Consider the following 56,945-nt stretch of genomic DNA (forward strand, 5'->3'; position numbering starts at 1 on the left):
AGGTCAACACACAAAAATCAATAGATTTCCTCTACACAGACAACAGACTCACTGAGAGAGAAATAGGGCATACAATTACTTTCACAATAGCAACCAAAAAACTGAAATACCTAGGAATCAACCTAACAAAAGAAATCAAAGATCTCTTCTCAGAAAATGATAGCACTCTGAAAAGAGAGATTGAAGATGATACCAGAAAATGGAAAGACATCCCTTGCTCCTGTGTAGGAAGAATCAACATAGTGAAAATGGCCATACTTCCAAAACTGCTATATAGATTCAATGCAATCCCAATTAAAATCCCAGCAGCATACTTCATGGACCTTGAGAAAACAATCCAAAAATTCATTTGGAACAAGAAGAGACCTAGAATAGCAAAAGCAATTCTAGGTAACAGAGACATGGCAGGGGGTATTACAACCTCCAGCTTGAAACTATATTACAAAGCTACTGTTATAAAAACAGCATGGTACTGTCAAAGAAACAGACCTGAGGAGCAGTGGAACAGATTAGAAGGTGCAGAAACAACTCCAGACACACTGAAGCCACCTCATCTTTGACAAAGGAGCCAAACACCCTCACTGGAGGAAAGATAGCCTCTTTAATAAATGGCACTGGAGAAATTGGGTTTCAACTTGCCAAAGACTAAAACTAGACCTCTATCTCTCACCATGCACTAAACTAAAATTGAAATGGATTAAAGATCTAAATATTAAAACAGAAACGCTGAACTGGCTGGAGCAAAAGTTAGGTAGAACTCTTGAAGACATTAGTGTAGGAAAAGATTTTATGAACAAAACCTCAGTTGCCTGTGAACTAGCACAAACAATCAACAAGTGGTATCTCTTCTTACTAAAAAGCTTCTGCACAGCAAGAGAAACAACCAGCAGTGTGAAGAGACAACTGACAATGTGGGAAAAATTTTTCACCAGTGGTCCCTCAGACAAAGGTCTACTATCTTGAATCTATAAAGAACTTAAAAAAATCAGACCGCCCCAAATTTAAAGACCCAATCCAAAAATGGGCATCCGAAATGAACAGACATTTCTCACACAAAGAAGTAGAAATGGCAAATAAACATGAAAAAATGTTCAACATCACTGGTCATTTGAGAGATGCAAATGAAAACAACACTGAGATTCCACCTCACCCCAGAAAGAATGGCTGTTATCAAGAAATCAACCAATAACAAATGCTGGCAGGGCTGTGGGGAAAGAGGAACCCTGCTCCACTGCTGGTGGGAGTGTAGATTGGTGCAATCACTGTGGAAATCTGTATGGAGATACCTCAAAGAACTAGGACTGGAAATCCCATTTGACCTAGCTATTCCCCTGCTGGGTATCTTCCCAAAGTATTAAAAGAATCATACCACAGTGATATATGTGCACCCATGTTCATAGCGGCACAGTTTGTAACAGCTAAAACTTGGAAACAGCCCAAATGCCCATCAACTGGAGACTGGATAAAGAAAATGTGTTTTTTAAAATAAAGTGGAGTACTACTCAGCCATAAAAAATGAGTAATTAGAGACATTTATAGCTAAATGGATGTACATTGAGGTGATACTCTTATGTGAAATAAATAGGACACACATGTGTAAATACTGAATAGTTTCTCTAGTGTGAGAAACTGAAGGTGTAAATAAGGACTAAAAGGTATTATAGACAATGTGAAATAGGAAGAAAAGGGGCACAGGGGAAGGGGAAGTGGGAGGGGTAGGGGAAAGGAAAGAAGGGAATGGAATTACTATGAGAAAATGAAAAAATGGAAACAAAGTCTCTGTAAATAGGGAGGGATGGAGGGCTTGAAGGGAGGGCAGGGGATGGGGGAAAAATAAGAACCAAGAGAGATTATGTAAAGGAGCAAATTTCCATGATGAATGTCATTATATTGTATACCTAAAATGTACCAATAAAATAATATTTTAAAAAAACATTCAGTCTCAGTCAAATTTCTGCAATTATTTCAAAATGTCTTGGTGGTTGGGTTATTTGAATAGGGATCAGTCGGTACCCACTGCTTTGGACAGTACAACTCTGAAGTTTCTTTTAATCTACAGGAGAGTAAATAAACCATGCCCTTTTTCATATAAAGTGTGCTGATTGCATTTTCATGGTTTCATTGAATATGTTCCTCTGTCTTCTCAGAAACTGGCAATTATATCTAGAGACTTCATTAGATTACATCTCCATTTTTTGGCAAGAGTGACTCATAGTTGTCTGCTTCCTCTAGCCAGCACATAATGTCTGATTGCTTCTCTTTCTGTGATGCTCAAGTTGATTGCTGGGTCAGATCTTGTCAGAATTTCTATCATTTAAAGTTCCTATGGGTTTTCTTCTCTAATGGTTTTCCTGATCACTGATGATCATTGCCTATATCCACTATGTTTCTAGGACTCCTGAAATGATGTCATTATACTAACCCACCTCCATTTATTAGCTAGAGTACCAATATGAGAAGTGTTTTCTTTGTGAGCTATTCAACTACCCTTAAGCACAATTTATTTCAGGGAAGCAGGATAAATGCTTGACTCCTTTCCAGCATTTAGAGTGAGTAGTAAGTTGTTTCACTAACCTCTTCCAGCAAGGCCCAATGGCCAATGATGGGACTTTTTCAATATCATTTTGAATTCATAAATAATAAGATGTTTGATGCATGAAAATGCTTTGTAGTTATTATCCTGTTGGAGAATCAAACTGTTCCCCCTGTGTAAGTGGGAATTTCTTCAAGTTGGCTCCCCTAGCCTTTCGACTCACCTTAGTGGACATTAATATATTTCTGTTATCTTAGGGATAAAATGTTCTGGCTCATCTTGTCTGTTTCCAGAGCCAGATCTGGAGCAGATGATATTATAGATCACAATCTGAGCACCAGCCTTTTAGTAGACAAGGCTATAAAATGTACATTTTTAAAAAGAACCAAACACCTCATAAACATCAGATATGGCCAATTGAAATAGAAGTTAAAGTTTTTACTTCTTGCTTTTATATTTGTAACCCAATCCCTTATGTTAGAAATGTTGGTGGTAGTGAGAAATTAACATAATTACTTATAGTTTTATCTTATATATCTTAGTTTTATAATGCCAATATCATTAGTAACAATACAAGCACTGAATATAGCTTGAGATTTCTTTGGAGTTTCTTTTTGCTATTAGGATATGTATCAGTCAGTGCTTACTATAGAAACAGATTTAATGCAAAATATATATATATGAATTTACAAGTTTAGCTTACCATGGCCACTTGCAGAGTCAGGTGTGGAAAAGTACAAAAAAGCTATTTGTGCACTGCAGGTGCAAAGGATCTAGCCAAAGATCTGGAGCTCACTATACGTCCCCTGCTTGTCTGTAACAGGAGGCTGAGGGGTCTAGGATGCAAGGCTTAAGGGTCTGCACCAGAAGGCTGAAAGATCTGAAGTGGAAGCTGAAGAGTCTGTGCTGGAAGCCAGGAGATGACATCCAAGGTGACGTGAAGACTGGAGCTCTTACAAAGAAACAGAAATGAGCCTTCCTTTCTCATTTCCCTTCTGTTTCATTCAGGCCGCAAGCCTATTAGTTGCTGTCACTCACACTCCAGGTGGGTCTTCTGTCGTCAACAAACCCCTTCAGCTACCTCTAGAACTATGTGATCCAATTTAGTTGGGCATTTCTTGCTTAAATTGACACAATCAGTTGACACATACATACACTACAGTAGAAAGAATCAATCATGTTACTATATTTTAAAATAATTTGAAATAACTTACCTTTACACAGTTCAATAGCTATTTATTTTTAACACTGCAAAAAGAATTTCTTTGATTATTCTGATTATTATTATTCTATGATTTCAAATACCCACAAATATTTTCTGAACATTATGATAAGAACATTCCCAGAATGTAAAGATGAAAAAAGTATTGCCCTTTTGTGTTTATAATAGGGAAACTCCACTGATGTGGCCAGTGGGCTGAGCTCCTCAGTGGGAATGATGGGGCCTTAATATGAGGTACAGCACCCACCCTTGGGTTCAGGCTAGCAACAATCACCAGAGTTCACCTCATGCCCAAAGCTGTGGGAGGACATTAATGCACTATAGGCAATTTCTTCAATGAAGCTTTCCAGTGTACTGAGAAGTGAGTGGTCATCATCCATTCGGCTCCCTTCTAAATGTGCAGTAAGCATTCTTGTCTTCTCCTAACCCACAAAAAGAAGTCAGCCCCTTGCTCAAACTGTATTCCACCTATAACCCAAGGGATGGTTAACATGACTTCCATTTCATGACAGTGTTTTGTCCTCAGATCCTTTTAGTCTGCCTTCAGAATGCATTTGGTCTGTCTTTTGGGGAATCATAAACAAAGCAAAGCAGCCTTCTAATTAAATGGGGGTGCATCCACCCAAGACTCTGCATCCATATTCTTTAAGAGATGGCAGCTGAGACTCATGGTTTTATATAAGAAAAGAATAACCTTTATGTAGCTTTCACACAAAAAAGTTTTTTCAGGAGACAAGCACATAGTAAGGCATTTGGATATTAAACATTAGTAATTAAAAAGAGGAAGAAAAAGAAAAGAAAGGACACAGGTGGCATCCTATCCAACCTGGTTTTTGTGTCAAATTTCCCCTTTCTGTTTCTCAGCAGTAAAACTTACCATGATCACAAAGGAATCTTAGGGTGGGCACTGCACACAGACTGTCTTCTAGCAGCATTGCTTGTTGATGTGGGGAGGAACGCAGGTCACCTGGGACCCTTCCAGCACTGTAGCATGGTTTAGCCAAGTGATTAACATCCTTGAAACTGAGGGGCTTCAAAGGTTAGTCTTACTCCTACCCTGCTCTCTGGTGGCTTTGGGCAAGGTAATCAGCCTTTCTGTGCCCCCTGGACATAAAAACATATGGCTAGGGTATGGCCTTCTGGGGTACAGTAAGAAAGCATCCATGGTACCCCCTCCCTGCCCCAGGAGAAACTATTATGGGCATTCAAGGAGAGATGCACTTCTTCCTCATAGCACAGCAGTCTGTTCTCTTGGTCTGTAATAGTTTCAAATTTACAACTTATTTGAAAGGTCTTCTCGGGAATCTATTTTTGGCACTCCATTCCTGAGTTACCACCACCTGTCTACGTTACCTTTTTCTCCCTTCCCTTCCCTTACAACTAAGCAGTGTAGATGGGGAGGGATTCATCCCACTCTACAGATGGTTGATGGGGCCTTGCTTTGCCCCGTGCCACACTAGGCTGTGTTGTGCTGTCATGTGTGGTGCTTCTGTGTGAGCATGTGGTGCATTGGAAGCTTTGCCCTGTGTTTCTGTTTTGTTTATTATTTCATATTTGTTGCTGTTTGTACACAGCTCTGACAGATTTGTTTGACAATCTCAACCTTTCACACCAGAGGGTCATGTGTGCTAACTATGGCCAATGTTTCCGTTAACAAAGCCAAATCTGGTGAGGTGTGATGACCGTGAGCTTCCCAAGACTCCACGGTCTCAAAGGCTTCCCTCCAAGTGCCTTTGTTTGCTGAGGCCATGTTAACTAGTTATGTGATTTCTTACATTCCACTTCTGTGCCAATGTAAAGCATTGGAAAGCTAAGACCATGTTACCTCACTCTTTAGCAGAATGTTATTTTTGACAAATTATTTAGAATGTTCTTCCTTTTAAAGTTGGCAGCCAAACCACCCTCATTGGAGGAAAGATAGCCTATTTAATAAATGGTGTTGGAAAAAATGGACTTCAACCTGCCAAAGATTAAAACTAGACTCATATCTATCACCAGGCACTAAACTAAAATCAAAGTGAATTAAAGATCTAAATATTAAAATGGAAACCCTAAACTTGCTGAAAGACAAGTTAGGTAGAACTCTTGAAGACACTGGCATAGGAAAAGATTTTTATGCACAATGCCTCAGTAGCACGGGAACTAGCACAAAGAATCAACAACTGGGATCTCATCTTATTAAAAAGCTTTTGCACTGCTAGAGAAACCAGCAACAGGGCTAAGAGACAACCTATAATGTGGGAAAAAAATTTTAGCAGCTGTACTTTAGACAAATGACTACTATCTAGCATATATAAAGAACTGAAAAAAATCAGACCCCCCAAATTCAAAGACTCAATTCAAATATGGGCATCTGATATGAACAGACATTTCTCAAAGAAGTAAAAGCAGCAAATAAACATATGAAAAAATATTCAACATCACTGGTCATTTAAGAGATGCAGATGAAAACAAGACTGAGATTCCACCTCACCCCAGAAAAAGTGGCTGCTATTAAGAAATCAACCAATAACAAATGCTGGCAGGGGTGTGCGGAGAAAGGATCCCTTCTCCATTGTCGGTGGGAGTGCAGACTGGTGCAACCACTGTGGAAATCAGTATGGAGATACCTCAAAGAACTAGGGCTTGAGGTCCCATTTGACCCAGCCATTCCCCTGCTGGGGATCTTCCCCAAAGAATTAAAAGAATCATACCATAGTGATATATGTGCACACATGTTTATAGCAGCACAGTTTGTAATAGCTAAAACTTGGAAACAGCCCAAGTGCCCATCAACTGGAAAATGGATAAAGAAGAAGTGTTTTTTTTTATAAAGTGGAGTACTACTCAGCCATAAAGAATGAGAAATTAGAGACATTTATAGCCAAATGGATGCATACTGAGGCGATACTCTTAAGTGAAATAAATAGGACACACATGTGTAAATACCAAATAGTTTCTCTAGTGTGAGAAACTGAAAGTGTAAATAAGGATTAAAATGATTAAAACAAATAATTGATAATTTGAAATATGAAGAAAAGGTCCAAAGGGATAGGGGTGATAGGAGGGGAAGGGGAAACTAAAGAAGGGAAAGGAAAATTTATGAGAAAAGAAAAAAAATGGAAACAAAGTCTATGTAAATAGGGAAGGGTGGAGGGAGTGAAGGGAGAACAGGGAATGTGGAAAAAATAAGAACCAAGATACATCATGTACAGGTACAAGCACCCAGTGATAAATGTAAACATATTGTATACCTAAAATGTACCAATAAAAGAATTTAAGAAAAAAATAAATAAAGTTGGCAACCAGAACAAGATACTGGTTAAACATTTGCCCACCATCCTCTACGCAAGTACTAATTTGGTATATCGGTATGTTCCAAGAAGCGATCTTCCCCTCAAAATAGATTTGTGTTCCTTTTTAAAAGTCATAAATGAAAAGCTATTATATGCAAGTATAAAAATGTATTATATATAAATCTACACCTATATGTTATTTTCTGTTTTGTATGAAAGTAAACTTTGTCTCAGATTCATTACAAAACACTTGTACTTTTAAAGAATGACAAAAGTTTGTATGCTAAATATTTTAATTTGTTTTAATCCACAAGTATTTCAAATCCTTTGGGAAATGATCATGTGAAAATTTTTGCGTTGGGCATTAGATGCAGGAGGGCCACACAGGTATAAGGGCCCTTCTAGCACCCCATTCGTTTTCTTCCTTGTTTGGGTTGGAGATTTTCACCGAGTGCCTCTCCCCACCCCTCTTTCTTGATTGTTGTTCAGTCCTAAATTTCCCAGTCTCCGGGAGTTTTTTTTCTGGCTTTGGGTTATTTGATAAATAAACAATGGGTTTGCATATTTTGCTCTTGCATTAGGACCCTTTTCACTCTAAGTACCCTTCCTGCTTCTAGCTTTAGGGGTGGTGGTGCAGACTTTGTATCCAGTATTTGTAACCTGAGTAAAGTGAATACTTCCGCACAGTCCAGCCTGATGAGACAGCCACTCAGAGCACCAGTGTGCCTTTCTGAGCTCAGATCTAATCCCCTGCCTCTGAGAGCTACTTTTTGCAATGCTTATGGCAACTGGCTTGTGATAGGTCCAGAGAGAGACACTGGCAGGAGGCAGGAGGATGGAGGAACGGAGAAGCCAGCATGACCCACCCTCCCTTCCCTGGCACTCACCTCCTCTGGTGGCTTCTCCACAACGGCTGCATCTCCTTTGTGTGACCAGATGCTAGCAAATGCCCACACTCTGAGGTCCAGCCTCTGCCTGGGCTACCTAACGAATCCACATCCTCTGTGTGGGTTCCAAGTACAACTTTTATTAGTTTCCTATGCTGCTCTAACAAAGTATCACAAATCAGGTAACGTAAAATAATAAAAATTTATTGGGCCACAGTTGGAGGCAAGAATTCCAAAATCAAGGTGTCAGTAGAGCATAGTCCTCTGAGACTCTGGGTAGAATCCTTTCTTGCCTTTTCCTAGCCTGATGGTGGCCATCTGATAACATTCTTCACGTTCCTTGGTTTGCAGCTGAGTCCCAGTCTCTGCCTCTGCCACACATGGTCATCTTCCTGGTGATTGCTATGAGTTTTCTCTTTTTATAAAGACAGTAGTTAGATTAAGGCCCACTACTCCAGCATGAGCTTTTTTTTTTTTTTAGCTTAATTAACATTTACAATGGCTCTATCTCTAAATAAGGTCCCATTCTGCAGTACTAGGAGTTAATAGTTCTGCCAAGCAAATGGTGTATGGAAGGCAGGTGACCTGGATGGTAAGGGAATTTACCAAGAGTCAAGGAGTATGAAAAGACAAGAGTTTATTTAGACCAGAGTACACTATCAAGAGGCACCATGGGCCAGTTTCCAAGAGTGGAACTATGCCATCAGGGTAAGAGATTAGGGTTTGTTTTTTTTTTTAATAAGAGATTTAAGATGTGGGAAAATGTATGAGTTAGCAAATATAGGTATCTCAGAAATGCATTTTCCGGATCATCCTGTTCCTTGTTAATTTCCCAGGAACACCTGCATTAAACTAAAGCTGTACATCAAAGTTGTAAATTGGCAAGGTCATTTACTTCGGCCTCATGGAAGTCCCCTTCTCACTGGGAGAAAGATTAATTTTATCTCACGCTGTTTTGGTCATTTAGGTGCTGGGCAGGATTGCTTTAATGGGAGATTTTTGTTGCTCAGGGTTTTAACCCTTTTGTTGCCATTGGATAATCACTACATTGGATATATCCTTTTTGAGGGATTCAATTCCACCCATAATGTCCTCCACTTTTGGTGATGGCTCACTGCAATTGCTAATCCTTACATCCTTTCATTGCACCCTGTGGATCTTCCAGCCCCTCTAGGACCTTCCTATGAGTTCTCTGAATTAAATTTCCCCTACTGAATGTCTTACCCTGGGCTCTATTTCCTAACCAGACCTCTATGGACACCCTGATGAAGAGGTGTGTCCCTTGATCTTGTTTCTTCGTATTCCTCTTCTTTCCCTATAGGTGCGATCTAAGGAACAATAGAAGAAATGCCAAGACTGAAGAATTGGAGCAGGTGGCTCTTCCTTAAGCAAGAGCTACCAGAGGATATGCATCCCCCCAAACCCCTACATGGTCTGATGAACACGAAGGCAACAGTCATTATTAAATTTTCTTTTAAAACTGCAAATGAATAAGGCATAGAGCCCCAAACACAAAGGATTGTTTAACGACTGATGATATTTTGGTCCCATCAGAATGAGAAATATAACCAACCAAAAGAACATCTTGAGAGGGGCAGTTTTCCTGGCCCCGTTAGGTCTCTTGCATACCATTATTTCTCAGTGAATTTCCTCTATTTGCATTTAGTGCAAGCCTTTATTTTCTTATGATAACATTCATGCCTGTGAAAGACAAAGCCATAAAGTGGAAAACCCTCTGCTTCCACAGAACTGCTGGGGCACAAGCTAATGTCCTCTCTGTTCAGTTCTGCAGGCAGAGGAGATTATACTCTTTCTCAGCTCTGATCAGAGGTTTCAGCTCACTGAAGACCTTGACCAAGTGCCATTTGTAGAGACATTTTTCTTCCAGCGATAACATCTACTAACAAATGAATCTGGGGGGCATGGGAGTGAATGACTGTCAATCAATGGGCTATCAAAACTATCCTAAAATAATCGAGGTGGAAACTTCCTCTGGCCAGATTTACATAGCATCAGAGTCAGGGCCTAAACAAAGATTTAGTTTTCTAATGAACAATGCCATGCAGATATCCAAAGCCAGGACAAGTGTGTAATTTGATTTGTGGAGTTGGCTCTGTGTTTATTAATTAATTTTTCATTCAGTGATAGTTATCCAGGACCTGTTGCATGTCAGGCTAGCTTCAGGATATGGGGAATACAGAGAGGAACACAGTAAAGCCAGGGTTTGTCTTCTCATAGAGCCTGAACTATAGCAAAAGATAGTTAATAAGCCAGGGAGCTGGGCCTGCGGGGTGCTCAGGACACCAGCCGGCACTTCAGCCCAAAGTCCTGGGTTTCCTGCAGCCCCTGCTGCCACTGGCCCAGCCAAGGACTGCCTCGACCAGGAGCAAGGTCCGGGCCCGCTCCCAGGTGCCTCCCCTGCCCGGGGCACCCCCAGAACAAAAGAGGCCCCTGAGAGCTCCACCTAGCTCACAGGATGAAATCCCCCAGCAGAACTCAGTCAGCAATGCCTAAGCCCCAAGTGGTTGTGGCTCCTGTGTTAATAATGTCTAAGCTGTCTGCCAATGCCCCCTAATTTACCCATCAGGTTATTCTGCTTATACAGAATCCTATGAGGATGGTTGTGAAGATTATCCTACTCTATCAGACTATGTATAGGAGTTTTTGAATCATCTTACAGAGCAAACTGGCAGTTTTGAAACTGAAATTAAACAGTTTGCAGAGACCCTGAATGGCTGGGTTACAACAGATGATGCTTTGCAAGAATTTGTGGAACTCATCTACCAGCAGTTGTCTGACTGGATATGAAGTTAAAAATCAAGCTGCAAAAGGGGATGAAGTGACTCGAAAATGACTTTATGCATTTGTCCTTTTTCTGGGAGAACTTTATCTTAGCCTGGAGATCAAGGGAACAAATGGACAGGTTACAAGAGCAGGTATTTTTCAAGTTGGTCTGCATGAATTACTGAACGCTCTCTTCTCTAATCCAGTGGATGACAACTTAATTTGTGCAGTAAAATTACTGAAGTTGACAGGGTTAGTTCTGGAAGATGCTTGGAAAGAAAAATTAAAGACGGATATGGAAGGAGTTATTCAGAGAATTGAAAATGTCATCCTAGGAGCAAACCGCAGCAGAGATGTAAAACAGATGCTCTTGAAGCTTGTAGAACTCCAGTTGAGTAACTGGTGTAGAGGCCATGCATCTTCAACATACAGAGAAGCAACACCTGAAAATGATCTGAACTACTTTATGAATGAACCAACATTTTATACATCTGATGGTGTTCCTTTCACTGCAGCTGATCCAGATTACCAAGAGAAACATCAAGAGTTACTTGAAAGAGGGGAGTTTTTTTCCAGATTATGAAGAAAATGGAACAGATTTATCAGGGCTGGTGAAACATACTTGGATGATATTGATAATGAGATGGACCCAGAGATTGAAGAAGCTTGTGAAAAATTTTGTTTGGAATCAGAGCATAAGTGAAAACAGTAAAGTTAAATTTTACTTTTACATTTTATAAAACATTTTAGGTATGATGATTTAGCAGAACACAGGAAAGCAAGAACATGTGTCATACCAAATTAATGATGTTGAGTTATGTTACTAATGTATGCAAGTTTAATTTTGTTTAACACTATTTGCCAAAATAAATTTCATTCCCTACAACTTAAAATGTGTATATATTAAAAATAGCTTATTATGTACAGTTAATTCCACTGTTTTGGCTGCAATATAATCAATTTTGAAATAAATGAAATGTTGAAAGTAAATTTTGCTAGCTGGTTAGATGCTTATTCATTAAGTTTTCTTTCTTGAGGGAAAAAAATGTCAGCCTAGAAATATGTATTACTGCAAAAATGTAGCATTCTTTTTTAGATAGAAATATCACAGCTTTTATTTTAGTTTGACACTTATATCTCAATTAATTGAGTTTCAAATATTGCTGGTTGTGGTGGCACACACTTGAGAGACTGAGACAGGAGGATCACTGTGAGTTCGAGGCCAGCCTGAGTTACATAGTGAATTCAAGGCCAGCCTGAACTATATAGTGAGGCCCTGTCTCAAAAAACAAAACAAAAAAAATCAAATATTAATCATAGTCATGAACATCATCAGCACTAGTCTTGGAATATATCTACAACTGATTAACATATGTAGATGCTATTTGATCCAAAGGACTTGTAAAATATCATTAGTAGGGGGAAGAAACAGAACTCTCAGCTAAACAACCAAGACTCTTCAATGAGGATTTATTTCAATTCAAGCTTTCTTTTTTCTTTTACTTGACTAACTTCATTACCCTAAGGCCTAGACATTATTCTGCTTTATTTATATGGCTTTCTCACTTTTGTAGCATGGGTTATATTGACTTTTTTACTGGGAAATTTTACTAGATATTTATCATTCAAGTTTTCATCTGCTTTATAATTGATACACCTTGAGGATTACTTTTCTAATACTTTTACTATAATGTGGTACCACCTCAGCCAAATCTAAGTAATATTTTTACCTAATGTCAAATGTTTTTACAACTAACTAAAAGTAAAACTTATATATAAAAGGGTTGCCTGTAAATACACATGTAAATAGTTGTGTTAATAATCCAGTGTTTAACATTTCGTACATCTGTGTCTGCTAATACAGTTAGCTTTCTCACTTTTCTGCTTGTTTGTTCTGCCTGAATTAAAATTAGACTTTGAAAATAAAATTTAAATAGTTTTGTTTCTTCTAAAAAAAATAAGCCAGGCAGTGAGTGATAGAGGCCTTAATAAGATTAAGATGGCCAATGTGACAGAAATAGCCTGGTGTTTGATTGGGGTCATGCCAAGTGCCTTTCCTCTTGGGCAGGGTGAACCTCTCCAGGGATCTGCAGGGATCTTCAGGGCAGGGAGATCCAGCCATGCAGACACCTGAGAGGAGAACATTTCAGGCAGAGACAACACTAAGTGAAAAATCCAGACCATGGGGATAAACTCAAGGAGTCTGAGGAATACAAGCAGCTTGGACATCAGAGTATGTTGAGGAGTGGACCAGGCACGAGATGAGGTCATTTTATTTGGCCAGCAGTGGAAACTTTCTGGAAGGCTTTTAAGGCATGGAAGAGAAACTGCATGATCTTCTCTGGGGGTGGACACTGGGGAGAAAGAATGAAACCAAAGGACCAAGAACAGCCCAATGAGAGGGGGTGCCTGGATCTGGAGTGTGGCTCATGGTTGTGGGGAGATGTGGATTGATCCAGGGCATTTTGGAGGCAGGGTTCATGAGACTTAGCCATGAACTGGGTGATAGGGTGTAGTAGGCAGACAAAGGTGACTCTTCCTACCTACCTGCTAAAACCCCTCTCTTTGAATGTGGCAGGCTTATGACTTGCTTCTCATTGAATATGTAGCCTGTGATGAAGCAGCACTTCTAGGCTTACATTACATAAGATCCTGATTTCCACCTTGCTGGTGGACTCTCCTGGTCCTCACCTTGCTGGTTTTGAGGAAGGCAGCCATCACATGGAGAGGCTCTTGTGATAAGAAACAGGGTCTGATCAGTAGCCGGCAAGGCATATTGCCTGCAAGCCAATACCCCTAGGGGCTGAATCCTGGCAGTAATCCAGGGACCCTCCCCTGTAGAGTCACTATAGCCCAGCAGCACCTTTTGTCCTTGCTGGAGACCCCGAGAGAGGGAAGCTGTGTATCACTGACTCTAGTATCGCTGAGTCAAGAGTCTCTCAGCCCACTAAGGTTTGAGCGATGCTAATCTGCAGGAGCAGCCAACTAATCTGGCATGAGCAGAATGAGGATCAGGTATGACATCTGGGCTGGAGCAACAGGAACAAAGATGCAATTGTTCCCTGAGACAGGGACTCCTGTGGGAGAGCAGGTCAGGTAGAAAGAAGGAGCAGAGACTTCAAACGTGTGGTGGACAGGTGAGTATGACATAGGGGAATGTCTATGGTCATCATCCAGTCTTTTCAGGTGGGGAGTTAGAGAAGAATCTCCAGGTTCCCTTTTGATGGTGCCATAGAGGAGCCTGGGGCTAGTCCTACTTTCTGCCCCTCACCTCTTTTCTGGGATCTACTCCTTCACACAATCTGGGGCCTTGCCTGTCATCATATTGTCACTCCACCTGTCTTCCTTTGTGTCCCCTGTGGCTGGGTCCTCCTTACCCAGAGTGCCTCCCTAGATTTATCCCTGATGGGCACATGTATTGGAGCTTCCCATCCTTTCCTCATCTTCTGCCCAGTTGGAACTGACATTCTAAGCCCATTCTCCTGGGAACCCTGCCTCATGGCAAATGCAGCCTGAGGGTCGATGTGGGGAGAAAATATGGACACAGACACAGACTGGAATAGGAACTGAGAGGCTGCTATTCGTTGGCTATGTTTGAGACACAAAGTCTTCACTTTTTATTTTTTGGTACCAGGGATAGAACTCAGGACCTTGCACTTTTGAGGCAGGCGTCGTGCCACTGAGCTAAATCCCCAGCCCATCACTTTTGCATCAGTAAATGATGACATTAGTGCCACCTCTTAGCATTGCGGAATGGAGTAACAGCAACACAGATACAAGATGCCTCGCACAGAGCTTGGCAGGTAATAGGCACCAGGAATACTACCTATTATTATAATCAATGGACTTTTATTAAAGTGAAAAAGTCCAGAAGGCTGACATGTCACCTCAGAGCTATTGAATTCATAAATTTAAAACAACCATTTTCAGTTTTTCTCAATGTGCCAGTCTGCTTTTATCAATATTTAAATGTGTTTCAGGTACATTTGTCTTTCAAAACAAAATGTTTTTCCGTCATGTTACCTTTCTCATTAGATAGCCTTGTCTGCTCTCTGTCTCCATAGCCTCACCCCAGGGCTGCTCTTGGTCCTCTTCACCCTGGCTTCTCCACCCACTGCGCCACTTTTAAGGCTACAGTTCTAATGTCACCAAGATCTTGCAGTTACTAAAGGCAGAGGTTATTTTTCAGTCCTTTTCTTCCTTGAGGCCTCTGTAGCAGTTAACTGTGTGGACCATGATGTACTTTTGCTACGGTCTCTCCCAGCTGTTTCCTCCAAGGACATTTCCTCTATTTCCAAGGCTCAGAGGACCAACCCTGTGCTGTGTCTTCAGCCCAGCTTTTCCTGAGGCTCCTGGGCTGCATAACTAGCTTTATTTCCATATCTCACAGGCTCTCAATACTAAACCTCACTGCTTTCCTAGGGAGCTGCATCTTCTCACACTGTAATCCCATGACTCAGTTTCTAAGCCTAATTCCTGAGCCATACATGTCCCCTTCTGCTCCTTTTCTACCTCAATCCTAATGGTCACTGAGCTGTGTTCTGTAGATTCTGCTTCCACAGAGTATCTGGAATCTGACTGCGGTCCTCATCCCCTTGGGAGCATTGAATGTCCAAAACTAAAAACAAAGCCTATGACAGCTTTCAGAGCAATCGTCTAACCATTTAACCATACTGCCTTCCTTTGCAGATTGCAGGACATAAGCACTAAGATGTGATTATATTACTGAAGAACAAGAAGGATTAGAAGAGAGAGATCATGGAAGTAAGAAACATATTTTTTTCTTTCTTTCTCTCTTTCTCTCCTTATTTCCTTCCTTTTCAGTGCTGGATGGAGGAAGGAAAGAAAGAAGGAAGAAAGGAAGGAAGGAGAAAGAGAATCACCCTTAGGTGCTGTCTTAGTTACTTTTCTGTTGTTGCTGAGACAAAATATTCAACACCCAAAATTAAAGGGGAAAGGGTTTATTTAGCTCAGAGTTTGTAGAGGTTTCAGTCCATAATTGGCTGGCTCCAAGGCAGAGGGGTACACGGCAGAGGGGCACTGCAGAGGAAACACAGTTCATGGTCCCCACACTGTAGCAAAAGCAACAAGGAAACCTCAACAGCATCTTTCTGCCCCTTTTATCTTATCCAGACAACCAGGATTAGGGAATTTATAGCTTTACATTATATATCTTGGTTCTTATTTTTTCCCCATTCCCCTTCAACCCCTCCACCACTCCCTATTTACAAAGACAGTTTCCATTTTTCCTTTTCTCATATTTATTCCTTTCCCTTCTTTGTCACCCCGCTTTCCTCATGATTGTATGAGTTTAATCTTTAGAAGATGTCATTTTCTTGTCACTTATGAGGATTTGGGGCACCTGGGGAGCTGGGGAGGCACTGTCCTTACTCAGCCTGCCACCCTGGCCCACCCCACTTGCCATTTCCAATGGAACCCTCAGTCATAGTCATCTCTGGGTTTCAGTTTTAGGAAGTAAGTTATTTCCTACCAACAACTTTCATAACTGTCTATTCAAAAATATAAGCTTTAAGAATTTAACTATTTGATGTAAACATTATTTAAAAATATATTCTTTATTCTCTGGTTTCTTAAGTAGAGGATCCTCAGCGTGACTCACCAGGTATCTATACCCAATCACCCCCTCCCAACCATGTCCCCCGTTCTGAGTGGCAACGTAGTCAGCTTGCCCCTTGGTGCCTTTGACCACATCAAGCAGCTTTCCTGCTCTGAGTTTAATGACTTCTGATGCCACCCTTTGTTCTTTTGAAAGTTTCCATTTCTAATTTTTTTATGGAATGGGAAACCACATGGCTAAGCATGTTACAAAAGCACATGCTTCATAATTGCCACAAATAACAAGGTCTAAGGGAGAGAAAACTGCCTGGTGAAGTGGCTTTTTAAAGCATTTCATGCATGCAGAAGCTTTTGCTGACGTCGAGACACCGGGGTTTCTCCAAAGATGAGGGTTCACCAGAGGGCTGACCCTGACTAATAGAGGTGTTTCATATTGCATACCTAAAATGTACCAATAAGCTTAATAAAGAAAGAAAGTGGGGTGACATTGAGAAGCCCTGAAATTATGAGGAATTCTTGGAAGACAGAAAGCAGATGGAGTGGTATTGGAAAGAACCAAGGAAACCATAGCCGAACATGCACACAGAAAACGTCTAGCAGGATGATAAGAGATGCAGGAAACCTGAACCCAGTGCCAGTGATGACAGACATCAGAAGGGCCTTTGGTGGCCACACAGGTAATTAAGGGACCAGGTGCAGAGTATTGACCCAGTGGCAACCAGACCGTACGCACCTAGTTCTAGATCATTAGGGATAAGAGAATGTGCAAAAAAATCAGACTTGGGGGAGGGGTTAAAAAAAAAAAAGGAAGAGACAGAACACTGACCCTAGAGCGGATAGAAAGTTCATGATGAACTTCTAAGCTTTCTAGCTCCTATAGTCTTCAGAGGAGCTTCAGATAATGTTAGACCTCCATGCAAGAGTATGTTGCTGTGAGCGAGAAATGAAGGAAAGGACAAGCCTTCTGATTATTAGATTATAAAATAAATCTCTTTGTAGATGGAAGGAACAGAATGGGCACACTAATGGACAAGTGGGGATCTAAAAGGAAGCCAGCAAATTTTTTCTGCAAAAGGTCAGATTTTATATTATTTTAGCTTTCCAGGCTGTATTGTCTTAGTCATACTCTTCTTCCATTCTGCCACAGTGAAAAGGCAGATATTGACAATGCGTAAACAAGCAGAATAATTTTTCTTTACAAAATGATGATCTAGAAGATAAAATCAGGAAATATCATAAAACAGAGAACAAAAAGACAAAAGTAGAAAAATGTGAGAAAAGAGTCAGAAGACACAAAAGTTTAGTTCCCAAATAACTAATAAAATTGCCAGAAACAGAAAAAATGGAATGGAGGACAAGAGAAAAATAAATGGAAATTTATCACAGTTGAAGAATACAGATTTTTTACATATAAAGAGCCACCCTAGAACTTTGTAGGGAAATATACATCGACATGATGACTGTTTATGAAGTCTCCAGATTATTACTCAACAGCGATTTCTAAAAGCTCCCAAGGGAAAAATAATTATCTATACAGGAATTAAAACCATACTTTCATTGAATGTTAAAAAAATTCTGAGATGTTCTTAGCAAAAATTATTTACGCCAGGAATTCTATACCTAGCTAAAAATTCTATACCAGCAGGAGGGAAAAGATACGAATATTTTTGTAGACATGAAAGGAGTTATAGACCGATTTTTGTTAGAGTTAAGATTTGATCAAGGTGCAAAAATCCTCAACAAGATATTAGCAAATAGAATCATCAAAAATATCATACATGATAGTTAAGTAGGTTTCATCCCAGAGACTAGAGGATGGTTCAACATATGCAAATAAATAAATGTAATACACCACATAAATCGAAGTAAGGCCAAAAACCACATGAAAATATCAATAGATGCAGTAAAGGCTTTTGACAAAATCCAACATCCCTTCATGATAAGAACCCTGAAGAAAATAGCTATAGAAGGACTATACCTGAATTTAATAAAAGCTATATATGACAAACCAATGGCTAATAATATATTAAATTGTAGGGAACAGGGAAAAGGGATGTTACTAGAACCTCTGCAGTGAGTCCTAGTCTCCTGCAAACCACGGCAGGACAAGGTGAATTAATTTATTATACAGGAAAGGTAGAAAAATCAGACCTTGAGAAGAAGCTGAGCTTTGGGTCTGATCAGTGCTGCTCTGGGTGGCAAAGAGGAAAGCCCTGAGTTTGCTGCACCTTTTATTCAGTACATAGGAAGAAACAAATGTAACAAATGATTTTCAGAGAGTTTAGTACATCTGGGGGTAAACAAAGTGTAACAAATGACTGGGGTGGCGGAAATCCAAGAACAAGGAGGAACTGAGTAGAAGAAGATTTTGTTCCTCCCAGGATGTCTTCAGCTGGTGTAATCTTGTCCTGGAGAATCACAGCATCACCGCATCACCGGATCATTGAGGTCTCAGTTGTGACCCGAGGCCAAAATGGAATTATGTCTCCAAATGCCATAGCTGGCCTATAGGCAGGAGAATGAGGATTTTCCCCTAAAATTATGTAGCATCGCTCCCAACATTAAATGGGGAAAAAACTGAAAGCATTCCTGCTAAAATCAGGAACAAGACAAGGATGTCCACTATCACACTTCTATTCAAAATAGGACTTGAAATATTAGCCAGGGCAATCAAGCAAAAGAAAGAAATGAAAGAGATACATATAGGAAAGGAAGAACTCAAATTACCATTATTTGTAGATGAGATGATACTCTACATAGAGGACCCAAAAGGCTTCACAAAAAACTCTTAGAAATGATTATTAACTTCAGCAACATAGCAGGATACAAAATCAACTCATAGAAATCAATAGTATTTGTGTACACCGCTGATGAACTCAATGAGAAAGAAATTATGAAACAATACCATTTATAGTAGCATCAAGAAAAATTAAATACCTAGGAATTAACCTAACCAAGGAAATGAAAAATCTCTACAAAGAAAACTACAGTACTCTGAAAAAGGAGATTGAGAAGGACATCAGAAAATGGAAAGATGTCTCCTGCTTCAGGATAGATAGAATCAATATAGTGAGAATGGCCATACTCCCCAAATTGTCATACAGATTGAATGCAATCCCAATCAAAATACCAATAGCATACATCACAGACCGAGAGAAAACAATCTTAGGAAAATTCATATGGAACACAGAGACATCCAGAATAACAAAAGCAATCTTGGAAAACAAGAGCAAAGCAGGAGGCATCACAACACCTGACTTCAAGCTATACTACAAAGCAACAGTAATTTTTAAAAAGAGAGAGAGAGAGAAAGGGATGGTACTGGCACAAAACAGACTTTTGGATCAATGGGACAGAATAGAGGATACAGAACCATCCCCAAGCACATACGGCTAGATCTTTGACAAAGGGGCCAAAAGTATACCATGGAGGAGAGATAGCTGGTTATGGTTTCAGTTTAGATGTCCCCCCAAAGCCTCATAAGGTCATAAGTGAAGCTTTTTCAAAGGTGGCTGGATCTGGAGTGTGTGATGCTGGAATTAATTCATGGTGCAACGCAGGCTCAAGGGCACTAAGATTAAGAGTGTGAGTGCTACCCGTCCTAAGTAGTCTGGATAAGATAAAAGGGGCAGAAAGACATTGGTAAATTCCCTTATTGCATTTGCTACCTTATGTGTGCCATGAACTGTTTCTCCTCTGCGAAGCGTGTCTGCCACCAGCCTGCCTTGCAGCCAGCCAATTATGGACTAAAATCTCTACAAACTGTGAGCTAAATAAACCTTTCTTCCTTTAACTTTGGGTATCAGGTATTTTGTCTCAGCAATGAGAGAAAAGTAACTAAGACAACAGCCTATTCAATAAATGGTGCTGGGAAAACAGGGTATCTTTTTGTAGAAGACTGAGGCAGGACTCATGTATCTTACCATGAGGTAAACTAAAACCAAAATGGATTAAAGATTTAAACATTAAAACAGAACAGATATTTGGAGAGTTACTTGAACTTCTCCCTACTTCCTAATTTATCTATCTTCTCTTTCTCTCCATATATATATATATATATATATATATATAACAGAAATGTGATATTATAATGTGTGTATATATATTTATAAAAATATATATTACAGATATGTGATATTTAAGCTTGTGTGTCTAATTTATTTCACTTAACACAATGTTCTCGGGTTGCATCCATTTGCCTATGAATAGATAAATAGGAAGTAGCAAGAAAAAAAATAGCTCCCTAAATTATCTATTCTGTTGTTTGAAAAATATTTCAAGATAAATGCTAATTGTTTCATTTATATTACTAGTTTCTTTTGTTCATTGAAAAGAAAATTGTGTCCTTTGTTTCTTCTTCATAAGAGAGAATTTTGTTGTTGCTGTTTGTGACTTGTACTCTGAATAACATTTTGGCTGTTCTTCTAAGATCATGACATACAATATATTAAACATTGTTATTCTCTAATTATTTTGTTATGAAATTTTATTTTATTCTTCATAGAAGTAAGAAGTGTTTTTATATTTTCTTTGTTAGTATTTATTTGTATTATATTAAAACAAAACAGAAACATTGAACCTAAAAATACTTGAAGTCATAGCTATAAGAAAGGATTTTTTAAAAAACAGAACCCCAATTGCACAAGAAATAATAACAAGAATCAACAAATGAGATTTGATATATCAAATTAAAAAGCTTCTGCACAGCAAAAGAATCAATTAGTAGAGTGAAGAAACAACCTAAAGAATGGGGGAAAAGGACTTCCAGGAAAATGGCAGAATAGTGAGCAGCAGAGAAGCAGCCACTCCAATATTTGGAATCCAGACACTGAAATGTAGCAATATGAGGAAGAGAAGGAGGAGGGAAGTGGGCCCCTGGGACTCAGCTAAGATTTGAAGCAAAACTTAGAGCCCATAGGGAGAGTGAAGAGAGGGACCACAATGCAGAGAAAGGTATGGCAAGTAGCACTTTCTCCCTGATTCCTGGCTCAGTGTGTGGGAGGGGTGGCTTGATCCTGCAGAGGCACAGTGGCTACTGGTGACCCCAGAGGCCTCCAAAGAGAAATGCACCACTGGAACAGAGCAGTAGACACTGTGGACTGCAGTGGCTAGTTGAGTTATTCCAGTTTAGACTCCCCTAGGACAGGGAGATTGGCCGGTAGCCATTTTGAAAGGGGCCAGCAGAAGTCAGAACTAGCAGCTCCAAGGGTCAAATAACAGAGTTAAACCCAGCAGGAGTCACTCAGAGTGTTGCAGGCTGAAAAACTCAGCTCCCAGCCTCACAGCCAGAAACCAGAAGCAACTTAAACTTCAGTGGGACTAAAGGCCCAGATTGGATGGACATTGCTAGGATCAGTCACCACCATAATTCTACTGCTGGCTTGCTAGGATTAATCGACACATATCTAGGCTTTGTCTGCTTTCTTTGTCGAAGAGTGACAGCACAGACACTCACTGAAGTGGACTTTATTTTTTCAGCTTTTCTTCCTCTCTTTGCTTCTTTATTTTTTCTCTTTTTCTTCATTGTTCCTATTTTTATATGAGAACATTGTTTCTAGGATTTTTGTTTGTTTCTTTGTTTTGTTCTGTTCTTGTTTCTGTTTCTTTCTTCTTTCTTTCCCTCCTGCCTTCTTCACCAGTTCCCAACGCTTGTGTAATCTTCCTTTGTCCTCCAGTCTTGCTTCTAATCCTTTTCTCTTCTTCTATTTCTCTACTTTTCCCTAATTGCTTTGGAATTTTCTCCCCTGAGGGTAAAATTGTCATATTGAAGGAATATTTACTGTACACAATTTTCTGGTTTGTTTTAGATTTAGTTATATAATTATAAAACCTGTTCATATGTTTAATGGTAGCAAATTGAGAGCTACAACAGTTTGTCATTTTCTACAGTGTGTGGTCTGTGTGATGTTATTGTTATTACTGATTGTACTACTTTAGCCAAGGTGACATCATTGTTCTCATCAATTGTTCTTCCTTTTCTGCCAAGGCTGAGATTGCCCAATGGTCATAAACAATAGGCCAGTGCCAAAGAACCAGTGGTTAGGTCACATAGGCAGCAACTTCTCATCTCCAATAAATTGAAAAGGTAGGATCTTGCAACAGGCTCAAAACCCAAAAACTAGCTACATCTGGAAGACATCTCTGAGAAGTAATCATTTCCTAAGGGTTCTTGATATTAACAATAAAGACATCTACCATAAATGCTTTATAAGTATAAATGCAAGAATTAAACTTTAAAAAATAGAAAATGAAAAGTAAGATGGAACTCCAAACTTCCAGCTTGCCAAAGGCAAACCTAGGAGACAATGAGATGAGACAATTCAAAAGCCACCCGATAGACTCTCTGAAGTGATAACAGTGGCAGTAACAAAGCAAATGAATGAGGTTCTAGAGAAAATGAAATCAGAAATAATTTCTCAGATAATTTCAGAGATGATGAACATAATTAAATGCATGACTAGTGAATCTAGAGCAGATACAGATTTTTTAAAATAGATGAGCTTAAGAAAATGATGAGAACCATGAATGCCCAACATAGGAAAGAAATGGAACCCATGAAACAGATTCAATCAGATTTCCAGGAGATTAAAAATTCAATTGAAAGTACATACATCAAAATGAACCAATGTAAGAACCAAATATCAGATCTAGGAGACAGGATTGCAATTAGTGAGCATGAAAAGAAAGATATCTTAAAAATAGCAAAGTGGGGCTGGGATTTAGCTCAGTGGCACCATGCCTGCCTCACAAGCACAAGGTCCTGAGTTTGATACCTGGTACAAAAAAAAAAAGCACCAGCAAGGGAACACACAAAAAAATCAATCCAACAGCTGCTAGATGATGCAAAAAAGAATAGCATAAGATTGATCAGAGTCAATGAAAAAGCAGGAGATACCACAAACAACATAAAAAACCTACTCACAGAAATAATGGCAGAAAATTTCCCAAGCATAGTAAAAGAATTTGACATACAGTGAGGCATATAGAACTCCAATTAGCCATAATAAAAAAAAAATCTCCCCCAAGGCATATAATAGGTAAGATTCCAGAAACTCAACACAAAAATAGACTTTTTGTTTTTATTAGAGAAAAGAAAAAATCACTTATAAAGAAAAGCCCACCAGAATTACAGTAGACTTCTTAACACAAACCCATAAGCCAAGCAGAGCTTGGAGTGAAGTGTTTCAAGCCCTAAAAGAAAACAACCTCCAGCCCAGATTGATGTACCCCATGAAACTATCTTTCAAAACTGATGGACAAATAAGATACTTCCAAGACAAAGAACACCTGAAGAAATTCATGACCACCAAACCAGCACTCCACAATATTCTAAGGACATTCTAGAAAGAGATAATGAAGAATACAATTCTATGAATCTCAACAGAATTAGTCTACCAGGCAAAGCAAGTAATTTTACAGGGGGGAAAGACAGGAAAATAACAAGAATAAATCAAAATGTATCAGTTATAACCATGCATGTAAATGGTTTCAATTCACCAATCAAAAGAAAGAGACTGGTATAATGGATCAAGAAACAAGATCCAAGAATATGCTGCATACAAGAAACACATTTATCTCAAAAAGAAATTCATAGGGTGAAAGTCAAAGGATAGAAAACAATACTCCATGGGACAGGAACCCAGAATAAAGCAGGAGTGGCTATTCTATTTACAGACAGAGTGGATTTCAAGCCAATACTGATCTAGAGAGACAAAGAAGATCACTACATCCTTCTTAAGGGAAGAATCCAAGAGGAACAGATAACAATTAAAAATATATACACACAAAGTACCAGTGCACCCAACTATATAAAACAATTTTTTTTCCAGAACCAGGGATCAAACTCAGGACCTTGGGTTTGCCAGGCAGGTGTGGTGCCACCAAGCTAAATCCCTAGCTCTAAAACAAATATTAATGGACATGAAAAATGAAATAAGCTCTAATACAATTGTGATGGGGACCTCAATACCCCACTATCACAAATAAACAAATCAACTAGAGAAAAAAAATCAACAATGAAATATCAAGATTGAACCAAATTTTTGAACAAATGGACTCAATAGATGTCTACAGAGTGTTCCATCCCACAACATCAGAATACACATTCTTCTCAGGTGCACACAGGATGTTCTCCAAAATAGACCACATACTAGCTCATAGAATATGCTTAAGTAAATGCAAAGGAATTGAAATTATCCCATGCATATTATCAAACTATAGTGTAATGAAATTGGAAATCAATGGCAAAAGAAACTACAGAAACTTCATAAACACATGTAAATTAAGTAACACCCAGCAACCAATGAGTCACAGATAAAATTAAAGAAGAAATCATACAGTTTCTATAATTAAATGGTAATGCCAATACAACATACCAGAATTTATGGGACCCAATGAAAGCAGTCCTATAAGGGAAATTCATAGTCATAAATTCCTACATCAGAAAAATAAAACGAGTTCAAATAAATTATCTAATGTTGAACCTCAAGCTTCTAGAAAAAGAAGAGCAAGCCAAGCCCAAAGCTCATATAAGGAAGGACATTACAAAAATTAGAGCAGAAATCAATGCAATTGAGACTAAGAAAACAACACAAAGAATCAATGAATTGAGGAGTTGGTTCTTTGAAAGATCAAATAAAATTGACAAACCTTCAGCCAATCTTACCAAAAAAAGGAAAGAAAAGACTCAAATCCATGCAATTAGGAATGAAAAGGGCAAAGTTACAATGAATCCTGCAGAAATCCAGCAGATCATTAATATCTACTTTGAGAACCTGTATTCTAGTAAGATGGAAAATACAGAAGAAATGAACAGATTCCTATATACATATGAAGTACCAAAGCTAAATCAAGAAGATATGAAAATGGTAAATAAACTAATATTAGTCAATGAAATTGAAGATGTAATTAAAAACCTACCAACAAAGAAAAGCCCAGGTCCTGATGGATTCACTGCTGAATTCTATAAGAAATTTAGAGACGATCTAATGCCACTACTCCTCAAACTCTTTAATGAAATTGAAAAGGAAGCAATACCCCCAAACTTATTCCTGAAAGCAAGCATTACCCTCATATTAAAACCAGAGAAGGATCCAATCAAAAAAAGAGGGGTACAAGCCAACCTCCCTAATGAGCATAGTTGCAAAAATCCTCAGTAAGATACTGGCAAACAGAATACAGTAAATTATCGAGAAGATTATACACCATGACCAAGTAGAATTCATCCCAAGGATGCTGGGATGTTTCAACATACTAAAATCAATAAATGTAATACAACATATTAACAGAGACAAAAACCACATGATCATCTCAATAGATGCAGAAAAAGCATTTAACAAAGTCCAACACCCATTTGTGATTTTAAAAAAACCTACAGAAAATTGAAATAGATGGTCTTTATCTCAATCTAATAAAAGCCATCTATGACAAACCAACAGCCAATATCATAGTAAATTGTCAAAAACTGAAACCTTTCACTCTAAAATCAGGAACAAGACCAAGATGCCTATTATCACCACTCTTATTCAATATAGTTTTGTAAACATTAGTCAGAACAATTAGACAAGAGAAAGAAATAAAAGGAATAAGTATAGGAAAGGAAGAAGTTAAATTATCTTTATTTGAGGAAGACATGATACTCTACATAGAAGACCCCAAAAATTCTACCAAAAGACTTCTAGATTTGATGAGCAAATTCAGTAGCATAGCTGGATACAAAGTCAACACTCAAAAATTAATAGCATTCGTGTACACAAATAACAAATTCACTGAGAGAGAAATTAGGGAAACCACACCTTTCATATTAGCCTCTAAAAAAAATGAAATACTTAGGAATCAACCTAATGAAGGAAGTAAAATACCTTTACTTTGAAAACTACAGTACTCTGAAAAAAGGCATTGAAGAGAATATCAGAAAATGGAAAGATATCCCTTGTTCTTGGATAGGAAGAACCAATAGAGTGAAAATGGCCATACTCCCAAAATTGTTGTACAGATTTAACGAAATCCTAATCAAAATACCAAAGGCATACCTTACAGAATTAGAAAACAATAGTAAAATTCATTTGAAACCAGAAGAGACCTGGAATAGCAAAGGCAATTCTGGGCAACAGAGGAAAGGTTAGGGCCAACACAATCCTTGACTTGAAATTATACTACAAAGCTACAGTGATAAAAACAGCATAGGACTTAGCAAAAAAGACAGACCCATGGATCAATGGAAAAGAATAGAAGATGCAGAAACAACTCCAAACACACTCAGCCACTTTATCTTTAACAAAGGGGCCAAACATCTTCACTGGAAGAAAGGTAGCCTCTTTAATAAATGGTTCTGGAAAAACTGACTTTCCACATGCCAAAGACTAAAACTAGACCCATATCTTTCAATATGCACTAGACTAAAATAGAAATGGACCAAAGATTTAAATATTAAAACAGAACATTAAATCTGCTGGAAGATAGAATAGGTACAAGTCTTGGATACATAGGTATAGGCAAAGACTTTATAAACAAACCCCAATCACAGAAGAAATATCACAAAGAACCTCTTGTCTTATTATAAAGCTTTTGCACAGCAAAAGAAAGAGACAACCTACAGAGGGGGAAATTTTTTTTTGCTAGCTGTTCCTTAGACAAAGCACAAACATGTAGAATATGTAAAAAAAAAAAAAGAAATCAGACCCCCCAAATTTAAAGACTCAGTCCAAAAATGGGCATCTGAAATGAATAGACACTTTTCAGATGAAGAAATAGAAATGGCAAATAAATACATGAAAAATATTGAACATTATTGGTCATTCAAGAGATGCAAATTAAAACCATGCTGAGAGTCTATCTCACTCCAGAAAGAATGGCTGCTATCAAGAAATCAACCAATAACAAATGCAGGTGGGGTCGTGGGGAAAAAGAAACTTTTCTCCACTGTTGGTGGGAGTGTAGACCGGTGAAACCACACTGGAAACCAGTGTGGAGATTCCTCAAAAAAGTAAAGCTAGAGATTCCATCTGCCCCCACTATTCTCCTTCTTGATATCTTTCCAAAAGAATTAAAAGCATCATACCACAGCAATAAATACACACCCATGTTTATAACAGCACAGTTTGTAATAGGTAAATCTTGGAAACAGCTCAAATGCCCACCAACCATTGAATGGATACAGAAGATGTGTTTTTTTTTATGCAATGAAGTAATACTGTGCCATAAAAAAGGGTGAACTTGAGACATTTCTAGGTAAATGGATGCACCTTGAGACTATACTCTTAAGTTAAATAAACTGGACATGCATGTTCAAATATCACATAGTTTCTCTGGTGTGAGAAACCAAAAGTATAAATAAGGACTAAAATATGTAATAGATATTGTGAAATAGGGAAAAAATGTTTCTCTGGTAAGGGGAACTAGTGAGGGGAAGGAGGGAAAGGAAGGAATGAAAAAGGAAAGAAAGAGAATAGAATTAAAAATGGAAACAAAGCTTTTGAAAATAAGGAAGTGAAGTGAGGTTGAAGGGAGGGGAGGGAAAAGGGAGAAAAAGACTCAAGATATATCATGTACAGGTATAAATTCCATATGATGACTATTATCACTATGTATATCTAAAATGGACCTACCAATAGAATTAAGTTTTTAAACCTGTAAAATAAAATAAAAATTATTGAAAATGAACACACACACCCAAAAAAAGAATGGAGAAAAATTTGCCAGCTATTCTTCAGACAGAGGACTAATATCTAGAATATATAAAGAACTCAAAAAAGTTAGGCCACCTAAAATAAAAGACCCAATCAAGAAATGGGCAAATGAAATGAATAGACACTTTTCAGGAAAAGATATACAAATGGCTAACAAATACATGAAAAAATGTTCAACATGTCTTGCCATTAGAAAAATGCAAATTAAAACAACACTAAGATTTCATCTTGTACAAGAATGAGTGGTATTTATCAAGAAGTCAAAGAATAATGAATGCTGGCGTGCAGTGAAAAAGGGACTCTCCTCACACTGTTGGTGGAAATGCAAATCAGTACAACCAGTATGAAAACCAGTAGGGAGATTTCTCAAAGAGCTAAAATTAGAAATTCTATATAATACAGCTATTTCCTTTCTAGATATATTCCCCAAAGAGGTAAAGACATCATACTAAAGCAATACATACATACCAATGTTTATAGCAGCAGAATTTATAATAGCTAAATGCTTGAAGCAGTCAGTGTACCCATCAACAGACAATGGATACAGAAAATGTGGTAGCTATGCATAATGGAATATTACTCAGCTATAAAGATGGAAAAATTTGAGACTTTTTAGGAAAATGGATGCATATGGAAAAGAAATGAGTGAAATAAATCAGTTACACAAGCGTAAATACTGAATGGTATCTCTCATTTGAGTAAGTCAAAGTACAAACGAAGAGAATAATAAAGGATGGATACAAGGGAACAAGGGGATAGACTTGCAAGTGGGAAGGAATGTAGGAGTTTGAGGGTATGAGGGGAGAACGGGTTGAGAAGGGGAAGTAAGTAGAATTACAATATATCATATACAAGAGCCCAGTAATTTCAATGAATGTAAGCAGTATATGTCAAAAACAGGAGCTAAGAATTGTAATTACAACAAGAATGAAAATGAGGAAAGGGGATTTAGAGGTAGACCGAGGGAGGTGGGTGGGAGGGGGAAGAAGAAAAACAAAAACAAAAACAAAAAAGAAACAAGCTGTATTATGTACACATACTCACTCCCCAAGATGAATGTAAACATCACGTACTTCAAACATGTACTAATAAAAGGAAAGAAAAATAAGTAAATAATACAAAATACAAAAAAGATATTTAATCAGGGGTGGTTTACAGTAAAATGACAATTCAATCTAAGAAAGAACCTATATAAATACAGATTAAGTAGTGGTATGCAAAGTATTCTGTACAATGTATAGATACATTAAAATATGTAGTGATTAATAAAACAAAAAACTTTAAAGTGATTATAGTATAGAAAGTAAAGAGAGAGAAGGTGGCATGGTAGAGTGCTAAGATTTTGTCATTTTGCTAAAGAAGGATGTAGAAAATAATTTTAAAAGTTCACAGATTAATAATGCATGTTGAAGTGGGCATATCAAAAATGTAAGAACATAAAAATAATGTAAGAATACCCACTTGAACACATAGGTGAAGTAACTTCTAAACTTACAAGAGAGAAAAATGGGGGAAATAACATTGATCCATGTAACAAAAGGAGGAAAAGGGAAATAAATAAGAAATTATTTACATACATAGACTGATGTAAAATAACAGTGCAGTAATGTAGATGGATTAAAGTCACTGAGTGAATGTCAGACACTTCCAAATTTTATGAGTTTGTAAAGGCACTGATAACACCTGAAAACACAACATGCCACTTCACCATCATCATCTGTGAACGGGGAGTGGCACAGGAATGAGATGCAGGGGTTAGAAGTTGACCCGGGCTTTTGTGTTGTTTAACCTTTACACACGGAGAATAGATAAAATTTTTTTTTTTTCATGTGAGGTTAAAAAAATCACATTTGACCAAGTCAAATATGGAGGAATGTTAGCAAACAGCCTGAAGAGCTTGTATCCCTCATCCTCTCTGTGGGCAAGGGATCCCCTGAGTGTAGATGAAGGTAGAGTTCATTGTGCCTCCTCTCTGGTTAATTGCCATTTTGATTCCTAACTTAAAGTTAGCATGGTACCTGGTTGAAATTCTTCTAAAATTACTGATCTTTTTCTTATTTCAAAAATACCTATGTAAATTGCAAAGATATTTTATTAATTTTTATCTATTTCCTTATTTTTGTGGTGCTGGAGATTGAACCCAGGGCCTTTCCAATGAGCTCTACCAACAGCCTTTAAATTTTTATTTTATTTTGAGACAGGGTTTCACTAAATTGCTAAATTGCCAAGGCTGGGCTCAAACTTGCAATCCTCCAGCCTCAGCCTTCCAGAGTGCTTTTGCTACTATGCCATTTAAAATATACTTTTAGAAAGGAAACACTACAATTTCTTTTTCCAGAAATAATGAAAAATAGAAAAGTCTTAGATTGCCACTTAAAAATCCAGTTAGAGCACTGCCAGAAGAAATTTCCATACCAGCAGCACTTATGCCAGACCACACTCAGATGACCCTGGAGTGACTGCGCCAAAAGAAGCCTTGCAGCCCCCACCCCACCCCGCCGTGGGCTGGTACTGGCTCAGCACCTGGGGCCTGCAAATGGACTGGGGTCTGTGCAGATGTGATTAAGGATCTTGAGGGAAGGAGATCTACAATTATAAGAGAAACGTTGATTAGGCACAAAGAGATTGTCCTTGTAAGGGGGACAATTAGACACAGAGAAGCACAGAAGAGGAGAGAGGTGAAGATGCAGGCCGAGTGGGGTGGCAAGGAACTTGGGGGAAGCCAAGGGATGCTGGCCACCCTCGGAAGCCGGAAGAGACCGGAAGCATTTCTCCTAGAGCCTCCAGAGAGAGCACAGCCCTGCAGGTCTCCATAGATCCTGATAATGCATTTCTGTCACTTTCAGTCACCAGGTTTGTGGACTTGGTCACAGAACTCACAGGAAACTACCTGGACACCCCTTTCTCCACACCCCACATAAATGACACACCATATAATCGCTGTCACTCTTGTCTGTGTGCCATGGCAGTGCTTCCCAGGGTCTGGATTACGGGTGAGTGAAATTTAAACCATAATTTTGGCAACTAACATTGGATTGTCTATAGTTTTTATTTCCCAAGCTACATGGGAGAATAGGTATTACTCATCTGCTTTTACAGCGCCCCAGCCAACTACCGCAGCCCTCTTGCACATGTTCTAGAACTCTTACTTTCCTTGCCCCCTGTGCACCAGATTTAGTAGTTGTGGAGCCTGCAGTGGTGCTGTGCCTCCACGTGTGTTGGTCAGCAAGAAAATCAATGATGATTCAAAAGAACTTTGTAGTGTCAGTAGGAAAAAGATTCTCTTTCTATTAGTATGTTTGAAGTATAACAGTCATGTTTCAAATAATTGTTAATAGAAGGAGAAAAAACAAATATATAACATCTGCACTCCTGGATGGGGACAAGGCACAGCCTCTCCCTGAACTATCCTGACTTAGGTGAATTAAACCCCTGGTGGGTGGTGAAAAAAAAAAGATCTAAAAATGGGATAAAGAGAAGTTTAGGAAGGAATAAGCAAACATACAGAGATGAGGATCAGAGGTGGAACCTGTGGCATAGTGATTTCCATCTCAGATTCAAATGGCTGTATTGTGTCCACACTCCAGGACTTTGGCTGAGCATCTCATCTTACTGGGAGAGATGCGATTCAAAGTCTGAATTACCAACTCCCTACACAGGCCAGAGTTATGGGTGGATTTGAATTATTCTCCACCCTAAAGCTGTGTTCTGTGATGGCTGTACCCTCCCTTCCCTTGTCTACAAGCTTTAGGACTTCTTGTGGCATTGCCATAAAACTGACAAGACATTTATAAGGAAAAATATTAAAACATTTGCAGAACTACTCAAGTGCCTGGTACCTTGCATTAGGCCACTGTCTCCTTAGGAGGTCATGCTGCTCGGTGCTCTTCTTGCATCTTCCTACCTTCATGCACCTTCAGACATTCTTGGCCCACTCTGAAAGTATACATGAGAATTTCTGTTATGCAGTGAAATATGAAAGCAGAGGTGTAAATCATTATATGAGAAAGGAAAATTTGGGATGAGGAATTGGTTTTTGTCTTTGAGAACTTGCCTTTTTGCTTCTCTACTATGGTCTTTAAAGAAAATCCTTTCAACTTTAAAAATAAAAAGACTAGAAAGGATTTGGGATTATCCCATGAATTATTTAGTTAGTTGAGAGAACGGAAGTCCAGAGAGGTCATGTGATCTATTGTCTCAGAAGGTGGAGATAGCACCCAGGGCAAGGACAGCAAAAGAACCACTAGCTCCAAAAGGCTTCATATTGTTGCAGAATTTGAGAAAAAAATCATAAAATTTTATTGTCTTTTAATTTGTCCACCTCCTCCTAGGCTGAAAATGTCCAGTTTCCTCATCTGCATAGACAAAGGCACCATTACAATCCCATCCGCTCCGTCTCATTTTAGGTAATGAAGTATGGGAGCTTTACCAGACCCCACCTTGATAAATCGAGTATTAAACCAATTTGCCAAGGACCTTCTTGTACACTTTTGCAGAAATGTCAACCCAAACCAGGCAAAAGCACCTTTGTTAAATGCCTGATTACAGTTGCCAATCTTGGTTACAGTTATTAAAAAAAAAATCTGGGGATAATTGCCAATTTGAGATTGGAAGAGAGCCAGACTGACTGTGTTAAAGGCCCTTCTTTGGCAGTTTCATCTGTTTTTCTTTGACGTTTAATTTTGCTTTTTAATTCTTCAAACAAAGGCAATGGGACTTTGGTTTGGGGGCTTACTCTGGCAAGATTGGGGTGCATAGTTGCTGGTTTAATTTTTTTCATTTACTGTGGGTTTTGCCACCTTCTTTCCATCCTTTCTCACAGCATCATCTGTAGTTCTAGGTTATCAGGATGGGAGCATTTTTCAGGAACCCCAAGCCATGATCAGAGTAATTTCTTCCATCGAGATGGTTGTCACTCCTGCTGGTGCAGCTGCCTGACTGGGAACTGTCAGTGTGGTTAGATTTGGCCATCTGACAACCCCAGATGCTTTACTGACAAGCAGGCACTGACTGTAATTGTCACAGCCACACAATTGGTGTTTGTCCAGCCTTAGTGCCACCCAATGCAGCATCATGCCATGTGTCCCCTTGGAGAGGCATTGCTTGCTGACAACTAGCTTGAGCAACATCACAATGACTGCCGAGTATAGGAACACCTGTGGAAAGCCTGTTGCAGTAGGACACAGCCCTCAGCATCTCCAGCTTCTCTAGCACTGGGACAGATGGGCCCAGATCCAATCCTAGTGCATTTCCATCCTGGAGTTAAGTTGACCTTTTCAGAAACAACATCTATTTCCACATCACCAAGTGAGCACCCATTAACTATTGGGTTCACTATGAACCTCAAGTGAGTTAACTAATGGAAACAGCACATTATGACCTCATCTATTGTGTGTCATTTGTTACCCAACCGGCACATTAACTAACTACATGTCGCTATGAATAACTAGTGATCTTTGGCCACATACAAGCCCTTCTCTGAATGTCATGCTGACATTGAACTTTCTGTAGAATTTTTCCAGTCAACTAAACTGAAAGAGAAGGATTTTCTCTGGAGTACATTTCCTAGTTTGGAAACTCTCAGGTTGTCAGGATACCAGTAAGGGCTCTAAGTAGCTTCCTCCTCAGTACCCAGAGGCCTGGAGCAAGGGTCACTTCTCTACCTCTGTGATGCTGCTATATGGCCAATCCGACCACCTACTTCCCAAATGGAGAAACCACCCTGTGGATGTGGGAAGTGGCTGGGTCTGCATCATGAAGCCCATGGTATGGTGGAAAGAAATTTGTCTTTATGTAGCATGACTTCCAGAAATGAAAAGAAGTGGCAGGACAGGACCAGAGGAGAGTCTAAGGTAGAATTAGGGGCTGGACTCCAGCCACCTGCTCAAAACTTCTTTTATTTTATCTTTCCCATCTCTTCTTTTCCTTTCTGTAAGGATCTATTCTGTTTTTCACCTGTGCCACTTTTTTCATTTTTGCTGTCTTCCAAATGTCAAGTGATCTTAGTGTAATGGGTCTGCATTGGAGTAAAAGATGAGAAAGATGCTTAGCGCTCTTACCAGGTGTGGCATGGATAATGTAAAGCATTGTGCTGCTCTGGTCAGTGTTTCCATTCTGGGTCCTGCAATATTTTTGACTCTCCTCAGTGCAGCTGGACTGGAAATCTGTGGTACCACATGTAGGATAAGGAAAATAGCTTCTCTCTGCACCTCTACATCCCTTCCTGTTCTCTGCCACTTCCACCAAGATCCCACATCCAGCTATGTGGCTGCAGCAAGAGTGCACAGACCTTGCCCAGGAAAGAGAAAATGCTTTTACTTTTAGCCTAAGATAAATTTTTCTGAGTGAAAAAACAACCCATCCTTTTGGCAAGTGGCGATCCTGTTTGCATGAGATAATTCCTTTTCTCCTTTTTTTGTATCTCCAACAGTGTACTTAAAGGACAACCCAAAATAGGATGTCACTGTTGTATGAAATTGTTTCATCTGTATTTCACTGATTAGTTGGGAGCTGAGACTCTACAATAGGCATCAAAAGTAGCACATATCACATCTGAGAGGCAAATCTGAGGGGTTACAGATCCTAACTCTGCAGATGGAGAGAAGAGACTGAGCTCCTGGAACTCAGCAGAAGGAGGGCACCTCACTGGGCCAGTCCAGGGAGGGGAAGAGGGAGCTGGAAGGCCAGTTCGAGTTGTGTGAGTCAGACGAGCTGGGAAAAGGGCAGCAGGAGAGAAGAGGGCAGGCACAATTTCTTGTTGGTCCCCAGGCTTCCTGTCTCCTGTTAGCACGGGCCCTGAGTGGCTCATTTCCTGCAATGGAGGCCTCAGCTGTGTTTTTTTTTTCCTGGCACATTTAATGAAGCTCTTTAGATTCTTCCTTCTAAAAAGCCTCTGAAAGAGGGAGAAAGAAAGGAAGGGACAAGACAAAAAGTGAAAATAGGAGGAAAAGAATAGAAACAAAGCTTCTGAACATAGGGAGGGAAGCAGGCTTGAGGGGGAAATGGAATAAAATAAAATAAAGTTTATTTTTTTTCAAAACCCTCTGAAAAGTGCATGTACCTGTAGTTATGAGGAATCTTAGTGAAATTAAAGATGTAGTCTAAATTGTTTTTCTTTGCTCTATTTCATGTTCTCTCATAAAATTCAAATGTGTCACCAGACTGCAAGACCCTGACCACAGGCAGTTGGCTGAAGTGTGGCAGGATGACCAGGGGCCAATGCCTGAGATCTTGGTCTGTGCTTCTCTGTGAAGGTCACCCTGGGGGACACATGGTGCTGGATCACAGGACATAAGTGGTGTGCACCAGCAGCTGCAGGCACACCCTAAGTTGTAAGTCTTGGAAGACATACAAAAGTTCTAAGTCATTTGAATTTGCAACAGTGTTTGGAAAAGGCAAGATGCTGGGTAGATCTATTCTAACATCTGAAGAGAGAAAGCCAGTTTGGGAAAAATATTTTAAAAATTGTCATTCCAGCTTTAATATTTGCCTTTTTAAGAAAATTCTCACTCTATCTGAGTTCAGAAACCTTGCTTAAAGCAGTTTGTGGCTAAGATGAACAATAGGGGCAGAGGAGGTGAGCCTCTCCCAGTGCCCAGGAGGAGGCTTCTGGGCCGCCATACCACCCCCTTCAGCACAGAGGAGGTGAGCCACACAGGCACCAGTAACATCCCCCCACCCCGCCCATCAAAATGAGAAGGCACGTAAACAAGTCTCATAACCAGACTTCCACATGACCTAAAGCAACCCCAAAGGGAAATGAGATGGAACACTCTGATACTCAACCACTTCGACTACCTGAATTGACAACAAAAGAGGATCTGGAAAAAGTAAAATCAGAAATAATTTCTCAGATAACAGCAGAGATTGTGCCCATATGAAAGACATGATTAATAAATCTAGAGAGGACACAGATAAAAAAAATAGAGGAAATGAGAAACATGATGGAATCCCAACATAGGAAACAAATGGAATCTATAAAACAGATGCAAACAGATTTCCAGGAGATTAAAAACTCCAGTGAAAGCTAACGCAACAGAATGAACCAATGTGAGGACAGAATTTCAGATATAGAAAATAAGATTGCAATTAGTGGCCAGGAAAAGAAAAATTTCTTTAAAATTGTAAGGGACCATGAGAAATCAATCCTCCAGCTGCTAGATGATGCAAAGAAGAATAACATAAGACTGATCAGAGTCAATGAAGAAACAGGAGAGAGTGCAGACGACATAAAAAAAACTGTTCACAGAAGTAATGGCAGAAAACTTCCCAGACAGGGGAAAAGAACTTGACATACAGATAAGTGAGGCATATAGGACTCCAACTAGCCTTGATTAAAAAAAAAAAAAATCTACTCATAGGCATATATTGTTAAGATTCCAGAAACCCAACAGAACAAAATTCTACAAACGGTTAGAGAAAAGAAACAAATCACATACAAAGGAAAGCCCATCAGAATCACAGTAGACGTCTCAACACAAACCCTCAAGGCAAGAAGAGCTTGGAGTGATGTATTCCAAGCCCTAAAGGAAAACCAGACTGATGTACCCTGCAAAACTATCTTTCAAAATTGTTGGAGAAATAAGATACTTTCATGACAAAGAGCACCTTAGGAACTTCATGAATACCAAACCAGCACTCCAAAAATTTTAGACAATATGCTAGGAAAAGACAACAAGGATCACAACCTGAGAAAGCCCAGCAGAATGAATCCATTGGGCACAACAAGAAATTAAATGCAAAGGAGGAGAATCCAACAAAAAGAAAAAGTCATGACAGAAAAAGCACAAATAGCTATCCTCTTTGCAGATCAAGTGAATTTCAAACCAAAGTCTGACACACTTCTGGTCCCAAGAATTTCAGATAAGGGATAATCAACTTGTATGTACAAATCTATTGTGAACATGTGTTTTCATTCCTATTAAGTAAAAACTTAAGAACAGAACTGTTGGTTCTTAACAATAATACAAGAAATTTCTATATTGTTTTCCAAAATGGTTTCATCATTTTACATTAACATTAGCAGTATTCGAAAGTTCTAACTGGTTCACACCTAAACTGACATTTGTTCTTTTAAAACTTTTAACTTCATCTCCCTAGTGAGTGTATAATATGATCTTGTTATTGTATTGATTAGTATTTTTCTGATTCTAGTGTTGTACACATTTCCTTGTGCTGTACTGGCTATTTATCATCTTCTTGTGTCTACTTTTTAATTGGATTGTCTATTAATGAGCTGTAAGTGTTCTTTATATATTCTGGTCAAAGGTTATATATATTATAAACATGGTCTGTTTAAGGACTACTTTTCATTTTCTTAACAATGTCATTTCAAGTTCTAAATTTTGATGAAATCTCATTTATCAGTTTTTTTCTTTTACACATCATGTTTTTTGTATCCTACAAAATTCTTGCCTACCCTAAATTCATGAACATTTTCCCTTATAATTTCTTCTTAAAGTTTTATAGTTTTAGTCTTTCACATTTAGGTTCATAGATCCTTTAAAGTTATTTTTATGTATGGAAATAAAGGGTTGAGGTTAATTTTTTACATACAGGTTTCTAGTACCATTTGCTGAAAACACTCTTTTCCTCTGCTCTTGAGTTGAGTTTATGTTCTATACAATGTTAGTGTTAAATAATCTTTCAAAACTCAGTGGACCATATATGTGTGGTTCTATTTCTAGATTCCCTGTTTTATTCCAATGACCTATGTCTTTCCTTGCACCAACACTGCCTTGATTACTGTACCTTTAGAGCACATCTTAAAATTAGGTAATAAATGTCTTCCAACACTGTTTTTTTTTTCTTTTTACTTTTCTAGATCCTTTGTACTCCTACATAACTTTCAAATTTCAATATCCAATTCTCCATTTATAGCAAGTATGCATAGACCTGAATTTTTATATATACCTTGTGTTTTCTAATCCTGCTAAATTCAGACATAAGTTCTAGGGGCTCCTAGAGGTTTACTAGTATTTTCTCTGTAGATGATCATTTCATCTACATATAAAGATTTTACTTCTACCTTGCCAATCCTATCCTAATTGTGTCATTTTATTGCTAGACTATTTTGGTCTGGGCCCATGTTTCAAAGTTTAATGGACAAATGAAGAGTAGGCATATCTGCCATTGTTCCAAACCTTAGGGAGAAAGCATTGTATCTTTTCCATTCATATAAGGCATTTTTGCTGGAAGTATGGAGTACATGTCTTATCTGTTGAGAAAGCTCTGTTCTTCTTCTAGTCTCCTGATAGCTTTTACCATGAACAGCTGTAGAATTTAGTCCAATACTTTTTCTGCAGCTAATGACAGGATCATATGGCTTTTCGCTTTCCTCTGTTAAAATGATGGCTTATGGGGGTGGATCTTCCAATGCTGAACCAACATTGCCATCCCTAAAATAAAACCACTTTCTACATACTGCCAGATCTGACTTCTAATAGTTTGTTTTGTTAAACTAATTTTTGTCTATGTTCATACGTTTTTCTTCAATTATCTTTATCCAGTTTTAGGATTAGCACAATGTTGATTTCCTAAAATGAGAGGAGAAGTGTTCCTTGTTTTTCTGTTTTAAATGTTTGATATAATTTACCAGTTAAAATGTATATGAACCTGGCAGAGAAGCTCAGCTGGTCCCAGCACCTGTAAGGAAGCTCCCCACCTCCATCCCAGGCTCCTAGGGCAGAGAAGGTGAGCCGGTTCCAGCACCAGGAAGGAAGCTCCCCCACTGCCATCCCAGGCTCCTAGGGAAGAGAAGGTGAGCTGGTCCCAGCACCTGGAAGGAAGCTCCCCCGCTGCTATCTCAAGCTCCTAGGGCAGAGAAGCTGACTCGCGTGGGTGCCAGAAGCCCCCCCCCCTTGGAAATGAGAAAACACATAAACAAGCCTCAAAAACAGACTTCCAGATCACCTACAGCAACCCCAAAGGGAAACGAGATCGAACAATCTGATACTCAACCACCTGGACTCTCTGAACTGGCAACAAAAGAGGATCTGGGAAAAATGAAATCAGAAATAATTATTCAGATAACAGCAAAGATTTTGTTCATGATGCAAGACATGATTAATAAATCTAGAGAGGACACAGATTAAAAAAATAGAGGATCTGAGGAACATGATGGAATCCCAACATAGGAAACAAATGGAATCCATATTCCATATTAAAACAGATGCAAACAGATTTCCAAGAGATTAAAAACTCCATCGAAAGTCTGTGCAGCAGAATGAACCCATGTGAGGATAGACTTTCACATATAGAAGATAAGATTGCAATTAGCAGGAAAAGAAAAATTGCTTTAAAATTGTAAAGGAACATGAGAAAGCAATCCAGCAGCTGCTAGATGATGCAAAGAATAACATAAGACCGATTGGAGTCAATGAAGAAAGAGGAAAGAGTGCAGATGACATAAAAAAACTTCACAGAAGTGATGGCAGAAAACTTCCCAAGAAGGGGAAAAGAACTTGATATACAGATAACTGAGGCATATAGGACTCCAGCTAGCCTTAATCAAAAAAAATCTACACATAGGCATATAATAGTTAGGATTCCAGAAATCCAACAGAAGAACAAAATTCTACAAGCAGTGAGAGAAAAGAAACAAATCATATACAAAGGAAAGCCCATCAGAATCACAGCAGACTTCTCAATGCAAACCCTCAAGGCAAGAAGAGCTTGGAGTGAGGGATTTCAAGCCCTAAAGGAAAACAGCCTCCAACCCAGATTGATGTACCCTGCAAAACTATCTTTCAAAATTGATGGAGAAATAAGATACTTTCATGATAAAGAGCACCTCAGGAACTTCATGAATACCAAACTGGCACTCCAAAAAATTTTAGTCAATACCCTAGGAAAAGACAATGAGGATCAAAACCCCAGGAAACCCAGCAGAATGAATCCATTGGGTGTGACAAATTAAATGCAAAGGGGGAGAATCCAACAAAAAGAAAAAGTCATGACAAGGCTTTTAAAACTTTTAACTTCATCTCCCTAATGAGTGTATAATTCAATCTTGTTATTGTACTGATTAGTATTTTTCTGATTCTAGAGTTGCACACCATTCCTTGTGCTATACTGGCTATTTATCATCTGCTTATGTCTACATTTTAATTGGGTTGTCTATTAATGAGCTGTAAGAGTTCTTTATATATTGTGGTCATAGGTTATATGCATTGGAAATATGGTCTGTTTAAGGACTACTTTTCATTTTAATGATGTCATTTAAAGTTCTAAATTTTGATGGAATCTTATTTATCACTTTTTTTCTTTTATACATCATGTCTTTTGTATCCTAGATAGTTCTTGCCTACCCTGAATTCATAAATATTTTCCCTTAAAATTTCTTCTTAAAGTTTCATACTTATAGGCTTTCTTATTTAGGTTCATAGATCCCTTCAAGTTATTTTCATATATGGAAATAAAGGGTTGAGGTTAATTTTTTATATATGGATACCAGGTGTTCTAGTGCCATTTGCTGAAAACACTATCTCTTTCTTGGCTCTTGAATCGAGTTTATATTCTATAAAATGCTAATGTTAAATAATCTTTCAAAACTCAGTGGACCACATATGTGTGGTTCTATTTCTAGATTCTCTGTTTTATTCCAATGATCTATATGTGTTTCCTTACAGCAACACTGCCTTGATTACTGTAGCTTTAGAAGAAGTCTTAAAATTAGGTACTAAATGTCTTCCAACACTTTTTTTTAACTTTTCTAGGTCCTTTGTACTCCTACATAACTTTTAATTTCAATATCCAATTCTTCATTTATAGCAAGTATACACAGACCTGAATTTTCATATGTACCTTGTGTTTTCTAATCCTGCTAAATTCAAGTACAAGTTCTAGGGGCTCCTAGAGATTTCTTAGTATTTTCTCTGTAGATGATCATTTCATCTACATAGAAAGATTTTGCTTCTGGCATGCCAATCCTATCCTAGTTGTGTCATTTTATTGCCAGACTATTTTGGTGGGGACTAGGTTTCAAAGTTTAATGGACAGATAAAGAGTAAGCATATCTGCCCTTGTTCCCCACCTTAAGGAGAAAGCATTGTATCTTCTCCATTCATATAAGTTGTTCTCGCTGGAAGTATGGAATACATGTCTTTAATCTGTTGAGAAGTTTCTGTTCTACTTCTAGTCTCCTGATAGCTTTTACCATGAACTTCTTAGAAGTTGTCAAATTTATTTCAAAAAAGATTTTTGTAATATGCTTTCTATATCCTTTTAAATTCTGTAAAATCTGTAGTAATGTCTCCTAGATCTTAATATTGTAATTTAAAAAATGTATAACTGATATTGTGTAACAGGAAGAAAAGATCTAAAAGAGCAGAGCAGGGGAATTGGGAGGGGTAGGGGAAGGGAAAAAAGGGAAAGGAACAAATATGAGAAGAGGAAAAAAATGGAAACAAGGCCTTTGCACATAGGGAAAGGTGGAGGGGGTGAAGGGAGGGCAAGTGTAGGGGGAAAAAAATAAGAACCAAGAGACTCATGTAATGGTACAAGATCCCAATGATGAATGTAACTGTATTTTGTATCTAAAATGTACCAATAAAGTTAATGGGGAAAAAAAATTTTTTTTAAATGTGTATGAGCCTGTTGTTGTCATATAGGTAGGTTTTCAAGCTAGGAATATACTTTCTTTAATAGGTGCTATTCAAATTTTATATTTCCTCCAGAGTCAGTTTCATTAATTTGTCTTCCAAGGTACATCTTAGAAGTTGTCAAATTTATTTCAAAACAGATTTTTTGTAATATGCTTTTTATATCCTTTTAAATTCTATAAAATCTGTGGTAATGTCCTCTAAATTTTGATATTGTAATTAAAACAATGTATAATTGATATGGTGTAATAGGAAGTAAAGGTCTAAAGGAGTAGGGGAAATGGGAGGGGTAGGGAAAAGAAAAAATACGAGAAAAGGAAAAAAATGGTAACAAAGTCTTTGCAAATAGGGAGGGGTGGAGGGGGTGAAGGGAGGGCAGGGGAAGTGGAAAAAATAAGAACCAAGATACTCATGTAAAGGTACAAGATCCCAATGATGTATGTAACTGCATTTTATACCTAAAATGGACCAATAAACTTAATGGAAAAAAAAGATGAACAGTATGGTCTGACTGAAATGTGCCCCTAGAAGCCTTCTGAAGGCACCATATTGCCAGTGTTGGTTCCCAGCCATGATGAGATGTCATCTCCAGATTGGTCTGGGCTAGTAGGCCACACATGAGCTCTGAGTCCTCTGGGCTGGAGAAGCAGCAGCACAGGGGTGGCTCCTTGGTGCCAACAGCACCGAGTCTATACTTGTTGTTCAGGATCCTTGTCTCTTGAGTACGATTTTGGCTCCACTTTCTGCTACAAAACCACTCAAAGGAAAAGTGTTAATTTATCAAGAACTGCTGTTTATTCAGTGATCTTTGTCTGAAGTTGTGTTTATTCTGTTTCAAAATATCACAAGGCACAAGGCAAGAATACTATCCTCTGAAACACTTTCTCCGATCTCCTGTCTAATGGACACTTTTAGTCTAAGAAATCACATCATCTTATTTTGAATTGTACTTTTTCATTGGTCTAGCCCAGACTGCCCTCCTATCACTCACCCTAATCGTTCCTGCTGTAGTAAATCTCATAATACCTTGGCCTATATTTAGACGAGAACAGGAACCCACAGCCCATCTAACTTCATGCTTGCAAAGCTAGAGCCAGCATCTGACAGCCAGATTCCCCTCCTCTGTTCTGGATCCCAAGACTGTCCCATAGCCACCACCTCATTATATGAAGCTGTCACACAGAGCACAGCCCAAAAGTATGCACATGCATGTATTAGTCAACGTTCTCATTGCTGGGACACAGTACCTGACATCTACAACTTAAAGGAGAGATTAAATTTGGTCCACAGTTCTGGTGATTTAATCCATAGTTGGCTGCTCTAAGACAGAAAGATTGAGATGGAAGGGTGTGGCAGAGGAAAGCTACTCACCCTGAGGCAGCCAGGAAGCAGAGAGAGAGAGGATGAGGAGCTGGGGAGATATATCCTAGAACCACTATCCCCCAGTGACACTTCACTTCCAGCAAGGCCTCACTTTCTAGAAGTACCTTTAGTGATGAACTCATCAGTGTATTGATCCACTGATGAGTACATCTTGCCTGTGATCCAATCATCTTCCAAAAGCCCCCCTCTGAACACATGAGACTCTTAGGGGACTTTCTAGATCTAAATCATAACAATGTACTTGCTCTGCTTCATTACTGTGTGGAATATACCAACTCTAACCAAAGATCAAGTAAATAATAGACAATACAGATTTCATTGTCAATAATATTTCATTCTGGAAATTATTACATATCTTCTTATTTTCTCCTCTAGATTAAATATCCAGAGACTTTCAACATTTCTGCTGAGTCAAATTTTTACTTCTTCAGTCAGTTCTTACCTCTCCTCTGATGACATAATTGTACATAACTTTATTAGGGCTATCAGTCCCCCTGACCAATATTTACAGGGGACCACCCAATGGTGAGGAAGGTGCCAGGACAATTTACTGGTCTCCCATTGTGATGAACATGTTTTTCTGAATCACCGATCAGGGAAAAATATTGAACAAGGCTTTATTCACCATATTTGTACGTAAGAGGCAGCTGAAACCAAGTCTGGATGCTGTTCTATTGGAACTTTGTGGGCATTTCAGGAGTTGGGTACCTCAGTATCCCACACTGTAACTGGAAATAGAAGTGGCCCGGAAACTCTGTGGTTTCCTGCCATGTTTCTGAACCTTATTGCTTTTTTTTCTTTTGCTTTACTTTTAATCTTACAACCTAAGACAAAAAGGGTGTGTTTTCCCACGTGTACAGTTTAATAAACTTTGCAGAGTCATATTTAAAATGTTCAACAAATATTTAGACATAAAACAAATTGTCTTAGTAGATTCTATTCTAATCTAATTTTGTTCTTAGGGGATGAAAATAATCTTTGGATTTAGAAATTCAGTTACCCAGACATACAGGGGACTGACAGAAGTGGAGTACTACCCAGGAGCTATAAATGGGAATTCCCAGCCTCAGCACCTGGAGTATCAGTTGGCAAACAGGCCTCTTTTGGGAATGAAGGCAACCTACCTGCTCTTTTCAATTACTTCTCTTTTGATAAATGGAAGCATCTCATGGAATTTCTGTAAATTCCATGAAGTGTGGGAAGGAATGTTCAAAAGTGTTGCCGCTGTGGTGAGACCTTCAGAGGCAGCTATTGTAACGGTGGAGGAGGATCTGGGAGGATTCTTCACGTTAATGAAGGCATCTTAGGAGTCAGCTTCCACTTGGGGCCTGAGGTTCTTCCAAGTGATTTCTATTTTTGACTTCTCACTCTTTGTTAAAGCCAAGAAGATGCATATCTGGGATCTCCGGTGGGAAATTGGTGTTTTCTAAAGCTCCTGCAGCCTCAAGAAAGGTAGTTAATAGCTTGTTAGACATATCTATGTGGGTTGGTTTTTGTGTTTATTTGTTGGTTTTGGTCCCTCATATCTTTTTGGGGGATTGAATCTAGGGACGCTCTACCACTAAGCTAAATCCTGTCATCATTCATTTTTATTTTGAGACAGTCTCATTAAATCGCCCAGGCTGGCCTTGAACTTGTGATCCTCCTGTTTCAGCCTCCCTAGTGGTTGGGATTATATGCATGTGCCACCACATGCCCCTTGTATATTGAATATATAATATTTATGTTTCCCCTCTGAGAATGGACTGGCAAGTAATAAGGAAAAAGAGGAGACCCTGTGAGACCTCAGGACTCTGCAAACAACAAATGCAGAGTGACCATCTCCTTGGTACCACAGAATCCCAGGTTTGAAGACACTTGGGATGGCATACTGCAGCCCAGGTAGGCCATGTGGCAGGGACAAATGCCCACCTGGGTGAGTCACAGCTGGAAGCCTATGCTTCCCAGAGTCGCCATGTTCCCCTCAGGGCAACACACTGCTTCTTCCTGTTCATGAGAAACAGGAGAACCAGGGCTGTGGTCTGGTCTTGCAGAGAAACACCTTGAAAGACACAAAACAATGCCATCAGCCATCATCCCCATCACCAAATTACCTCTGCAGCTGTAGGGGTTCCTCAGCTACCCACAGGGTCTGTCAATGGCATGGATAATCTTTGTCACCAAAACCTCATCTTCAAAAGATTCCTTATTACCCTTCTTTTCCTGAATCTGTTACTATTCACCTTTAGGAAGCAAGATTGCAACCTGGAGAGAATGAGCAGAATAGTCATAAATAAATGGTAATAATCATTGCATTCAGAGTAATGACTAAAACCCTAGTAAGTATTTAGAATATCTTTTGCACTGTGCCAATGACACACATGCAACACACATGAAGCCTCTGTGAAATGAGTATCTCTATTAAGCACATTTGCAGAGAAGGAAACTGGTTAGAGGCAATCTGACCCAAGGTCACCTACTGAGGAAGTGATTCAGCAGGGAACTGAACCAACTGTCCATCCCAGATGTGCTCCCGCCTGCCTGGACACCGTGAGATGTGCGCTGTGGGATCCTTGAAGCAGAGGCACCTGGGGCCAGAGAAGCCATTGCTATGAGCTCAGGAAGGTGATCTAATGGTGAGCAGTAGAGAGAGGGCCTCTCCAAGGCTTGTGGAAAACTGAAGCCTATGGAGACAGAGTGGACTACAGCAGTTGGTGAGTGGCTGGGACCAGCATCTCCTACTGAACCGGATGTGCTACAGGGGAAGGGTGGCTCAATCCTGCAGTAGAACCATGTAGAGTTCTAACCTGCAGGAGGTCAGGGAGCTCAATTCCAGCCTCACAGCCAGAAACCAGCCTGAAACTCAGTGGACTATGGCTGGCTCACTGAGATTAATCAACTCTGTTCTGCATGCTGCTGCTCACGTTGTATACCAGTAATAGCACAGACATGCCTTGAAGGGCACCTTTTTTTTCTTCTCTTTTTCTTTTACTACTCTTTTCTTCTCCCTTTCTCTCCTTTCTTGTTCCTTTTTATGTCCTATTCTGTTTTTTTCTTGATTGGTTTTATTGTTATAGGAGTGTAAATACAGTGTATAGTTTTCCTGATGCTCTTGTTTTTGTTCCCTCCTTCTCTCTTCTTCTCTGTCTTCACCAGTTTTCCAAAGTTTTCATAATCCTCCTATACCCTCTAGCCCTATTTCTAACCTCTTCTTCTCCTTCCATGTCTCTATCCCCCACCCCCCCCGCCGCCACACACACTCCTACTAAGTCTTCTTCCTGGAGGTTAAAGCCGTTATATTGAAGGGCTTATTTATGGGTAACATATTTCTGATTGGTCCTTGATTTTGATATATAACTGCAAGTCTAGTCCATGTGGTTAAAGGTGTCAGAACAGTAGCTACCACAATTTGTCATTTTCTAAGCTGTGTTTGTTTCTACTGTTGATGCCGATTGCATTACTTTGGCAAGGAGACATAATTGTTCTAGTCAGCTGTCCTTCATGGTATACCAAGACTGAAATTGCTTAAGGGCCATTACAGACTCAAAACTCAAAGGCCTCCTATACCTGGAAGACAATCTAAAAAGCAGCCATTCCGTAAAGGCTCTAAACACTGTCAATAAAGATAGTTGCAATAAGCTATTTATAAGCAGCAACCCAGGAATTAAACCAAAAATTTCAACAATAAGAAAAAATAGAAATGAGAAAACACCTAAACAAGATGCAAACCCAAACTTCCAGATCATCAAAGGGAAATACAGGGGGCAGGATGGAGCAATCCAAAACTCAACCATTTGGACTCCCTGAACTGGCAATGAAAGAGGATCTAGAAAAAATGAAATCAGAAATAATTTCTCAGATAACAGCCGAGATCATTGCCATAGTAAAAGACATGATTAATAACTCTAGAGAAAACACAGACAAAAAAAATAGAGGAGCTCAGGAAAATGATGAAATCTATGAATGTTCAGCATAGGAAAGAAATAGAATTCATAAAATAGATTGAAATGCATATTTAGGAGATTAAAACTCCATTGAAAATATACAGCAGCAGAATGAGCCAATGTGAGAACAGAATATCAGATGTAGAAGACAGGGTTGTGCTTAGTGACCAAGAAATGAAAGATTTCTTAAAAATAGCAAGGGACCATAAGAATTCATTCTAGTAGCTTCTAGATGATGCAAAGAAGAATAACATAAGACTGATTGGATTCGATGAAAAAGCAGGAGATAGTGCAAATGAAATAAAAAACCTGTTCTCAGAAGTAATGACAGAAAACTTCCCAAACAGGGAAAAAAATGTGACATACAGATAAGTGAGGCATATAGGACTCCAACTAGCTGTGATAAAAAAAATCCACACCTAGGCATGTAATAGTCAAGATTCCAGAAACCCAACAGAAGAACAAAATATTGAAAGCAGTTAGAGAAAAAGAAACAAATCACATACAAAGGAAAGCCCATCAGAATCACAGTAGACTTCTCAACACAGACCCTCAAGTCAAGAAGAGCCTGGAGTGAAGTATTTCAAGCCCTAAAAGAAAACAACCTCTGACTCAGATTGATGTATCCTGAGAAACTATCTTTCAAAACTGATGGTGAACAGACTGTCCAGCTCCCAACTAACTCTTGTTAACTGTGCTTATGAGACAGACAAAGAAGAGAGGTGGAGAGGGCTTCAGGTAGAAGGAAGAGTATATGCAAAGAACTAAGAGATCTGAATGCAGAACCTGTTTGAGAACTGCTAGGACTCCATCTTGTCCATAGCGAGGGTGTGTGCAGTAACTCACATGGGGTCAGGCTGGGAAGGAAGAAGGGGGTCCAATCAGAGAAAGTTAGATAGGAAACTTGGAAACTAAACTTTATCTCAGGCAGGAGCATCAGGGATGAAGGGAAGGGGACCTGGTCAAATATTCATGAAGCAGAGGTAAATAGGACCTATTGATTTCCTGTTCATCTGTTCAAATTGCCTTCCCAGGTGACATGATAAACCTAACCTACCCTGTGCATTTTTGACAATATTTCTTTTAAACAACACTATAATTTGCTAGGCATAGTGGTACATTCTGTAATTCCAGCTACTTGGGAGGCTGAGGCAGAAAGATCATGAATTTAAGTTTAACTAGGGCAACTAGGATGGATTCCAGCTTTAAAAAAATGTACCATAGATATGTAAACATAAGATATGTAAACAATTCCTTAGTTTCAATCTTGGTGGTATCATTTTAGTTCAGACTGAACAAATCTTTTTTTTGGTGCTGGGGATCGAACTCAGGACCCTGCGCTTGCAAGGCAGGCGACAGAAACACTGAGCCAAACCTCCGGCCCCAGATTGAACAAATCTTGTTAGAGAAGATGTATCATGTTCCATTAAAGTCACATTTCATTTTAATATTAGCTGAATTTTGCCTAAATACAAGAGCAGATGATTTAGATGCAGTTAGAAGCTTCTACACCTTGGAGCAGAGATGCTGCACCAGGCAGGAGATATTCTACTCCAACAGGGAGATGGCACTTCCCATGTTTTTCTTGATTATTTTCTTTGCAAGATTAACATAAGCAATTGAAAAGGAAAATGGAATTAGCATATTGAGGGAGTGTGCATTATTTATGAGATGGAAATCAAACTTCTATATAATCAAACTCATTCAGGCTCACATAAAGCCTTTCCCATCTTGAACAGATACAATTTCTATAATAGGTAATTTATACATTCCCAAAGCACATTAAACTCTCTGAAATCCAAGTTTACCAGCCAGAAGTATAGAGCATCATCCCAACTTAAGGCTTCCCTCCATCACAGCAGCACTGTCTCAAAATGTACCTTCAGAAGTGATGTGTGGGCAACAGCATCTGCAACCTGAATTGTAGCTGGGCCCACCATGCTGGAAGCTGGCTGTCCCTGGGAGATCCTGTCTATAATCAGCCTTCCACTCATGCTTGGCTCTGGCCTGGCCCACTTTGTACCCTGCTTGGCAACTCTGGCAGCTTTCTTAGGTGTCCTGGTTTTACCATCCTCTCTGTCACCCTGGCCCAAGTGCTTGTGAATTGCTCCTCTGCAGCCTTGCACTCATCAACCTGCCTTCTGCCCCCTTCTCAAAATTGTCCACCTTCCTCATCAAAAGGTATTGTGAGGCTGAGTCAAGGAGCATCCTACTGTGCACAGGTGATGGTGGGCACATAGTAGGCCCACATGAGTGTCGCTGGCCACATAGAGATTCCACACATACAGGGATTTGGGTTAGTTTCTTGGCCATGGTGTTCCCAGTATGTAGATAGGGCCTGATAATTTTAATGCTCAGTAAACATGTATTGAATGATCAGTGAATGATTTTGTGTATTAAGTTCTTAAGAAAAAAAAACCCTTTACATTTCACAGCATTTAATTTATTCATCTTCTCTCAAGTGATGCCTGTTTTGGTGTCAGGATTGGAAGACTATTAACATCTTCAAAATTATGACACTATTTTCATAAATGCAAATATTCATTTACAAATGTTTACATAACATAAATATATATGTCGGTTAATGATACATACATATGTATATATGCAGAACAGAGAGAGTGAGAAAGATTACTAAATGTTACCAAGTATTATCTGTATGTCAAATATTGTTAAATACTTTGTATTTTGTCACTTAATCTTCATGACAAGGCCTTGTGGTAGATTTCAATTTTCCCCTGCCAATTAAAAAATCAAGGCTGAGGATTTAAAGAACTAGATAACCTTCACACAAATGTTATTTTTTTAATGTTTAATTTTTAGATTTAAAGTCTTAATCCATCTGAAATTGATATGGGTATTGAGAAGGGCTCAAGTTCATGATTTTATGTCATGCACATATCTATATAGAAAATCAATATTTCTCATCAAGTGGCTCATTGCCCTTAAAGTGAGCAAATTTCCTTTTGTTACTGTGGCAAGGTGAGGAAGGCAACTGCCACGACATTGCAAAACTCAAGGAATAAGTTTATGGAGAAACGATATGAACCAAGCATCAGAGGGAGGAGACACATGGTGCTGTCCTCTCGTCATCCCCCAGACAAGTGTCCTGGCCTGAGGCACCACAGGACACACAATGAGTGGAGTTTCAATATTCTATCTTTTCATAGTGCTAGTGTCAGATCTGCTCTATATGTGGCTGTGCCCTGCAGATTCACTTTCTTCCCTACGCCATCCACTCTTACATCAATAGGAAAGTCCTATAATATATGAAAATGGGATCAAAACTACAGGGAGTGATTAAATTTTAAAAAATTATTATAGTAAAAGAGACATTGACATTAATCCCCCTCAAAACACTTCCCCTCTCTTTGAATAGTGAATGTTTTTGGTTTCTCTGTTGTATCTGCCTTCATGACCTGAATTGATTCCAAATGTTTACCTTTTATTGTCATTTTGACTTCAGAGAACAACCAGAAGTTGCATGGTGTCAGATCTGGTAAATAAAGTGGGTGAGAACACATTGTAATGTTTTTACAAGCCCGCCTTTCCACTGGATGGCACTTGGCAGCCCCATTCATTACATTTATGATCACATCTCATAAAGACACTCACAAAAGAGGACTTCCATAACTGCTTCAGAAAGTGGTGAAAATGACAGGTTATGTGTGTTTGAAGTGAGAGGGATTGCACTGAGGATAATTGATGGCAACTTGTCTTTTATTGTAATAAATTCTTTCAAATTTAAACATTTAATGTATATTTTGATCATACCTCAAAAACTCAAAATATCTTATAAAAACCCAATCAAAAAATTTTAAACTTTTCTTTAAAGAAAATTCTGTAAGAAGCTAAGAAATATTTCCTGGATATGAAGAATATATTAAAACAACTGCCAGGTTCACAGTTGACTGCTATAAAGCAAAATAAATAAAAGCCTAGTGTTCTAGTTTATTGGGAACAAAAGAAAGAAACTCTTCTTTGCCAGTATTCTTTAATAATATTTTGGAATTTCAAGTCAATGCAATAAAACCTGACATAGACATAAATAAAAAAAATAGTTTTGGAATGGTAATAACAAAAATTAGATCAATATTTTCAGATGATGCTTGGCATTTTTCAGGTATAAAGCTATGTTGTTTACAGTCTGTCTTTGCTTGGGATGCTATAACAAAATATCTTAGACTGAGTGATTGTAGGAAACAGAATTTATTGCTCATAATTCTGGAGGCTGGGAAGTTCCAGGTGCCAGCAGATTCAGTGTCTCAGAGGCAGAGGGAGTGTGAGGCACCTTCTTCTTCATCTTCACATGACAAAAGTTCAAGGCAGCTCTTTGGGGTCTCTTGTAGGAGCATTAATCCCACCCATTAGGTGTCAACACTCATGACTCAATCACCCCTAAGGTCTTCACCTTCTAATACCATCACCTTGGGGAGTAAGTGTCAACATAGGATCCTGGGGGAGAGGGACACACAAACATTCAGAGACCCATTCCTCCAGACAACTGCTTTGCTTGGCTTGGACCTGGAGGTAGAGAAGCCAGCCTGGCTCCAACTCATTTTTTTCTGGTTCCCATTAATGTTGCTCTCCTTCCATTCATGTCCACCTTCCCTTCCCAATGGCCTTGCCTATACTAAGTCTTTTATTTTTCATGTAGCCTATGTTCTCAGTTTTATTTCTTTATTTGAACCTGCAGTGATCTATGGTTTGGGATTGAGAATAGTTCCTAAAGGATTGCTTTTATGAATTAACTTTGGGTTCTGTGGAGTTTTCTGATTTGATTTAAAGGCATTACTGATCCTATTTCCTATGGTCAGAGGACACTGGTAGCCATGGTGTGCAGTGGCAAAACAGTTATACAAATCAGCAGCTGTAGGTAGATTGAGAAATAAGGAGTTTTTTCTCACCATTTAGCTCTTAAAATTCATAGTATTGTCTTCATTTTATCAAACTGTAGCTTTTCTGAGTTGGAAATCCACCCATAAAACGTCTAAACCTGATGATTACAGAAAAACCGAACTGTAGAGAAATATGAAAAGAAAAGGTAAAAACTCCCTATAGCTCCATGCTTGGAGGCAGCTGTTATTAACATTTATTTTGTTGTGTATCTTATGAAAAGTAAGGTGACATAGTATATATTATTTTGAATCAGCTATTTTTCTTACCCCTATTCCCTTCTAAAGAACAGCTCTTGGGAGGTCTTGGAATCAGCTCTTAAAAGGTGTTCAGTTGCTCAGGAGGTGCATATGCACCTTGCCTGTGTTGCAGAAGTGACCAGGGGAACTGGGGACAGAACAGATCAGGTGATAGCTACTAGGGCTGGAGGGGACTGGGGTGAGGCTGAAGGAACAGTTTATTATTTTGCATCTCTCTGTTGGATTTTTAATTTTAATATGTGCACATTTTATTCTTCAAGGATTAAAAATGATAATACATTTTTAAGACATGAAGAAAGGTCTAAATATTAATATAAGAGGTATGAAAGAAATATGGAGAACAGGCTGGGTTTAGAGGTGTTGGACTCCAAGGTTCTACATTGTCACATTGGTATGTGCCACTTTAGAATATATGCCAGGGGCAGCCTATGGACCTAAATGCTTCTTCCATTTTATTTTAGTGATAGTAACACATACAATTATAGTGAATGTGAACTATAGAGAAGTATACATAAAAAGATAAAACTCTATTATAAATCAACACTTAGAGCCAGATCCTATTTTACTGTGTATTTTAGCAACACTAATATTACAGAGTATATATTATTTTGGATAGATTTTTCCCCCATTGTAATGCATCAGGAACATATTTCCAAAGTTCTTGATTACTTCTTGCATTGTCATTGATAAATACTTTCACAGTAGCCCACTGGTGGATACGCTGTAATTTGCTTAGCAAACTCCGGGCTCATGTTGTCATTCTCCCTTTTCTCTTTGCTGTAATAAACATTGTGAGGTGGAAAGCTTGGATTTGCATACCCACTATACGATGTTCATCTAATTCAACTTACACCTAAGCCCACATAGTCACCCTTGCTGGTTATAAAGGGATTGCCTCACAGGGTCATTACAAAGCTGGCATGAGATAATAACATGCATAAAAGCTTTAGCATAGCATGAGTCACATGGCAAGCACTGAAAGAATAGTAGCTAATTTTATTCAAATATTGGCATAACACATTTGTGTGTAGATTTTTGTGCACATTTATGATGTTTTTGTTAGATAAAATCTTAGAGGCAAAGAGCTAAATCAAGTAATTCATAAAATTATTGCTAAGTATTGCTAACCTGCTGCTGGGGGCTATTAGCCATGTAGCAAAGACATTTTGCCTAAGGTATATAAGCTGGTATTCATTCCTTTGGTATACCAGCTATATTAGTCAACTTTCCCATCAGTGGGGCACAATGCCCAAAACTCACAACTTTATGAAGGAGAAATTTAATTTGTCTCATGGTTTCAAAGGATTCAGTCCATAATCAGTTAGCTGCAAGGTAGGAACATCATTGCAGAAGGGTTTGGCAAAACAAAGTTGCTCAGTACATGACAGGTGGAAAACACACCAGGGCAACAGTGTTGGAGAGGAAGGGCCCTGGGACTAAACATAGACTCCAGGGTCATACTTCCATGACCCATCCAGCCACTCCCTGGATGCTTCTTAATCCAATCAAGTTGACAGTCATAATCAATGGTCACACTAGTTTGGGATTTTTTTATGGTTAATTTTAATAGGCCATTTATAGAACAAAGATGGCATCTCATTTTAACTTCTATTTCTCTAATTACTAGTGAGACTGAAGTGGTTTGTATATCATATCATTACCAGTTTTTAGTGGTTTTTTTGAGGATTCTTTTTCTTTTTCTTTTTCTTTTTTTGTACCAGGGATTGAACTTGGAAGCTTGTGCTTGCAAGGCAGGCGGCAGCACCACTGCACTAAATCCCTGGCTCAAGGATTATTTTTCTATATTATCCACTTTGCAACTGGGTTTGTCAGAAAATATTTTAAGAATTTGTGAAATCCTTGCATAGTCAAATACTAATACTTTTATGGCTTCAATGAATTTATTGGGTGTTTTTTTAAGTCAATTTTATTTTGTCTAAGTCCTCCATCATACAAGGCCCTCTCAGCATGGAGAGATATGCCCACAGGGTTCACCATGGCTTTCAATTTAGTGTAGTTTCTCAAGCACAAAAAGTAGTAGAATTAAATCAGTAGCTGGAATTTAATAAAAGCAAAGAAGAATATGTATATTTCCTTAAGCCTAGATTTAGTGAAACCACAGAACAGTAAATTTTGTTATTTGGAAGCTACTTTTTCAAATACTTAAACCTATGAAGGTCAGACATAAGGAAAGAAATACCAAGTTTCAGACTCTCAAGTGAGAAAATGCTAATCAAATGTTATAATGTCCCATTTGTTTTTTATTTCAGTATTGACTGCTTCACCTAAAAGGTATCCAATTTCTAATCTCAATTACCGTTGAGAACTTTACTGGGGGTACCCTCAGTAATGGAGTACATTCTTTTCTTACAATCATGGAAGCCTCAGTGAAGTCAGAAAACTATTTTGCTAAGTAAAGAGGCAAAATGCTAACTTGCTCACAATTGTATGAGATGTAGAACAGGACTAGAATGTTTTCTTCCAACTCCAGGTTGTATTTACAGTGCTAGTACAGTGTCCTCTTCCTACCAACTATATACTCAAATTGGAACTGGACCAAGGTCAGCTAGGTTAATAGTTTCCACTCCTGTAAACGTCACACTTTGAAATGTCTTATAACCAAAAATAGCTGAACTTTAGAATTAAGGCTAACGATAAAGACACCTTTGTGCTAATTTAGAATCCTCCAATTTGATTTTAAGGTTATATCTCAGGAAAGAGTCCAAATTATTAATTTCCTGCCAATCTTCCATAACCTTGGGGTAAACCTGTGGTTTATTCTTAGAAAGCACCCCATCCCTATCAGGCTGTGTGGGATCTTCTTTAAAAATACTAAAATTGTAATGCAAAGACATAACTTTTTCCTCCTGTTGTTGGTATTAAAATTTAAAAAGATGCTGTATCCAAATCCTTTCTTGGTTACAAATAACCTTATAATCCAATAAGCTGAATTGCTAAAAAATATCTAGCTTGACATGACCAAAATTCTCTGTAAGTACTCTAAAGTTGCAGCTTTTATACTTCAGAAAGAGCTGAGGAAAATATAAAAGCCAAGGCATAGTTCATGGAAAATTACTGCCTTTTCATCTGAATGAATCTGAATCAGGGTTCTCGTGAGAACCCCAGACATAGCAAATTTTCTGTCATTTTGCTCAAGGATTTCTCACCAGGCTTGTGTTGATAGTATTAGTGTTTTGAGTTTTTGTTAAGGATTGTATGTACAAGTGTGTACTGATGTACCTATGTAGGTTGCCACCTGAGCTCTTCTGAATTCTGCTTGTGTGATATGCATGCTATGGTTTAGATCAAGAATGTCTCACCAAAGCCTCATGTGTTCACAGGTGGAGCTTGGAGAAGGTGACTGGATCATGAGAGTGCTGTACACATCAGTGGAATCACCAACTAGTGAATTCAACAGCTGCATGTGCTGTTGGTAGGTGGGGCTTGGCTGGAAGAGGTGGGTCACTGAGGGCGACAATGAAGGGTATATCTCCCTCCCTGCCTCCTTTGTTCTCTGTTTCCTGGTCTACATGACATAATCAGCTTTTCCTCCATTATGCCCCTCTGCCATGCTATTTCTGCCTGGGAACCAGCCAATCAGGAACTGTAACATGCTAAAATAAACCTCTCCTCCTTTAGGTTGTAGGTGTCAAATATGTGTTCCAGCAATGAAGAAGGCAGCTAAGACAGCATGTTCTAGCTATCTCCCCAACAGTCTTTACCTCAAGGACTCCCACTCGGTTTTGGTGCTTGTTGCATTTGGGTTTATGATTGGGGTAAGTGTGGCTGCTGTAATTATCATGGGCTGAATCAGTCAGAATTCCATTGCCCATGACAAAACCCAAGTATAAATGAGCTGTCTTACAAAAATAGCCATGGCCAGACTTAATAACCAAATTCAGTAGAGTAGCTGGACACAAGGTCAACACACAAAAATCAATAGCTTTCCTCTACATGAACAACAGACTTACTGAGACAGAAATAGGGCAAACAATTCCTTTCACAATAGCAACCAAAAAACTGAAATACCTAGGAATCAACCTAGCGAAAGAAATCAAAGACCTCTTCTCTGAAAACTATGACACTCTGAAAAGAGAGATTGAAGAGGATATCAGAAAATGGAAAGACATCCTCTGCTCCTGGGTAGGAAGGATCAACATAGTGAAAATGGCCACACTTCCAAAACTGCTATATAGATTCAATGCAATCCCAATTGAAATCCTAGCAGCATATTTCATGGACCTTGAGAAAACAATCCAAAAATTCATTTGGAACACGAAGAGACCCAGAATAGCAAAAGCAATTCTAGGTAACAGAGACATAGCAGGGGTTATCACAATCTCCAACTTGAAACTATACTACAAAGCTACTGTGATAAAAAAAAAAATAACAGCATGATACTGGCAAAGAAACAGACCTGAGGACCAGTAGAACAGATTAGAAGATAAAGAAACAACTCCAGACACACTCAGCCATCTCATCTTTGATAAAGGAGCCAAACACCCTCACTGGAGGAAAGATAGCCTCTTTAATAAATGGTGCTGGAAAAATTGGGTTTCAACTTGCCAAAGATTAAAACTAGACCTATATCTCTCACCATGCACTAAACCAAAATCAAAATGGATTAAAGATCTAAATATTAAAATAGAAATGCTGAGCTGGCTGGAACAGAAGTTAGGTAGAACCCTTGAAGACATTGGTGTAGGAAAAGATTTTATGAGCAAAACCTCAGTCGCCCGTAAACTACCACAATCAACAAGTGGTATCTCTTCTTATTAGAAAGCTTCTGCACAGCAAGAGAAACCACCAGCAGTGTGAAGAGACAACCCACAATGTGGGAAAAAATTTTAACTTGCTATTCCTCAGAGAAAGGTCTACTATCTAGAATATAGAAAGAACTTAAAAAATCAGACCTCC

At 38.8% G+C, this 56,945-nt stretch overlaps 1 long non-coding RNA gene and 1 pseudogene across 1 annotated transcript; one reads left to right on the forward strand and one right to left on the reverse strand.

Moving 5' to 3' along the window:
* Positions 1-7,933: 7,933 nt before the first annotated feature.
* LOC110351167 (uncharacterized) lies at positions 7,934-32,933 on the reverse strand. Its single transcript, XR_002398282.2, has 4 exons — positions 32,701-32,933; positions 31,805-31,901; positions 9,142-9,245; positions 7,934-8,332 (listed from the first exon to the last, which is right to left on the reverse strand). It is a non-coding gene; the product is annotated as an uncharacterized LOC110351167 (long non-coding RNA).
* LOC101707128 (polyadenylate-binding protein-interacting protein 1 pseudogene) lies at positions 10,409-11,413 on the forward strand (annotated as a pseudogene).
* Positions 32,934-56,945: the final 24,012 nt, after the last annotated feature.

This window comes from Heterocephalus glaber, unplaced genomic scaffold (assembly GCF_053883595.1).
Source record: "Heterocephalus glaber isolate CG9 unplaced genomic scaffold, H.glaber_assembly_v1.0 deba00001472, whole genome shotgun sequence".
Lineage (NCBI taxonomy): Eukaryota > Metazoa > Chordata > Mammalia > Rodentia > Bathyergidae > Heterocephalus > Heterocephalus glaber.